This window comes from Pholcus phalangioides, unplaced genomic scaffold (genome assembly GCF_987345545.1).
Source record: "Pholcus phalangioides strain wild (caught in Gottingen) unplaced genomic scaffold, Ppha-v1.0 ptg000009l_1, whole genome shotgun sequence".
Lineage (NCBI taxonomy): Eukaryota > Metazoa > Arthropoda > Arachnida > Araneae > Pholcidae > Pholcus > Pholcus phalangioides.
Genome location: NW_028301602.1, coordinates 5,612,359 through 5,684,447, shown reverse-complemented (window position 1 = coordinate 5,684,447; position 72,089 = coordinate 5,612,359). Strand labels below are relative to the sequence as shown.

The window sequence follows — 72,089 nt, the reverse complement described above, 5'->3', positions numbered from 1 at the left end:
CGTGCTTTGTGATTGATGACTTCTACGCTGAGAACTCTCGGCAAATTTCTCATGAAATTTCCTAAATGAAAACACCGCTCATCTGAGTCGGTTATGAAGCACCTCTTAAGAAAAGATGCGAATAATGCAAAGTTTAGCGAGACGGAGAAAAGAGAGACAAGGCTTTTAAGAAGATCGTTGTGAAGGAATGAATTTACCTTGTGAAACGTCAGAAAAGACCTCCTAGAGTATGAACAACACGCGATCCGGAAACGGACTCCATATCCCGAGGGAATTTCAGACCCGAATTCCTTACGCTTCAAGCTAAATAGATTTGACTCATTCAAGAAGTAGCTCGGTTTTAACGGTTTAAAGCCATTTTAATGAACGAGGGGAAAAAAATCTAATATAATGAGCATCCGCGAGAACTGGGAATTCTGCAGTGAACTCAGATGTTGACACTTGAATTAAAATTATGAAATTTTATCTTCATTTACAGGATACTTTTTCCCTTCAACAGCATTAATGGTATTTTTCTTGAATGAGAATATTCAATGGTAATGATGTTCATAATACTAAGAATAATTCCGGGTGAACCAAGTCATGTTTCTTGATGATTAGTGATGTGTGTGTGTGCGTTCACAGATCATCAACACAGTCTCATAAAACTGTTCATCTACTTTGTTATTTGAGGGAAATTCAGGTTATAATTGATATAATTTGACTTATATACTTCACTTAATATAAATAGTAACGTAATCCATTTGAAAATATAATTTATTTTAGTAGTGAAACATAATTCATAACTAGAAATGATCGAAAGCCACTTCCGCAATCGATGTTAGCAGGTACGTGGGTTTCAATTATGTACCATTTGCACGTAAGCCGAGCTACAAATGATGCTCACATCGTAATGTGGTAGTTTTATACGTGGTTCCCAACTTTGAGACGCAAATGCGAGCCGATCTCCCCATTAAAAAGTCTCGCCAGAGAGAGCAACAAGCCTACAACGTTAAATTATTCAATCATCACACTTCACTCATAGTTAGAAAAACTGATGGAAGATGGCAGCACTACACATAACAAGCATTACAACAGAAACAAACTTCACGTCAGGTTTCACTACACGTACATCCGCATGTACCAATTCGTCAGAGGATCCGCAGAGGAATAAGGACGAGGTGCATGTGTGGTTTAGTAGTAGTAGTGGTAGTTTTATACATCAAAAATATCGTGGTTAACATTAATTATGCGCTGTTTGTGTCATGTTTTGTATATTATGTCGAATTTCTCATTATACAGTACCATCTATGGTTCAAATTTTAAACTATTTTTTGATTCGTAAAAAAAATAAAAATAAAAACTGCGTCAAGTAAAAATATTAGTGCAGATCACACTTTTTTATGTCAATTTGTCAATTTTTATGAGTTTTCAAAATGTGTTGGGGAGCTTTTTATCAACCCTGCATTGGAAAACCTGAAAGTAAATTCCCTTTAATTAATGTCAATGGAAAATATTTTTCGTAGAAAAAAATCGTGTGCGTGGGAACAAATCAGGAAGAAGCGAATATTGGTGAGACATTGTCAAAGTACCGGGACTTAATATTATGCGATCGGGGGGGGGGGGGGATTGAAATATGGCAGTGATTCCAGTAACGCCAAGAGGCAATAAGGCATTTTGGAGTAGAAGCCTGTTTAAGCATTAGGTGGTTGTCATGTTAAGGGATTTCAATTACCCTGGTATCGATTGGAAGAACCTTTCAGCTAGAGATCAATATGAAAGAGATTATTAATTTGATGCTCGATAATTTTTCGTCATAAAATATAATTTAACTGCAATTTTCTTGATGTAAATACCTAACTAAGGCATTTTTCTACGACAGTAGCCTATCGTATATTTCCATAAATATTTATTCAATAGGACATCAAACAATCTCAACATATTTCTCAATTTTGAGAACAAAACTATATATTATTAGCGTTTACAGTGACAATGACGAGATATCTCGTCTCACTTGATCCGCCTTAGGCTAAAAACACAGAGAGTCGGGGAGTAACGCAACCAGGGGAGAAGAGATCCGAGTAGCGTAGCGAAATGAAACACATGGATTCCAATGGGCCTGCGTATACAAATACAAATACAACGCCGCAACAGCCAAAATGCCCGACGAGGTGGCTGAGAATATAGCTGTGGTTGCGCGCACCGCAGCAGCGCGGGAACTCCGCGACATAAAATAATAGCGAAGAAATCAAGATATTTTGATTTCGTTTCTCTGCTCGCTTGTGTGTGTTGACCGTCGAAGGGCTTGTTTTACTATATAAAAAAAAAACCGAGTCATTAGTGAGGTCAAAAATATCACCGGAATCGTTGATGTTTAGTTCTCGACGTACCGTATATACTCGTGTATAAGCCGACTCCAACACTTCAGGACCAGCAAAACCGCAATGAATTGAAAACCCGTGTATATGCCGACCCCCAAAAATCCGTGCATTTTAGAGAAAAAAAATTCTTATATTTTCATGCAAAATTAATAAATTGCGAAATTTACAATAGAAAATGATTCAAACTTTTTAATCCGTTTCTTCTAAGTCTCCAAGCTCATCGTAATCTATCAGATCATTATAGGGAGTGCGGCATCTTCGTTTTTATCGTCATCTGGGCTGTCTCATCACCATTGTCACTTTCAAAGAGGATATCATATTCAGTTCCGTCCATCGCATTGCTGATGCAACACTTTTTGAAGGATAGGCGGAAACAGAATTCTACGCCTCATGTACCCATTGGCACACTAGTCAGGTTTCTTCAAGGTACCACTTTTTAGTGGTTTCTTTATCATCGGAACTCATCCATTTGATCCACAAATTCCTCAAATAGTCTTTGAGAGGATTGTTGATGTTCAAAGGCTGTACAATCGACGTTAGCCCACCTGGTATCAAAGACAATGATGTTTTCGATTTCTTTGCCTCGGCTTAGACATTACCGGTTCTGTGGGGTTTGAACATATCCCATACCAATAATGCCGGTTTCTCGAACACTGCTACAAAAATTACTACTGATTGCAGGGGTCGAAATTTTCTCATCAAAATTATATTTTCTACTAAAAGAAGCTATTTGCGTGCTTGAGTGCTCGCATTCAAGTGCCGCGCGAAAATATGTAGGAAGGAAAACGACCAAAATATATGAGCGGAGTATTTCCGTAGTTATCCTTAGAAATAGTGATATTCACTACACTATTTTTTACACTTTGATGTCCGAGCATTGGTTCTTATGGTTAAGAAATTTGTGCAAATTTTGAAGGTGTGGAGCATTCTTTATTTCAAAAAACCACTCCGATTGCGAGATTTTGCTCGATACTCTCTGCTATATCAAACGAATACAAATACGCCACAACAGGCAAAATGCCAAATAAGGTGGCTTAGATAAATGGGCCCCATAACAAACGCCCCACCATGTGCGCTACGTTCCTTGCTCGTGGCTATATTCTCATCTCGCCTCTCTACCTTTTCATTCGTTGCTTTGCTTGTCGCCTCAATATGTTCTTCTCCTTATTTCGGCAATCTTGACATCTCAGGTTCTTTAAATCCTCTCACTTCGGCAATGATGAGTTCTACTACGTTGAAGTGTTTTTTAGTCAACATTTTTTTCAATCCCTCCAAGCTGTTAATTAACTGCTAGTTGATGGAGTCAGCTTTTGTTCAAAGTTCGATAGCAGAAGGAGAGATAGACGGTGTTTTTTTCTTTCCTTCGGGGTTTTGCACGATTATGCATACAGTATAAATAACTCAAAATAGTAGTTTTCATGTTCCTTGTTTTCTTCCTTATTGTTATTTTCGGCGTTGTGGGGGGGGGGGGGGGAGCAAGCATTTATCAGCTCATGCAATCGGAAAAAAATAGGTTGTAAATAGGAGACACTTTTTCTAGAAGGTTTAGCGATTTCCATTACGGAAGTTATAACGCGGATCATTAAAAATCTAAAAACCGCTTCAAGCATACTTTGAATGTTATTTAACACATATGAAATCGAATATTCTTCACGATTAGCGTCAACAAGAATCGTTTTCCTAAATAGGCGTTGTTAAGTATTGCGTCAGGTAACGCCGAATTTCCGTGTCTCGGTCTAGTTTAAAAAATTGATTGCACATGGAAGCACTACATATAACAAGCATTACACAGAAACAAAACTTTACGGAAGGTTCACTGTACGTATACACACATTCCAACATGTACCAATTCGTTATAAGTTCCACAGAGGAATATGGACGAGGTGCATGTCTGGTTTAGTAGTAATAGTGTTTCGTTCTTAACAAGCATCAGATGGGAGGCAGTGTAACGTGCCTTCCATGAAATGGGTTTGAACTGCACGGATGATGATTGAAAACGATGAGGTGTATTGTGTGACAAGCCACGTGTTCAAATCAAGTGCATCATTCAGATGGCGATTCATATCCAAGGGTGTGTGTGTAATTTGGGAAAATCAGAACACACCATTATAGCATTGAACATAATATATTGATAGTATGAGATCATTTCAATAGCCATTGAATGGAAAATTTGTATGAGAATCAATAAGCACATATAGATTTCTCGCTAATCACATCCATTCGTGCAATGCATTCTGCCTCTTCAGCAGAGTGATGCACAGCCGCATTATTCTAGGTTTGATCAGCAGCTCAGAATACAATTCAGTCTCACTATCACAGCACTCTTCAGGCTGCATAAATGCATAGCATAACACCATGTGTGGCTTCATTAATTATGCCCTGTCATATTGCTTCAGTGCTGTCTGCGGTATGGGAGCTACCAAGCTTTAGACTTAGAAATCAATTTTTCAAATTGATTAGAAAGCACAAATACCGACAATTTTTTAAATCTGTGGCGTTTGGTCAGAACATGATATCTCCAAAAAATGTCTTTTTGAACTAGTAGTAGGTTTTGTTGATTATAACTAATTAGAAGTGAGATAAATGCACAAATACGTGCGTACGGCTAAACAACATTTTGGGCTTATCATTTTCTGACCAAACACCACAGAAATATGGATTAAAATGCAATTATGTTTAAAAAATTAATTTCATTCCAATTACTTTAAATTTACTCTGAAAATTAATTACTGGAGGTTAATTTTTTTAAAATAAAAAACTAAAAATGAATTCTTGTACGATTTACACGTATTAAAAATCCGTCTAGGATAATACATATGCGTTATGTTATAATTCATAAAATAATGTAAAACCTCGGTAAAACTCTCGAAGAATGCGAAGAACTTGTATGAACAACGGAAAAAAAAATCTCGTTATTTTCTATGATAAGAAAAAAATAGCGTTTTATCCGCTGTCAGAAAAATTTACGACGTATCAATTTTCGTCTTGTATTGATCTCCACGTGACAAGGGCAAATTCCACAGGCTTTAGATACGAATATTTTTTTATTGACACAAAAAATTGTGTTTTCACAAGCTTTTTTGAACCTTCGTATGAATTTTTTATTATGTTTTGTACGGAAAAAAATATCGCACATTCCTGAAACTTTTCAATGGACTTATTATTAGAATTCAACGAAATTCTTCAAAATGTAAATTTATTAAATTATCCATTCAGTAACAAAGGCCTTTCATCCATTTTTTTTTAAAAATCCGATAAATACATTGTCATAATATTAAAAACTTCGTCCCATCCCTAAATTTCAGAACTTGAATTATTTCTATAATTTCAAAAAAAATATTTAAACTTTAACTTAAACGTTAAAGTATCAAACTACGTTTAAAACGTATATAACTACATCATTACTATACTATTAATTACTATTATTACTATAAATATCGAGTGCATTATTACATGAATGCACTGCGAAAATAGCAAAACGTTTTCTTTCACATAATTTTTTGTAATCGTGTTTCAAATACTACACGAATTTCGCTTAAAATTTGACACAAAAATGGCTTTTCATAGACAATGATATAGGTTGTCCAAAATGTGCGTTTTACCCCGTATTGAGACACTTCCTATCGAAAAATGTTATTAAAAAAAGTTCGCATACCATTTTATATAAAGGTAGCCGTATACCAGAGTTGCACAGCCTCCTTCCCATCAAGGTTCCATACGGTCGAGAGAGAGAAAGTTGTTTCCGTAGAAAAGTATCACATTCATCATTACTCGGAGGACCACATTCATTACAGAAAACTGTGATCTGAAATACAGTAAAATACGAGACACTGCCAATTATCACCAAAACCGTTGATATAAGTTGTCAAAATCACCGATTGTTTCTGAAATCGTCGAAAATCATGAATCGTGGGAAAAATGGAGCAATACTGGGACACGCAATGAATTTAAATGTAATTCCCGGAAATAAGGTTGAATTTGGCAAAGTATATAAGACAGAAAAAGATGAGTATTTCTATGTTTAGTCATGATATTTACAGTATATTTTATATGTTATGAAAAATTATCTTCATTCACTATTCTAAGTAAAGATTACAAATTCGAAGAAGCTTTGTTGGAAAAAAGCGAGACAATTGTTGAAATCGGAACGGACAAGAACACAAGAATGTCCCTTAAAATACGGGGCGCATGGTCATGCCACTCACGCTGCAACTTAGAGGTCCGTGGAGTTCTCTAAGATATTTTATTGGTCCATGGATTCAGAAAAGTAGAGAAATCGCTACCATAACCCTTTCATTCCCGAGCATTAATTTTTTAAAGTTTTCAAAATGTTTTTGCATTTTTGATACTCAAAAAATGCATTAAAAACATTTCATTTTCCCAATTTTGCTTTTCGTTTTTTTTTCAATTTTTTTTTTTCAATATTGTGATAAAAAAGAATTCATTTCGTTTAAATTTTTTCATTCAAGATAATGCAGGATATATTCGCCTTCACATAATACTATTTATACAAAAATTGTCACGTTTTATATAAATTAAAACCAAGCAAAGTTTCTAATTTTTGTGATAATAATACTATTTATGTGAAGAGATAAAATTCTTAATTTTTTCCAGAGAACGCGTTCATGTGATTAAATTACGAACAACTTTATGTGATTAAATCACACTTTTCCTGAAGTCATTTTCTCCTGGAAACCATCTTAAAAAAACCCTGAAAGTTCAAGTGTTGCCCTCTAATGGAAAGCCTCCGAAGTTCATATTCACCATATTTTTAAGTCAACAAAAATTCAACAGTGAGAAAAAGCGAACCACACATTTGTGGCACCAGGGTCTGGAATTGTTAATGGGGTTGTATTCTGGAAGATAACATTTGATGATATACAAAATCGTAATTTACAGTTACATTTTTCATCGGTTAGTATGAAAATATATGATATATGAAAGGGTTTTCGCTGAGAAAAAGAACTTTATACTTCGCAAAGATTTGGAAAAAGTTCGATATTCCAGTTCGTAAATTCCGGAAGAAGATGTACGTATACTCTTGAGTTTTTTTCTCCCGAAAGTCATCAATCAAAAACAGCAGGGGCATAGGAGTGCTCATGCGCATGTAGGAATTCATATATAATCTCACGACCTCGGCGAAAGCAATTGCATGCTTGATGGCATTTTGATGATGTGAGGATAGGTACCACTCTCTCTTTCTCACACACACACACACACACACACACAAACACTCTTTTTCCTCAAACTCTTTCTGTTTTTACCATCATTCTCCTAAAAACAATAACACAAACGCATTACGCAAAAAAAAAAAAAAAATAGTTTTTCCCATATTTTTTTGACAAACGAATCCTTGAAATGCTGGAATTAGAATTGATTTAGTTTTTTTTTTAACCCACATGCATCATACTTTACTTTTTTTCAAGCTCTTCTCTTTTCATTTTTTTCACCCGCAACGCTTTCCAAATATACTATAAAAGCCGGAATACCATTTTGAATGTCTATTCATAAGATATTAAGATCAGTATTTTTTGCTACATTGACTATGAGAGAAATAGAAACACAGATTTTTGTCGCTTTTAACTTAAAAATGTGACTTGATGTGATCATTTCTTTAATCTGATTCCTTCTGTTCGTACTGAATTGAGAATTTCAGAAAAATGCACAAATTTATTTTAAAAAATGTCATGTCCAATGAAACTTGGCTACAGTCGGAGCTTTTTTATTTCGAGAGAATATGGAAATTCGACAATTATAAGGTCAATTTTCAAACGTTCCAGAGAGTTCCAAACTTCCCTAATCAAGATTGTAATAGTGCCTTATATACAGTTGACACCGCTTATTCGAATCATTGATAATGTTATTGTACTGTTATCACTTTTGCATAAAACGAAAAGGACTAATATCATAACATGGAGGAAAAAATTCGTTTTAATAATCGGGACATCGAATCATATCTTTTTTTCCACGTCGAAATGTGTTGCTTGCGCATTCTGAAGCTTAGGTTTAACTAAACTTTTCTATAAGTTATCGTTATCAGACTGTAAGACTATATAGGTGTGGTGTTCTCCATCCCGCCCCCTTTCCGTTTCGGACAAACATGTCCGTACTTAATGTCGTAATCGCTCCGTAGTATTTCTGTGATCTACGTACTCGTGGAGCTGCTTCTGCAATGGACTTCTTATTAGTGCCTTTAACTTCAGTTCTTGATCAGTTTCCAATTTCTCAGACACTTTTTCAAGGGATCAATAAAACGTATTGTAACGTTAACAAAAATACTGTGCTTCGTGTTATAAATTAGACAATTCCATTCTGATGCCTCACAATGACCGAATAATAAAAACGCCTGATTTTAGCTTGAAGGAAAAGAAAAAGGTCCATTTTTGAAAGGAAAAGAAATGGAATGATTGAACATTTTGCAACTAGTTATATGGGAAGCATAAATAGAGCCTGTTTTGCCAATACCCGTTCGACCTAACAGGATTTGTGTACACTGTACTTGCAAACGAAATTTTTTGGATATAGTTATCACTTGACTGTTATCAGAATCTTCGCGTCTCCATATGATCTCATTAAGCGGTTGGGACTGTATTTTGTATCAACATTTGTGTCCCCTAATAGTCTTTATATATATAGGGTCTACTAAATTTTTTTATTATTGTTTTTTGTTTAATTTTCATTTTCTGAATGAAAAAATATATCAAAATATCCATAAATGTGAAGAACGTGAATGCATTTTATTTTTTGTTATTATTAATTATTTTATTATTATTATTTATTATTATTATTTATTATTATTATTATTTTATTAAGTTTGTTTATTTCAATCTTACGGTTATTATTCATTTTTTGAAGAAACGATGATCGGCATTTTTCGATAAATTCAAAACTTTTAATACATTGAGGTGATTTCTTCTACGTTCTACTGTTACAAATTTTTTTGTCTACTGAGACAAAAAAATAATTCGAAAAAAAAATCAAGATTGAAATTTTAAAACCAAACGAGAAAAAGGAATCAAAAGAAATTGTTGACTTTAATTTTTAAAATATTCAAACAAGAGCGAAAAAAATTCAAGGAATATGGTATTATTTATATTTATATCTCAATGAAATATATTTATTTTCCAATAAAATCATCTCTTACAAGTTAAAGATCTCATTCTTGAGCATTCTACAAAAATTTCTCTATATCTGCAGGAGTCTAAACAAATCAAAGCAAGATTTTTAATTAAATAAGCTTCAATATCTATGATAAGTAAACGTGAAATACCGATTCAATTTTTTTTCTATAGAAATTTATTTTAAAATATGCAAGCAAAAACTTCTAATTTCAATAAATTTTGTAAAAGACGGAAACAAATTTGGTAAATATTAATATTTTACCTTTCTTGCCCGTTGCAAGAAGTTATCTCGTCTTTTTTCTTCGAAAATATTTTCAATTTAATATAAATGGATTGGATTTTTAAAAAAATATATATAATTTCTTAATTTCAAAGTCCTGAATTTTTATTAATGTGTGGAAAAATATTTGCGAAAAAAAAATTAATTGCACTTCTTTAACAAAAAATTTAAAAGAACTGAGTATTAAATTATTCATATCTCCAAAATGAATGGCATTACGACAGTGTGCAGCTGAAGTAGCACATCCCTGCTTTATGTCTCAAAAAAAAAAAGAAGCAATGAACCTGATTAATAATCATTACACAAAATCAATGATAATTATCTCTATCTCGCAAGCAAATAAATGACGTTCAATTTCTCATAAAGAGATAACAAAAAAATATTTTTACTAGAAATCAATGAAAAAACAGCGGGCGAACAAAAAAGAAATGCAAGGGAAGTGTTATTTGATGTTCATTGAATATCGCGTTTTCCCCAGGAGATCCTTCTACTATCTGACCATAATCGTGATTCTCATAGTTAAATTGAATTCTTATTTTAAAAGATAACTGCTTTGATCTCAAGTTTATCTTAGAAATTGCTTCAGAGTTATTTTATGTTTTATCTACCGTAACGCGGCTAATTACCTACTGTGTATATTCCATCAGGAAAAATGGTCCGAGAGAAGGAAAAAAATTGAAATAACAAAAGGAAAAATTGGAAAAAGGTATCCAAAAGGAAAATTTTCCTTTCCCGTTCCTCTCAAAAGTCTCGAGCCAATTAAATTAGCAATTTTCTTCTCCCTTATATCTGAAAAAAAAAGTAAAATTCTGAAGAAAGAAAAATAATAACAGAGATATCACATACATTGAATATTCTCATTCCAAAACATTAAGAAAAAATGAAAAATAAGAATAATATCAGGTAATATCTTCGGTTTTGATGATCCCGATTCCAGTTTTTTAATTATTTATTCTTTTTTTGTATTGCTCTTTTTTACTTTGTTTTCCCTCATTTATAGAATAATGAGATGGTAAATACAGTGATTTTGTTCGCTTATAATTACTTACAGATACGTGTTACTAAATTTCGTTAAAAAAAAAAATACAAAAAATTCTACCGGCTTAAATTCTAAGATAAAATTTCAGTTTCAGTTCTTATTGATTCTGAACTATTTTAAGCACGAAAAGAATTCAAAGTTTTTTTTTTTTCAAGTAATTTTTGTTATTAACTGAATGTATTTTCTATACTATTTAACAACTGAAATTTGAAGCAATATATTTGAAATATAATCTCGAAAATGAGTTTTTCTTTGTTTTCATAAATATCTCCATTAATTTTCTAATAAGTTCTGCGCATCTCTGTTATTGTTTTTTCTTTTTGGTTTTTTTTTTTTTTTTTGCCTTTATTGTTCTCATGCACCGTTTTCCCAAATTAAATTCACAACAATAATAGTTTTATATGTATGGGGGTATTTGTTTACTTTTAAGAAAGCTGAAAATGGTATTTCATTACCCAATTTTTTTCGAATGATGGTATCTAATTGTTATACGTGTTTATTAATCATCTAATATCAGTTTTTGTATGTTTTGCATTTCAAATTTCCTTTTTTCAAACTAATCGAAACTTTTTTTATAGAAATTGAAGAAGATTAATTTCAAAAATGCAATGGATGCCTGTATTTGCATCATTTTTCATAAACTGCACGAAATGAACGACAAATTAATTTTTTTAGATAATATTTGTGGTTCACTAGTAAATATTATTTAATATCTAAAAAAGGGCATTTGAGCAGAAAATTTTAAGTTAAAAAGTATCTTGTGACAAACATATTGTCTCTATTTACTCTGGAGCAATAAAAAACGAAATTACTGAAAAGATTATTTTTATATAAAATTCAATATAATTTTTAGAAGTAATTCCCGTCCATCTGAAAATTAACAAGAAAAATATATGTAGTTCTAACGATAAAATTTTTTTCACACTTATTGCAATAAAATGATCATTTATTCTGTACAATAGAATGGAATGAGTTTTATTTACCTGCCATGGATTATGTTATTTTATTTTTTATTACAAGTTAGTTAGTTTTACCTATTAGTTATTTTGTTATTTTATTTTATTAATTTTTATGGTTCACACAAGGCCTGGCTGGCAAATGGTTTGTTATTTTGACTTAACACGTTTGTTTTCCCCATATTTACCCGGTGATTCCATGATATTCACTTTGAAGAATTTCATGAAAATTAATGGATTTCATGATAATTCTTTTAATATTGCAAATACTCTCATTTAAAAAAATTATTAATTTTCTTTATTCAGTAATGATGTAATGATAATGCTATGTGAAGAATGCCAGATAATGGAATTCAATCCCGGTATACATTAATCCGCAAATGCGGGGCCGATCCTCCCGTTAAAAAGTCTTGCCACAAAGAGCAAGACAAGAGGCCTACAATGGTACAGTTATTTAATCGTTGCACTTCACTCCTATTTGAAAAAATTGATGGCAGATGGCAGCACTATAATAAGCATTACACAGAAACAAACTATAATTTAGTTTCACAACACACACTCACATTTTTCAGTAAGGCCCAGGTTTTCTTCGACCACCTGCTTATATCTCTTCATGGAAACAGCGCGGTGATCTGGTTAGGGGGAGTTATATAGTGATCACCGCATTCCCGAGATGTGGTGAATTCGACCCCAAAGTAAGTTTTGTTGTTATTGTTGTTGTTGTGTGTGTGTGTGTGTGTGTGTGTGTGTGTGTGTGTGTGTGTGTGTGTGTGTGTGTGTGTGTGTGTGTGTGTGTGTGTGTGTGTGTGTGTGTGTGTGTGTGTGTGTGTGTGTGTGTGTGTGTGTGTGTGTGTGTGTGGTTTTTTTTTTTTGTAATTTTAAAAAATCCTTTTTTGTTTCTTTTCCGGCAAACTTCAAATTTGGTATTCTTCTGTGAGTCACATGGAAATGATACTAATGCGTCATTTCAACCATCTTTATCGGCAATATTTCGATAAGTAGTTTTGACTCAAGCTGCTTTTAATCATTCAGAAATGAATGCAAAATCATGAACAGTCGGTTTATTTTGTTATTAATAGATTCAAGTCAGAAAATATATACAAATTTTCTATGGTGAGAATGGTTCCTAGTCTTAAAAGAATTTTTCCATCTTCGGAATGGAGGAATAAAATAGGATAATCTTTCACTGTTTTCCATGACATATTCTTTCGTTTCAATAGAAAATATCTTTAGGCGTTTCGTTGTAGAATACCAGTTTTCTTTTCATATGATATTCATCTTCCTCAAAATGGTTAGGTAAAGAATGAAGATAGAAACTTTCTCAAATCCAGAAAATCCTTGAACAAACTCTCTTATTTTAAGTCGGATTCTTTCCTGAATGAGATACTTCAAGTACGATGGCATGATTAAACACTGAAAAGAAATCACCAATCATTTCAGATAAAATAACCTACATTAATGCAGCGCCAAATAGGTATGCCACATATTTGTCACCGTCGTTCCTGGAAGATTGCCCGACAACACCTGGAACTGATCAGAAACGCCGCAGCTGTGACAGATGTGTGTAAAAGTTTTGGTGGCATAAAAGTCCTTGAAATTTTATTTCATCTTAAAATTGAGGAGGTTATTTTCAAAAGTAGACATTTTTCCACAATTAGTAAATTTACAGTAGAAGTAAAAAAAACTTTTTTCCTGAAATGAGTTGCTTTACAAAAGTGAAAAAATATCCTATCATGCAGCATACGGAAGTGTATAAGAATATTTAAATATTTTCTTCCATGATTAAAATTTTCGAAATATTCCGTTTCGACAGAAAATTAATAGAAATCAAATTGAAGCTGATTACGTCTGAAAAACAGGAAATATCGGCGCCACCTGCTGATTCCAGAAGGTTTCATCTAGCCAAAGAGAAGCCACCCTTATTACTCTCTCGTAACATGAGGAACGCGATCGTTCTACAGTGGATCCTCCCATAACGGACACTCCTGTCAGCTGATACCTCCACTTACGGTCACCTTTTTTTAGTTATATCGATGGATGTATTTTACTATGCATTAATGGACATTCTTTAGCGGACAAAAGTTTCATTCCCATGGGATCCGTTATCGAGAGGTTCTACTGTAAAATGTAACTCAGAAAGCGTTCCTGAAGAACGTACAGTTTTGAAAAAAATTCTTAACGTAAGTAGGAAAATTACTTTCTTACGTTCCCCTTTGAATGAAAAATACCGAACTTAATGAACAAGTTGGAAGTGTTCCCTCTTAGTAGAAACGACTTTACATTGTAATTTCAACCAAAAATATTTCCGTTTGAACAAGCCCTGATGCATCAGACATAGCTCACCACGAAAATTCAGAAGCCGTTAAAAAATGGATTTTTTAAGGAAAATATTCACCTGTTCCCATTTGAAAAGAAGGTCCTCAATTGCAGGTCCACAGTGAAGAAAATGCCTTATACTAGTATCAATTTTACATCTTTTATTGATAAAGTTTTATTGGGAAAAAATTCGGTGAAAATTGAAAAAATTGTGCACTAACGCCACGTTAGTAGAAACATGTGCCACAATAGAGCTTTAAAGCATTCAAATTAGGATGAAAGAGAAAGAAGCCCAGTGAAATGTTCCTATAGTGTGGTAGGTATAAATTTGTGTCAAAAATGAATATTTCCATAATAACGAAATTCCTTTCAAACACCGTTTACTATGTATTGATCCATACCACAGAAAGCCCTGGTCAAATAACTAACCAAATCAAACAAAAAAACTTTTACTGGAACGAAATTTAGAAGAAAAAAAAATTGAACTTGGTCATAAATCTATATAAATATCCCGAAACTGTCAAATCAAAATATTTCCGATCACTAAAATATTGGAAATAGGTGAATGTTCAATAAAATATGTTCCTTCAATGTTTTCAGATTTCTAAGAAGCGGAATATCGATAGAAAAATTTTGCTCACCAAGCTTAGAAGACTTGCATGAAGTGGAAAAGAAAAATCTCGAATGGGTAGTTTTTTCGTGTTTATAGTGTATAAAGTATTATAGAGATATGTTATTTAAGTCGTTTTTTCTAAGTAAAGAAATCACTAATGTTTTTGCCTTCATTCTTTCCTCGTGACACAGGAGAGTGTAGTTTCTATAAATAAAATCTACCCCTTTTGCTTCTTTTTTTTCTGTGTCTGGATCTTACGATGCTTAAATGATTCATGATCGTAGAAATGCCGATAACTTCGGCATGCTCTTTGAGAAGCTTTCTCTGTGGATAGCATTTTTCTCGAAATCTTTCAGTCACCGCGGGAAAAAAATAGCAAAAACAAATTGTATAATTCCTTCTAATTCCATGCATGCAGATAATTCCTTGAGTGTTACTAAATTAGGTGGGATCGGAAACACGCTTTTATTTGTTTAATGCATTCAGGCATGAATGAATAAACACGAAATGAGAAAAAAAAATTTGCTTAACCGTTGAAAAGTTTCAGAAAGCGAATCAAGCACCGTCGGTTTGTTTAAATAAAACGTGATTCCAGTGGAATTGGATTCTATTTCGGTTCGTTGTTTGTGGTTTTCGACGTCAGTTCAACTTATTGTGAGGAGAAGCCGCATTTAAAAGCAACTTTTTATCTGATTTTAAAGGAAACATAATTTGATAAAAATTTTGGCATTATTCAAGAAATTCACAATCTTAATGGAAATATTCAAACACAAACACAACAGAAAAATTACCTAACGAGGTGGCTGAGAAAATATACCCATGAGAAATATGTATGTCAAATAAATTACGACGTATCTCTCTCTCTCCCTTGAAGCCCTCTTATTTCGGCAAAGCTGAGCCCAAGCACGTTTAAAACGATGCTTCATCTAAGAACATGTTTCCCACTCTGCCAAACTTTCAAATCACCTGCCAGTATGCGGAGTCAGCTTTTATTCAATGTTTGATAACAGAAATAAAAAAAAGACTGTTTTTTCTCTCTTTCCCTTCGAGGTAGTAGGGGAGTATGCGTACTATGGAAATAGTAAAAAGAGATAGAGTATTTCTTTGTTGTTTTTTTTAATTCTTTAATTTGCAACGGAAACCATAAGTACCTGCATGAAAGCGGGAGAAAGTATTCTTGAAAAAAAAAAAAGATGCGGATTTTTGCAGAGGGTTTTAGGGATTTCCTCTGTATCGGAAAATTTAAAAAAACGGCTTAAAGGGTCATGCAATGTTCTAAAAATGAATGCTGTACAGGATGTCTGAAACATGTTTTGCAAACGCGTTTAATAAATAATAATTTTAGAAGGTTCCAGGTTAGAAAATAGTATTTCTGGAAACGAATTCTCACATGCTAAATCATTTCCTAAACAAATAGCCTTTGAATCACGCGATTCCTCGGGAATGTCATGAAATCCGTATTTTCTACTGTTACGACACACAGCTTTCATAAAAATTCCATAACCAAACCTAAACAAAAGGTATTAGGACATAACTTTATAAAAATGAAATACACTCCAAGTACCAATTCTCTTTCAACATTTTACTACGCATAAAATTGCTTTATTAGAAAGACTTTTTTTAATTACTGTAGAAAAAGTAACCACAAGTTCATTACTTTAGAGGGAAATCTTAATTAAGTAATTAACAATTGACTCTCAAATTCACAACGACATCGGAATAAATTTTCAAGTGGGAGGCGACCATTGTCACTTCTGTCATAATGAACACTCGATAATATCTAAAAAAGTAATATCCCCTGGCGTTTCAGATAATTAGTGGTATATTAGTCAGTTTTATGCCTCTTCAATGTCACTTAATTAAAATTGCTTCAAGGATGCCATCTTGCCTCTTTTATCCATTAAGAAAAGTTTTAAAAATTAATCTCAGTATACTGGAATGAATAATGGCGTAATAGAAGCAAAATTATCTTGTTGCTTATATTGTGGATGGTTTCTTATACGCCACAGTAAGTCATCCAATATCTTTCAATAAAATGTATTTGATGGTCTTTAAAAAATGAATGATCCAATTTCATTTTTCTATTTCAGTAACTTCATGAAGAGAGAAACTGTTTTCATAATTTATCTAAATTTTATGAAAATTAACTTTTTTAAAAATTGAAATTGGTATCGAAGGAATTGGTACAGAAAAAAAATTGAAATTTTTATAGGGATAGAGGGCACTGCACCAAAACTCATCCCTAGAAATATGCAAATCAGAGTCACATAAAATGCAGAGTACGATTTTTAGCTCATTTCTGAATTTTCTTATCGTTGGTGCTCACATACGGTTTTCGTTGTGATGTTAACTGTGGTGAAAAAAAGCACTGTTGGTGAAATTGTTTTACCTCTACCTTAAATCGCCGGCTGACGTTTCACGAGCGTTTCGGACACAGAAGTGATTGAACAAAGATTCAGATCCAATTACTCATGCCGGACTGGTTGCCCTGGCCCTCTAGCGAAAAAAAAAATTCACAATTTTTTTGGAATGTATAACAATTCGGTGCAGAAAATTCAGCATTGCGGAAATTCAGCGCAAGACAATTCAGCACTGACGATTCAGCGCAGTGATTATTTGCTGTAAATAATAATTTCCTCTCTTCCCACTTTTTCCAGACTTAGGACTACCATGCGTACATTCAAAATGCTTTGAAATGATTTAGAAAATAAAGTGTGGCTAGAATTTTCTGACACAAATACGTCTTCGTCATAAATAATGTATCGAAGATATCGGAGCGTTCCCGAAGATTACTACATGGTACTACAGAGACAATGAAGATTTACATGATATTGTAAATTATAATGGATTGAGATCCAAAATCAGTAATCCAAAATTTGCCATAGATCTATGGAATTAATGCGACGTCACTATTAACGGCTTTGTAAAAACCAATAATAATATTGAGGGCTGCACGATTCGTTAACCCTATTGAATTCCATCATCCCAATGTTTGGAAATTCATAACGGCTCTGCAAGAAGAGTGGAAGCTAACAGAAATTAAATTAGAGCAGTGCATCTTCGCTGTTAGTAGTAAGTCAGGAAAAAGTGGGAAGGAAATTGTTATTTACAAAACACAATCGCTGCACTGGATCGTCGCCGCTGAATTGTCTTACGCTGAATTGTCACCGCGCTGAACACCAATTTTCTGTGATTACAAAAAAATCTCCCTTCGTATGAATAACTTTCTCGCAAATCGCACATTTAAATAAATCAATTCTTTCCATTTTTATGAATCTTAACTAATTACGAATCTTAACTAAAACTAATTACGAATTTGCACCTTCATCCAGAGAATTCTTCTGGTACATTGGTTTTACTCTGTCTTCTAGCAGCTGTTCCATCAAATATCTTTGGTGGTTCCGCAATATCTGAAAATCGCACCTGATGCTGATCGTATCCAGAAATTGTGATTAAAAAAGATCTGATCAATTGCAAACCGGTTGCTATCATCTCTACAATAGTGACGATGAGATTAATTGTTGAGGTCCACACTAGATCTGTGACGGGGACTTATCAATTCAATGTTTTGCTACGTAAGGTCCACGATCAAGACAAAACATGGCTACAGTACAATTTATTCGTATGATATCAGGTTCGATAGGGTTTGCGCGCTTTTTCACAAATTTCTCATACCTCGCGCACACAGTAATATTGATAAACAAATAATCTTATAAGATCTTATAGCTGTTCATATACCTCCCAAGCATTCCTTGAAAGTGGAAAACTCCTAATTATATCCACACTTAGGTGATGCCGACAATATTTTCACATAGGCAGTTTATTCCTATTCCGAAAGTCTTTTTAATAAGTATTGTTAATATTTTTATTGAGGGGCGCTGCATTCAGGTGTCACGGACGTTTATAATAAGAATTGCTTTTTTCAATTTTTTTTTTCCTTTCAGGCACCTCGTTGGATAATTTTCCTGTTGCGACCTTTGTTTGTATTTTTGCAACTGCTTTATTTATTTTATTTTTCTTTTACTTTTTTGCTGCACATTTTGTTCCGGTTCATCAACGTAGAACAACACAAGCTAAAAATAATGAGACCCCCCTTTTAAATTCCATACCTTGTTTCGATTCTAAGAATAACAACGGAAAAAACAATACATCACAACACCACATGTTTGCAGATAATACCATGGAGTGGAATGGATCGATTCTTCCAACAATTTTGTCGATACATCTTCACGAATAGATGAGATGCTTCTAGGTTTATGCAACACAAACACAAGGGGGTTATTTTTCTACCTTGAAGGCTCGCTGTGTATTTTCTCAACCACAATTACAACAATCTTTTCTATGAGAGTCTCACAAGTTCTGCTTTCTTTTCCTCTCTCATTCCTCTTATTTTCAACATTCTGTTTCATTTCTCGATGGAACCTGGAATATGGTTAGAAACTGATAGGGAAATCCACAGCTGGGTTTTTATTTCATTTTTCCTTAAGAAACAAACTTCTCAAAAAGAAAACGAACGATTCGTAGAAAATTTTACTTTTCTTAAAAAAAAAAAAGGAGTAAAAAAGCGAACTCCTACTTTAACTGAAAAGCTATTATTTCGTAGTTTTTCTTCCAGTAACAAACAAGTTTACAAACACTTACATTTTGTTTGTTTGCTATTCAAAACCCGGAACACACAAAAAAGTGAGGGTTTTTTTTGTGAGAGGAAAAGCTTTTTCCTGGAGATGATAGCGGAGATTCTTCTAATAATATTCTAGCAATACGGAATGCGTTCTGCGAATTTTTATTTATTTGCTTTCTTTCGGAATATTCTAAGTGAAGCATTTGGGACAGAATCAAAACTCCTTGTATACTTCCAGTATCGGTTACATGCATTTCTTGGGAATGTAACATTCGCCCCCCGCGTTACTTATCAATACGAGTCACGTATTCAATGTTTATCCAAGAAAGCGTAGTATTCCTGTATTTTTATTCTTTCTCATTTGACCACACATTTTTGCAGTTAGAATGGGAAATATTGTTCCTTTTTTACCCATTCCCGGAATCCATACCTGCTGGAAATAGAAGGATGTAAAACATTACAGCATCGTTTTACTTTTTTGTGTGTGTGTCTTTTGCCATCACAAAGATTCACGTTCGTGAGGTTTTCGCGTCAATGAACACAACCAGGAACCTTAACTGACGTAACAACCTCAAACTCGTCTTGCGAAAAGAATTCTGAACACCTCATAGTGAGGCTGTTTTTTCTCATGGTGTGGAATATGAAACAGGTTTAAGTAAAGCGATAGGGTTTGGTGCATTCTTCTTCATTATCACCGTAGGAATAGCGGATCGTTAGTTCTAAAATATTTTGGGCAGATTTTCATAACCATTGTTTCTGCCTCTACAATTTGTGTGTGTGTGTGTGTACAAAATGTTAATATTTTACAAAATTTTGCAAACTTTGTACAATGCTTTTGTGCGTTTTCTTGAGAAAAGTATGTATATTCACGAAGATATGAATGCTTTTTTCTAAAAATTCCAATTTTCATCTCTCGTTTTTTCGCTTATAACATGTGGAGCGTTCCAGGGCTGCAACTGGGGGGAGCAGGCGGGTCTCGTGCCCCGGGCGCTAGACCCAAGGAGGCGGTAATTTCATTCTGAAACCTTTCCTTCAACATTACAAGGGGGCGTCAAAATGCGCGCGTGGCTCTGGTGACCAAGCACCTAGTTGTGGTCCTGGAGCGTTCAACCAATTTTTTGAAATTAACACAAAATCTAGTAGTGTTCATGAGAGATTCAATGCAAAGAAATTTAGAATTTCATAATTCCTTGATATGAGTATTTTTAGTAAATAATTTTTAATTGTGCACGAGCAGGAAATATTTTATTTTTCCATAATTTGTGTGTGGTTGCCAGTTATATATAATTCAACCTATTAAGTTCAAGTTGAATGTCGTGAAAACTCAGAAAGTTATGCGCGATGTCGTGAGCTCTAATTTAAGTTACTGGATGAGAGAAACTGGATGGGGGAGAGATTTGCCGCAAAATCGGTATTTCGATTATTTTCTGTCATTCAATTATTTATTCAGTTTCTTCAGTTTCACGTCATATACGTGTGTTATGTGTTTCAGTATTTTTCTTCTATATCATCAGACACGTGTCGTCGCTCATTCTGATAAAGCTGTGTGTGAATGATGGCTTATTTTTGAAATAATCATAACATAAAACAATCGAAATACCAATTCTTGGAAAATTCCTTATCATCCAAGTATTTTCAGCCAGCGCGTGTATCTTTCTGAATTTTCCTGACGCTCAACTGGAATTTTTATGTATGTGTGTGTATATATATATATATATATATACATATACTTTAAGTTGCATTGTATATCTGGCAACTACATGATCAAAAAATAAATTTAAAATTTCTTGCGCATGCGCAATGAAACATTATTTAATTTAAAAAAATACTCCTACATCAATGAATAAAGAATTATCAAACTCTTAATTTCTACACATGACATCGGATATATAATGCCAGATTTTCTGTGAATTTAATAAAAATCCGCATGTTATAAGCAAAACACATACGAAGAAAATGCGAATTCTTACATAAAACATTTTTATCTTGAATGTATACGTGCTGTTCTCACGAAAATATACACAAGTATTACACAAAGTACAATAGCTTGTGAAAGTTACAAACTGTTTGCAGTTTTTTATTATGCCAGGTTTGATCAAATATTTTTTTATTTAATTTTGCTTGTTGTCCGTCCCCTAAATGCACTCATGATTAAATTTGTGAGTACAAGCATAGGGTTGACATGACCGAAATTTCAGAACAGTTTGTCCGTTATTTTCCTAGAAATTTGAGAAAAAATGTCCAAACTCCAAGAAATACGACTGCATTTCAAAAATGTATCCACGTTATACAAATACAACGCCACAACAGGCAAATTGCCCAACGAGGTGGCTGACTTAAGAACATCATGGATCCCCGAGCCCCTACCTACTACTGCTACACCACACATGCACCCCCCCCCCCCGCGGAACCCCCCAACGAATAGGTACATGCGGGAATGTGCGTGTACGTGTAGTGCAACCTGACGTAAAGTTTGTTTCTGTGTAATGCTTGTTATGTGTAGTGCTGTCATCTGCCCCCAGTTTTTACTAACTATGAGTGAAGTGTTATGGTTGAATGATTTACCGTTGTAGGACTGTTGCTCTCTGTGGCGAGACTTTTTAACGGGGAGATCGGCTCGCATTTGCGCCTTGAAGTTGGGAACCACAGAAAACCAACTTCAGCCGACCGCCACTGTGGGGTTCGAACCCGGATCCTCGCATCACGAGTCCGGCACTATAACCACTCGACCACCACAGCGGCAATACAGTTAGATATTAATCCAAATAACTTAAGTATCAGATTAATATTCGCATTATACCGATGTTATCTGGAAGAATTAAAGAAATATGTATTAGTTTTTATTAATTAATTTACTTTATCGTGATTGCACTGGTATGTTTTTTTTTCGTCCCACTAACTAAATCTAATTGTTTCAGTAGCCAAAATATAACAAACTAGCGCTAGTAATACCTGGCGCTGCCCGAGTTTTTTCTTCGATAACAGAAAGATCTGAAAAAGTGACAAAAATTACAAAGGCATGAACTATCATGCATAGTACTGGCAGCATTTAAAGAAATGGCAAACCATTGTAAAGGCAGATACATGTCTGAAACGCTTTGCCAGGGAACCACGGTGACTAAAATAAACATTCCGAATATGATTGTTGAGGCATAGAAACCATGTTGCCCGACAATTTTTGCCCATTTCGGGCATTCGCCTCGCTCTGACGAACTTTTAAAGTAGTCTATCATACAAGTCGGGTCCCGTTTAGTATATATGCAAAATTTGGAGACGATGGATTTAAAATTGTATATTTGTGTAGAGAACATACACACAGACACACATACAGAAATTCAATTCTATATATATTTAGATACTAATACAAATACAAAGATCGCAATAGGCAAAATGGCCAACGAGGTGGCTGAAAAAAAAAATAGCCACAGAATTTATGGATGTCAAATATGATAAAAATTCAGCAACTCAAAATGAAAGCAACATTTATGTTGAACACACATAAACACACAACTACAGGAGAAGGTGTATCGTCAAAAACTCTATCCGCCGTGAACTGCATGCAGCAAACATGCAAGGTAGAGCGGCTATTCCAAAATCATTGGTGACACCATGTAATGCCTTGAAACGACGAATATTGTGTCACGAACATAAGAATTGGACACAACAACAATGTGAGAATGGAGGCTTCATCTAGTCAGACGAATTGTCGTTCACATTATTCCAGACTAACGGACGTGTTTACGTTTGGAGAACGCCAGCACAAGCCTATGACATTGATTGCCTCCTTCCTACTGTTAAGCATGGAGGGGGATCAGTGATGGTGTGGGGCGCGATGTCTCACGGTGGTCTGGGCCCACTTGTTGTCGTGGATGGGCGGGTTAATGCAGCGGTTTATGTCAATATTCTGGACGACCATCTTCACCCAATGGTGCAATATTTGTTCCCCGATTTTCGACCTGTGTTCCAAGAAGATAATTCGCCCATTCACACTGCTGGAATTGTCGGAGACTGACTTGATGAACGCCATAATGAACTGCAACACCTCGTGTGGCCCGCTCGGCCATCTTATCTTAATATAATTGGACCTTTGTGGGGTATTTTGCAGGCCAAAATGTGCAGTAGGTTTGCACCTCAAAAGACACGTTCTGAATTAGTGGCCTTTTTTGCAGGAGGAATGGCTACGTATCCCTGTGACTGTGGGTGCATGACTTGTATTTGTCCATCCCACGACGGGTACAAGCTGTAATTAATGAAAAAGGAGGGCCAACAGCCTATTAATAAAGATTTTGTCTCATTTCACAGGTGTCCATATTACTTTGTCCAACCCCTGTATATTGATACATAAGTATAACTTCAAGCCCAGAAGCGTGTAGAATATTAAAGTCTTACTTTAAAATGAACGTTTTACATATATTATTCAGGCCATTGACTTAAAATTACTGAAATAGTTGGAATTCTTAAAATGAATTAATTCTGACAGAGGAACATTTTGAAACAAATGTGAGATTTAGTCGGTAGCTAATTAATTTGCCGTCATGATCAATTCATCTGAGAATTTGTTTCAATTAATTTATATCAATAAAACCCAAATATAACAACTGGTGAGACAGCACAAACCTCTGACTTTTGCATTGATTTCAAGTTCATTTACATAGACAAAACAATGATTGTTTTCTGATGTATAAAAGGTACACTCTTACATGCATTGCGTAAAGTTGTGCAATTTTTTAATTAACGGATAATTGTTTTCAATATCTTATATAACAAGACTATTAATTCGACTTTGAAAGAGATGAACATTTTTAAGGTAAATATTCGCTTATTTAATTTATTTATTTACTATTTGTTTATATATTTTATCCATTCAGATGTAAATTTAAAGTAAGTATTAAATAATTTTTTATTCATAATCTCTTATTATACTTATCTTAAATTTAACACGATTGTACTTGAATTAGGAATAAAAATTCATATTTTAATTATTTTCTTATTACATAAAGAATAAAAAATTACGAAAATTTCAAAATATACAAGGTGATTCTAAATTCATGGAACAATCCTAAAGATGTAATATAAGACAACTAAACAAGCATTTTTGAGCAGAGAATGCACTGTCGAATCGCAGTAATAAAGGCGGTAGAGGGTGCTGCTAGAGACTGCTCAACACCACTTGACCAAAAGCAAATATCGTATCATATTTTCGTGACGGATTTGTTGCGATATGTGCAATCAGCCATTCAAGGGTGCATGTATTTTATTGGTGAGAGGACCATCAAGGTTATTCTTCGTCAAAAAATTAACCAAGCGCTACAATGACTTTTGGAAGAATTTGATTTGCGTTACCCATGTAACGCATCATGCGGAGGTATCCTGCTACCTCGAATGGTTGATTGCATTTATTGCAACAAATCCATCAGAAAAATATGATATAATAGGGCTCTAAAACACCCTCTACCGACTTTTGCGATTCGACAGTTCATTCTATGACCAAAAATGCTTGTTAGGAGTATTATAACACCTGTTATATAATTTATCCGAGGAATATACTCCTGAATTTATTCCTTTAGAATAACCATGTACACAGCTAATATCAAAAAACGCTCTGATATCTTATAATGGCGTATATTAATATATATTCATAATTTTTCTATTTTCATATCCATAACAAAAAAAATTATATTCAGCAGTGAATAGTCATCGATATATTATAATGGCGTATATTAATATATATTCATAATTTTTCTATTTTCATATCCATAACAAAAAAAATTATATTCAGCAGTGAATAGTCATCGATATATTATAATGAATACTACAATTTATTGGTTAATTACAAAAGCACTATAGTGATTAGAAACCAATTTGTATATCTTTTGCTTCCAATGAAATGAGTATTTCATGGGTATCAAAATCTAATGCACTTGTTATGAGAAACGTGAAGCAAGTAGCAAGCCGGTGGTGAGAATACTACAACTGCGTGCATATCCTCCGGTAAAATCTTGTCGTGAGAGCTATTCACTTTAATGAAAGCAACGACCTCCGATTCATTCCTCTCACTCTCGTGCAAATTGCAATGGAACAGGAACGACCTCTTGTCTGGAAGAAAATTAAGGAGGGAAAGTCCCACACGGAACACACACCACATGAGGTAAGGTGCTTACAACAAATCCATGTGTGTGTAACAGCGAACGAACGCCCCCTACCCCTTACCCCACGTAACTAATACAACTTATTTGATTAAGACGCTTCTGTGGAGTGAGCTGATTAGTTTTAATGGTCTTACTTTGTTTCGCGAGGGACGGAATTTGGCAATTTGCTGATATGCATACACACTACACATGCATCTAATGATGAGGAACTTTTATCCTAACTTCTTCCGAATCTTTTATGAACCTTTGTATTTGACAAGCGTTTTGAAATTTATAAAACATACTTACCCATCAATTATTTCAATATAATAATAATAAAAAGCAATTGAAAGAAACTTATTTATGAAAATAAAACTGTATGATGATTTTTTTTTTAAATAATAAATTTTTATGTTGGTTTCTTAAACATTTGTTCTTTTTTTTGGTTTAGTGAAACTTTTAAAATTTATTTGCACACACACACACATATTAAAAATAGCACATACAATGCACACAAAAACAAAAAAATAAATAAAATACAAGTAAATATTACCAATTACGTAATACACCGGAAGATTACATAATCCGTCCAGGACATATTGATATTATATATATTGACCAGTATACATAATAGTAAGTCGTCATCACATTCGTAAAGAGAAAAATCAAAGTGCATAATAACAAAACAAAAAAAGAGAATATGCATATTATACAGGGCGTCATACAGATCACGCGACGAGGGCTTTGAATAAGGGTAAAAATGTAGATCTTGTTTACCTTGATTTCCAGAAGGCATTCGATCGAGTCCAACATATTAAACTCTTGAATCGTTTACATGAGATTGGGATTGGGGGCAACTTGCTGAATTGGATAGAATCGTGGTTAAGAGGTAGGTCACAACGAATTATGGTGAACAGGGAATTCTCTGGTTGGACAGGCTTCACAAGTGGAGTTGCTCAAGGAAGTGTCCTTGGGCCCCCATACTTTTTCACTTTTTATCAATAAACTCGATCAGCGTATCGATGGGATTGCTAGCAAATTCGCAGATGACGTGAAAATAATGGAGGTAATCGAGAATCAAAGCGATAGGGAGTTGCTCCAGACAAACTTAAACAGGATTGCATCATGGGCAAATGAATGGAGCATGTCGTTGACAAGTGCATGGTCGCTCATTTTGGTTCGAACAACCCGCGTTTCTCTTGCGAGTTCAATGTTGTCACTATCCCGGATGTAACTAGGTTCACCAATTTAGGAATTCTCATTGTCGAGCGGCTTAGGTATTCTGAATATTGTTCAGCGGTGGTCGAAAAAGGGCATAGAATGCTTGGTCTCATTTGCAAAAAGGTCTTACGTTCTCCTAAAGTCCACTTTTTCGAGGCTTAGTTCGTCCTGGACTGGAGTATGCTATAAAGTTTTGGAGACCATACCTACAGAGGGACATAGACTTGGTTGAAGGGGTGCAGAGAAGAGCTACGCGTGTCCTTATTGGCACACGGGGCTTGAGTTATGAAGAGAGACTTCATTTTTTGAATATGTTTACATTGGATGAACGCCGGTGTCGGGGAGAAGTGTTCAAAATTTTCAGTGGGATGGATAGGATGGACCATGAATTATTAGTACATCGGCAATCGACTGCTTTTACAAGGGAACACCAGTATCGATTGATAAGGGGCAATGCGAGGTTACGGTGTCGCAGTGAATTTTTCTCGAATAGGGTTGTTATTAGATGGAATAGCTTACCCCCGGAGGTAGTAAATTGTAACACGATTGACACGTTTATAAAGAAATATGATAAACACGTTGGGCTAAATCGAGAAACTGTTCATATTTAGAATAAGACAACCATAACTATTCTTATGGGTATTGTATAATATTTCATCAGGCTATATATATATATATTGCTTGTAATTGCATTTTTAATTAGGTTGCTGTATTTTTGAAATATGTGACATCCATATTTATTATGAGCATCTTTTTCTCAGCCACCTCGTTGGGCATTTTGCCTGTTGTGTCGTTGTATTTGTATTTGTATAATGCGGCCTTTTTTCTCATCAACCGTCCGTCGTAGAGTTATAGTTTCAAATTAGGAAATGCCCAAATGGCGTTCACAAATTACCCAGTACCAGTTTCAAGACAGAAAATACAGTGTGTAACAAAATAAATATCTAAATTTTCCATACGATTCCCTGTCTTCTAACTGCCAATCATAAAGTTGTTACCCTGTCTCTTTTGAAACCAACAAAAAAAAAAATCACGTTTCTAAGTGCAATATTTCCTGAAATATTCGAATTCAAAAATCGGAGAAAAGATGGGAAATGACAGCATAAACGAGGGAAATGAGCGCTGGTTTTCGCTGTTCTTTCATTATATTTCTCCGAGAATTATAAATAAAACTCCATACTATATGTGTATATAAAATATATGAATGTTATATAACTTTGATAAATGCTATAAGCTACATTAAAAGCTAATGTTTCTAATGTTTTTGTGTTTTAATTTGTGTATTTTTATATCCTTCATTTTATAAGTTAAACTTTTTATTTATTTCGACGATAATTTTTAGCTTTTTTGTTTGTCACACAATTACTTTTTTGTTTTTGTTTTTATGTTTTTGTTGTTGACTTCTTGTAAGCTCAGTATATTGTTGAGAGAGTTGTTTGCTTTTTTCGCTGTGAAATTATGATCGCTGTGTCGAATCCACCTTGCCGTATGCCTGTAAAGGCGGAACGGCCGAACTTATTTATATAGCATTGATAAAATAGTTTTTAATCAAAAATTTCTCTCGAATGACATTTTCTAAACTAATTAAAATATGTTATCATACCCCTTATTTCATTACGAAGCGTATAATTTGCCATGCACTCTTACTGCTAAAAAATCGATTTGATAATGTAATATGCGTGCATTATACATAAAAAATAGATTCACAAACTTAATCAAATATAAATATTAAAAACCTGGTTGAATCTGTTCATACACTTCATACAACCAAACTTATCTCAGCGTTCATGTCAGAACTTTTTCATGATATCTTTAATTAAATATGGCCGTCTCAGATTCTAAATACGAATGAACATGACAGAAATATAATTTACGAATTTCTCAGCGTTTTCAAATATCGCACTCTGTTTATTTTATAAGTATAATTGTATTTCAAAAGCTAAGACGGAATTAACTGATGAATAGAAAATTATTAGTGAAACCGTCCCAGAAATGTATCACAGAAAAAAAAGTTATCAGCGAAAACATGAAATAAATTATATTTCATTTTGTTTCTTCAGTAAATGTTATATATCGATTCAGAAAACACAATTTCACCGAGTTGTCTTTTCCGGATAATTAATTATAAGCCTTTTGTTCGTGGAATTTTGCTTTGAAGCAAATGGGAAAAAAAGGTAACATGCCCCTTTTCTAGAAATAATTAAAATATCAGTATACACATATATTTGCGATGACCTGGAATGAATTCTCCAGTGAAATGCGAATGTTCGTCTTTCTCTTAATCCTTTGTTTTGATCGTATCGCAATTCTCTTATTTTTTTTATGGGTTATTTGGCTGGGATGAATTTCCCAAGCGATTACTACAGCGTTCACCAAAGTATCCCGTTTCGACGAGTGAAATAATTCATTTGAGTAACCGTGTGTGTGTGTGGAATTTTTACAATAATTCATAAACTTGTGAAAAATCATGCAAAAAATAGTTAACAGAATAGCCCACTAATTGCATATATATTATTCAGTTGTTCTGATATTCATTTCGGAATTGATCTGTGTCTGATTTTTGGAATGCATAATTTGAAATACGTTTGTAGGACAGACATTCTCATTTATTTATACAAAAAAATTGCTATGATGAAAAATTTCGAGTATAATTTAATATTAGTATCGAGTATAATTTTGACGAAAGTATTAAGAGACATAATGTTTTGTACAGAAGTAAATTGCTAAAAATGAATGAGGAATTATTATTTTCATTACTAATATAAAATTTTCTTCTTAGACTTGCTGTTATGATTTGTGTTAGTCACGTATTATTATTCTCATCAACGCATATTGGAAATGTGAGCAAAGTCATGTGTTAAATTAATTTTCAAAAGAAGAAAGCTCAGTTTATAGTATTTATTCATATGCAGGGTGATTCAGAATTCATGGGAAAACTTAAAGGGCGGATAGATCACACCTAAACCAGCATTTTTCGTCATGGAATGTGTGGTGTCGAATAAGAAATGTGATAGTACAGACTGTAATAAAACACATTTATGACACATAAATGACACTAATTTTGACGATGAGATAACCAAAGGTGTCAATAGGAATCACGTGCACGATTCCTATAAGAGATGGACTCATAAAAAGAATTCCAGAGACAGGAGATGTCTTGGGAGACGGGTGTCATGTACTGAGATTGGCCTATCTAATCCGTTGAAGCAAAAATATAGCGTTTGACTAACACAATCTTACGAAGGTTTTAACAACTGGCTGTTGCGAAGATATATATTGGAAAGAGAGAAAATTCAACTGCCCCTGCGGGGAATCGAACCCACGTCCTTTCACTTTCCGGGTGAACGCCTCTAGCCCACTAGACTACAGAGGCACCGAATCTCTTAATCTTTCCTTTGAGCTCGTGTACACTGAAAGGGACCGTACATGGACGGCCGGACCAGTCTCAGGCCAAGCTCACAACTGCTGCCACCAGATGGCGACTTATACAAGGATGGCATCACTCTCCGCTACCATATACGAAGGTTTTAACTGGCTGTTGCGAAGATATATTTTGGAAAGAGAGAAAATTCAACTGCCCCTGCGGGGAATCGAACCCACGTCCTTTCACTTTCCGGGCGAACGCCCTAGACCACTAGACTACAGAGGCACGAATCTCTCAATCTTTCCTTGGAGCTCGTGTACACTGAAAGGGACCGTACGGCCGGACCAGTCTCAGGCCAAGCTCACAACTGCTGCCACCAGATGGCGACTTGTACAAGGATGACATCACTCTCCGCTACCATATACGAAGGTTTTAACAACTGGCTGTTGCGAAGATATATTTTGGAAAGAGAGAAAATTCAACTTTCCCTGCGGGGAATCGAACCCACGTCCTTTCACTTTCCGGTTGAATTTTCTCTCTTTCCAAAATATATCTTCGCAACAGCCAGTTGTTAAAACCTTCGTATATGGTAGCGGAGAGTGACGTCATCCTTGTATAACACAATCTTCTTGTACATCTTTTTTTGTAAATTTAAATTTGTGGTTGTTAAATTAATAAAATTTGAACTGTCCGTTCGACACTTTGATGCTACTATTGGTTTTATTAATAAAACCCTATTTTTCTTGTTAGGGGTCATTCAAGTATTACATCATCATCTATGGGGGGGGGGTTCGATTTGCTGACTTTTGATGACAAAGAGGGAGGAGCGTTTTGAATGATGCTTACGTTATCAACCACCCTTTGTGAAAATATGAAATATTCTTAATGACATCTTACTCGGTGGGCCAAAAACGAGAAAAATCTTTCGCTACTTTGTGGGCACCTGAACTAACATTTTCCCTAATGATGAATCCCTATAGAGCCACTTCAGCGGTCTCTAAATGTTTCACGGTTTCTTCAAGTGCTCAGAAAATGAGTCCGGGCCGCTTAAGTCCTGTGGAACTGCGCTACGCATCACTCAAGTAATTCGTACGTATGCCGAATCACTTGAGTAATCTGGGAATGCTCCGCAGGTAACTTGAGTGTTATGTAGAACCGCACTGGGGGGCCGCTTAAGTGCTCTAAAACTGTGCCACATGTCACTCAAGGAATCTCTAAATGTGCCACGGTTCGTTTAAGTGTTCTGTAACTGTGTCGCGGGTTACTTAGGTGATCTTTTTATGTGAAAGTGATCTCTGAGGCCTACCTCAGTGATCTGAAAATGTGTCACGGGCCACTTAAATGGTCTGGAATTGTGCCACGGGTCATTTAAGCGATTTGTAATTGTGCGGCTTAGTTCATTTTTACAAAATTAGGTTTGAGAGGAACAAGTCACATCAGATAACCTCCAGGGGCACATTTGATCCGCGGGTCAAGGGTTTACCATGTATGGCTTAAAGGGTGGTTCGAAATGAATTTTTTAAAGATAAATTTTGAGTTCTTACCCCTCAAATAGCATTGGAATTAACAGAAATCGATTATAATAACATATAAAAGCATTTTCTTTCGAAATTTTAATTTTTTTTGGTCTGGGGGGGGGGGGAGAGACACACGAGCCCCTTATGCCTCCTCCCGCGTACGTTTCTGATCCCACCAATATGCGTTAGGAGGTAGGGAGCAGTGATGACGAAATTTTGCTGACAAGGTGGGGGGGGGGGTTTATAGTTTTCCAGATTTTTACTGACAAGGGGGAGGGGGATCAAAAATGGCTAAAACTTTGCTTACGTAATACTTGAACGACCCCTTACCACTTAGTATTTTTGTTATGTATGTAGGCTATGCATGTCTTTTTCTCTTTTCTTCATTCTCATTATTATCTGCACCGGCATACGTATAACGATTATTATTTTTCAGCGATAACAATTCAGTTTAGCCATAAACTATTTGTATTAAGTAAAATATTTTGTGTCTGCATTTTTATTAAACGAATAAACTATCGTATATTATCTTAAATAAGCCAAAAATATACTGTATACAGTAAATATTACGTGGTTTAAAAATTCAGATGCTTTAACATGTAAAGGTACCAATTGCGGAACTTCAAAAACATGATGTTAGACCATTATCCTAATATGCAGAGCTCTTCGATTCAACAAGTTTATAACGAAGAGAGTCAATCCTTTGATACGCGTGATTCGAAAAACGTGTTAAACGATGACATGGTAGATTATGCCAACAGCATAATTGTTAATTCGAGTAAAATCAAAATTTTTCTTTCTTCTCGATCTAACCGAGATTGACTGTATTTTTAGGGTGAATTCTGATGATATATTTATTATTGAATCAACGTGATATTCATTTTGATTTTATTTTGGATTCGTTACGTTGTGAATATCGAAACTATTATTTATAATTTATTCTATTTCTGGTGCAGTTTCAGAAAAAACAAACAAATAAAATTTTCATTTCTTTCAATCGCCAAAGGCTATCTTATGATACATACTATCAGAAATTTCAATTGGAAAACTTTTTGCAACTTGTTGATCAGAATAAAAATACTGATTCGAAGTGAACTATTCTCACTTCCATAAAAACCAAATGAATATATTCACCGGATATCAATTATTTTCATGTCTTTATTATTTTGAAAGCTATTCACTGTTACTGTCTTGTTACTATGAATTGAATATCAAATCCGTTCAAGAAGCAGAACAAAGAGAGGAAACAAATGTTATTGTTATTATGATTATTATCACACGATTCAATCTCCTACACTACACTGGAGAATAATAAGTTCTCATTTCTTTCAATTTTCCAAACACATTGAAAAATATTTATTTCATTGTCCGGCTCATAGAAATATATGAAACTCATATTTTTTGTTTAAAAATGTGTCCCTTATGAGAAATAACAGACAGTATTTTTTCATTGTCGCGATTAAAAATTGAATGTCGATTTGCATTTTTTCATACTGCTGGATATGGTATTGCGATACATAAATTGCGATCACAAATCTATTAGTTTTATACTCTTTTCATGCATCTTTTTTATTATTCACAAAAATCTTGTTGTAAAATGATATTGAATTTTATGGCGCGCGTTTGAAATTTTTGAATATGAATATATTTTTCAAATATATTCCTTGGGGCATTTCCCCTTTGATAATTTTTGTCTTTGTCACGAAATTCAAGCGCCAATTCATTCATTAACTTTTTCCTGTCGATACGCTGTTCCAGAATATTTGTCGGACGGGCCAATCTTTCCTCGGAAGATAAATACTTGAAGGCCTTGCATTGATGTTTCGGAATTCTGCAGTGTAATCAATCGATCTCTTTCCCTTTTCCTCTTGATCCGACAACTGTTTACTCGACAGTCTCTTTCGAAGTAGCTCAAAATCAATGCCAGATCAAGAAAAAGAGTACGATGAGATCGACTCAGTTTAGTGAAGGAAACTTTTATCCGTCACGTCCAACTGAATTGCGAACATCATCGTTTTTCCTTTCAATTTCGACGAAAAATTCAAGACTTTACTCGTTTCTTATCGCTTGTATTCACGAAAACTGTTTTATCAAACTTAGAATCGGAAAAACCGGAGAAGAGTCGAGTTCTTCTTTCTGCTTTTTTTAGGCTCGAAGGTTTTTTTTTTTACTATGGAATCAACCCATGCTCGTGATTCGAAGTTGGGAAATCACAGAACAAACTGCTTCGTGGTTTTCCAACTTGAAGGAGTGAATGTGAGCCGTTTTCAGCATCAATAGAGTCTCTTAACAGGATACAATCAGTCCAATTCATTCATATAATAACTGTCGATTTGCCACTTCAGAATTTATAGGAGGCAGCAAGAACATAGAAGAAACATGATTTTGTAACGTTTAGACCCTGTTTTTTTTCTACAGTATGAGCAATGGTGCACGAAAATCCTGCCTGCGAAAAGTTTTGCAAAAGAAAAGTTCCCCACAACACGATTTATACGAAAGGTAACAATATTTCTTCAAAAAAAACATATATAATACATTGAAAAAAAAGTAGCAACATAAGCAAAGTTACCTTTTATCACTGAAATCTTTAAAATACCGTAAGCTGAAGTGATTTGGTGACTTGGATATATTCTTTAATTTCTTATTTTAATATTCATCATAGCCACAGAAAATGAAATAGATAGGTGAAATAGATAAGTTCGGCCGCCAGGGTGACCCTGCATGATTAAAAGTGGTGCCCAAGTATCTCATAATTATCCCGCCTACTTTTATCGTAACCTGTGTTTTAAGGTTTCATGAAAACATTGCAAAACATTGTTTATGGTGCTAAACGTTTACATCTTATAGTATTGATAGAAGCTTGCTTTGGTAAGTGTACTTTTTGTTTTAGCTGTGAATGATAATTAATCTAATTAAACACACTTGTTAATTAAGGGTTGTATGATTGGTGAGAGAAATATTTGGGAATTGCGGGGTGACTTGAGGCCTGTACTTTACATCAGTTTCTTCAGGGAAAGTAATAACCATTGATGACCTGGATAGTTTATAGACCCCGAGGAGGCTTCTCAACCTAAAGTACAAATCATAGCAGAAACAACAAAAAATAAACCATATAAGAGACAGACCAGTTGAGAATCCAGTGATAGTGTGAAAGAACACGATCACTGTGTACCCCACACTGAAAGTGAAGACAGCTGGCTTTCTCATGTCAGAAGGTTCTGAAACCGATGCTTCTGCACCACAAGAGATAGATGGGCATATTGTTGTTACTCCTACTACAGAACAATTTGATGAAAGACAAAGGTGACCAGACTTCAGAGTTAAGCATTTTATTTTGGTGAAATATAGGGAAGAAAATATCCATGATTTTTTGAATCTGTATTCAAGTGACCCCTTTGGGATAAGGATGGGAACCTCAGAAAACCAACTTCAGCCGATCGCTACTGTGGCAACGATGGGGTTGTAACCCGGTCCGTAACTATTGCCACTCGACTACCACAGCGGTAATGGAATGCTATTGCGAATCCGAGTGGATTAAAATGCAATTCACGAAATGAATGTTTAGTTCGATAAATGTGTGTGTTATGAATATTTATATGACTATAATAAAATATTAATTATAGTCACAATTATGGTTACATATTTTCCAAGTTATGGAAATAATCTCAACCTTTTATTTCAATGCTTCTCAAGCGGGGGTGCGGGAGAGCATTTTTAGTGGTATGAGATGGAATAAACAATTACACCATGTTGACTGATCATTCAGGAAAATTACAATGATGATAAAAAAATTTCAATTCCTAAAAATATTACGAATCATACCAATATTTAGACCCCTCATCTTCTGACTTCTGCTCGGAAATGTGTCATTTGAATTATGCGTTGTAAAAGTTTCTTTTTCGATTAGCGATCGTATTTGTTTTCCATTCCGGTTCAGAAAAAAATATCATTATTTACCTAAATTATTCCGTGGTTTGTTTATATTGTAACCTCGTCATATTAGCGTGTTGTGCTTAGATTTTGTACTGTCGTGAACACACACGACTCAACAGAAATTTCAAAAAATTCAGTCAAGAATGAAAGAAACATTAATTTATAGTTGTTGCGGCTGGAATCAACAAGTGAAGAACTATTCAATGAATATTTTCTGTTTCCAAATGTTAAAAAATAACTTAAATTAAATATTAGCCATAGCCGAATAGACAGTGAACAATAAGTAAAGGAATTCATAGAAATCAAGTATTTGATAATCAATGTAATCAATCACAGAAAAAAAACCCTAAATTTTCTGACTGATAAAAAACATATTATCCAATTATCTAAGGGGGTGCGGGAAGGAAAAAATGTTGGGAACCCCTGCTTTATTTCGATGAAGAATTCCAGTACACGTCCCCATTGTTAAATATACGGAATATTTTTGTTTAAAAAAAAGGTCAGGGCACAACCAAAATTACGATAAAATACAGCATTGTCCAGTGAATTACTAGTCTTATTTTCACCTCTCCCATATACCAATTTCTGGCTCGAGCGATACCAATAACGCATATACAGGTATTGCTTGCTGACTGAATAGATTGGGCACCAGTGCATATGAGTATGTATCACAACGTAAACATGGAGTTACTTTGAACGCTGTATAATTTACAAAAAATGCATTTTTATAATCTAAAATTCTATATGGTTATTCATGCCCAAGAGCAAATAAATAATACTAACATTTCTCCATGAATATAAGTTCATAAAATTAAAATAAAAGTGCAATATAAGTTGAAACGTTCCACAAATATTTCATCTTCATCAATTCCTGTAAATGTATAACCATTTTATTTCATAAGGAAAAAAAACTAACTGAGATGACACGGGAAAATAAATAAAATTATTTATGATATACTGTATTTACTTTGATGAAATTCAAAACAAACAAAAAATCAGCATATTCTGCTTTTCTGAAACTTGCTGAATTATTATTTTCCGTTAAATAATGTTGTTTTCCCTACAAACGAAAAAAAAAAAAAAGCTAAATGCAAAAAGTATCATTTCAATTTCAGGAGTTTCCATTTCTGAATAAATATTTTTCATTCATAAATTGAAAACTACGTTGTAAATCAATTCAAAACAATATTTTAAAAAAAAAATTCTTCATTTCCAAATTTCAAATGCTGAAATGGCCTATAAGGTGATAAATATATTCATACATCTTTATTCATTATCATGGAGATTCTGATCATCTACACCGGCGAATTTATTCATAAAAATTTCCAATATTCATTCTGGAAATTACATATTTGCACATGTTTTTAGTCCGAGTATTACACTCCATAACGTTTGCATTAAAAATATCTATACATATATTCATGAATGTTTTTATTCTTTTTTTTTAACCGGACAAATTTAATTAATTAAAATAAACTAGATATTGTTTGGGTATTCGAATGTTATCTCTGACATATTTATAGCCGGATAGCCATTATAAAGATAATGAAATTATGAATACTTTATGTGAGCCTGAAATATTTCATACACCCTTTTTTCATTATAATGCATTTTTACGTTTACGAATGAATAAAAAATTATTTCATTCATTTCTATATCCATTTTTAGTGATGATATGTACTGCCATGTGTAAATTCATATACAAACACTTCTCTTGTAATATGCAATGAAAGAAAACATGGTTGTTTTCTTTACTCCTTGCGGTTTTTCTATTGATATCGAGTGAAAATCAGATAAACAATGTAGAATATGAAAATACATTATTTGCCTCTAAGTAATTTTTATCGTATGTGTTGAAAGCCATTTTTTTTTCTTTTTCTTAAATGACCAACTCGCTTATTTTAAATACAAATACAAAGGCCACAACGGACAAAATGCCCAACGAGGTGACTGAAAAAAAGATGGCCATGAAAAATATAAATATTGAATACATATCTAACTATATCAAAAATATAGCAACCCAATAAGAGCAATAGAAAACCAATAATTATGATAAAATTTAAAAATACTGCCGATAAAAAAAATTGTGGTTGTCCCATCTAAGTATGGGCAGCTTCTCGATTCTTCCCAATATGTTTATAGTATTTCTTTTTAAACGTGTCGATCGTAATAGAATTCACTAACCAAAGAGATTCACAACCCAATTAGAGAAAACTACGTACGACACCACAACCTAGAATTATCCCTATCTAATCGATAGTGGTGTTCCCTTTTCGAAGCAGTTTATTGACGATGTACACTGCTGGCCACCCAAATTGCAACACCAAGAAAGACAAGAGATATCGCAACAATATTTATTTTGTAGATAACATGTTGACCAAGCATCAAATGATTAAATTTATAGACTTCTGTGAAGTGTGGTTCCTGCCAAAATCAGTAGCCAGAGTAGCCGCCATTGTTGGAGATCACCGCTGCCACACGCCTCGGCATTGATTCAAAGAGACTTTGGATGTGTTCTTGGGGTGCAGCAGACCAAGCAGCTTCCACGCGTTGCCAAAGTTGATCTGGTGTGGCAGCTGGGGATGTAATCTGGGTCAATCGTTGAGCAACCATGGACCACATGTTTTCTATCGGCGAAAGATCCGGAGAGCGAGCTGGCCAGGGAAGCAATTCAATCTGGCGATTGACGAAGAACCTTTGGACAATGCGTGCCACGTGTGGTCGCGCATTATCCTGTTGAAATATGGCTGTGGACAAGCCCTGAAGGTAAGGAAGGACAACTGGCTCCAACACCTCGGAGATGTAGCGCTGGCTTTTTAAAGTACCGGCAATGCGTACTAGAGGAGTGCGAGAGGGATATCCAATACCGCCCCATACCATAATACCCGGTGCAGGACCAGTGTGGCGGTGCATAGCGCAGCTGTTCAGCATCCTCTCTCCACGGTGTCTCCAGACTCGAATCCGACCATCGTGGTGTTGCAGACAGAAGCGTGACTCGTCAGTAAAAACAATTTCATTCCATTGTGCCGTCCACATCCTTCTTTCATCGCACCATTGGCGGCGGAGACGTCTGTGGTTCTGCGTCAAGGGTAGACGAAGCAATGGACGTCTTGCGGACAGACCACTCTGCTGTAAACGGCGTCGAATGGTACGCGCAGACACTGGATGACGCGGTACAGACTGAATGTGCTGTGCTATGGTTCGTGATGTGGCTGAGCGATCCGTCACTGTCATACGCACAATACGCCTGTTATCACGTGAAGTGGTGCACTGAGGTGGATGCGATCGAAGACGTCGGTCCGTCGCACCCCTCCTGCATCCAACGATCACATATCCGCATTACAGTTGTTTGGTTTCGTCCAACACGACTATCGATTTCCCTGAAAGATAATCCACAATCTCGGTAGGCCACTATCCTTCCTCTGTCGAACTCGGATACTTGATCAAAAGATGGTCGCTGATTTCTACGAGGCATAATTGATGGTTTTTTTGAAAAAACCACAAGAAAAACACAATTGCCGTACTTCAAATCGTCGAAATCTCCAAGCCTTAAATAGTGCTTTGAAGTGGCGCCACAGGCGCGTGTGATGTGCGTCTGCGCTGAAATTCTAATCATTTGCATATCTCACCTCCGCTAATGCATGTTGTAAATTTCATATTATTTGCATGCTTCCTTCAGGGTGTTGCATTTACGGTGGCCAGCAGTGTATTATTAACTCATGGTCGATTTTTTACCCATCCCGTTGAAAATTTTAAGCACTTCGATCATACCCCCTCTCCCCACCCCCGACATCTACGCTCTTCCGAAGTAAACAATTTCAAAATATCAAGTCCCTCTTCATAGCTTATTCCCCGTGTGACATCAAGAGCACGTGTTTCTCTTCTCTGCACCCCCACGACCATGTCAATGTCCCCTTTGTAAGTGGGGTCTGCAAAACCTGACGGCATACTCCAATCCAGGACAAACTAACCCCCGGAAAAAAAGGAAGGCTGAATTCGGAAGAACACGAAGAGACCTTTTGAGAATGAAACCGAAAATTCTATGCGTTTCTTCAACCACTGCTGAATGAATACAAATACAGTAAAACCTCGTTAAGTCGTCACCCTGATAAATCGTCATTTTTCTTCAGGTCCTTCCACCTGTCATAGACAACAATGTTATTAAACCCTCGTTTATTCGTCGCTAATTTCGGTTAACTCGTCACTATGAAAAAATTTGAGAAAGTGGAACAGACTATTTTTATGGCTCCAATTAAAAAAAGAGCCTATTAACAACATTGCCATATGCTTAAAAGCATATAATCCTATATACCCACACGGAACAATTTAAGTAACGAAAGTTACACTGGGGGAAGTTCATTTGCCGAATAAGGTTTTTGAAACTTTGGGGACTGTTCAGGCTAGATCTCATTTCTGCCTGGTCTCTATTGGAGAAATTGGACAAACCACGAGACATCCAAGCTCTGTCGCAAAAAGCAACGTAAGCACTTCGCCCCTCCCCCCCGGGGGGATTTATTGATATGTCAAAGATTACATATAATGCAAGGAAATCAAAATTTATGTAAATCAAAGAATCAAATTAATCAAGTTTAACTCAAAGTGCAACGCACGGGCACGGATAATAAATAATCATAGAAAGCATGGACTCTACTAATTTAGGGCTTGAAATTTAAACAAAATATCTTTGTTGAAAAAAATCAGTCATTCTTTCCCAAGTTGAGGTCTTCTGTTTACTTTTCCCAGCCCAGGGCCCCTCCACCAAATCAAAAGTGTTCGAGATTACTTTGTAGTTGTATCATGAACTACTGATGAAGAATTCAAACACTAAAATTAAATTTGATGTGTATGTAAAATTAATGTGCAATAGAGTTCTGTTATAAAGAAAAGCTACTTATTCAAACAGTTGCTCTGTTAGTCTATAAATGAAAAAATTACTAGTATAAATCAAAGTGTACATTACATTTCACCACAATAATTTAAGTAATAAGAGATAAAAAAAAGATAAAAAATTGCTATTATTTTTTCTTTCGCAATCTATACATTTTATTAATATATTGTTATTTTGATTCATACTTTAATAAATTTCATATTACTTTAAATTTATACGATTTTCATAACATTGCACATTAAAACTGACGGAACAACGCTCAAGTCGTCACTCCGCTTAAACCGTCATAATTTTTCGATAACTTGAGGTGACGACTTATCGAGGTTTTACTGTAATAAAGATACGAAAACATAACACAAAAGAAGTGAATACAAGAGTTTGATTTCTCAATGAACTCATGTTCATCAAGGCAAAAAATTATGTTGAAGAAATTTCTGGAACAATCATTCTGAATAAAAACAATACACGAGAAGTGTGTTATAAGCAATTTCTTGAAGTTAGCTTATACAGTATAGCAATTAAATGTATGTAAAGCGCACTGTGTGTGTGTGCGTGCGTGCGTGCGTGAGTGTGCTTATGCAGCACGTAATTAAATGTAAAATAGTACGAATATATGGGTTTTGGTTGATATCTCCTGAGGAATTTTGAAAATTTACTGGAGTACCTACAGGAATTATATAGAGCAATGCATACATTTTTTCTTAATTCAACTGATTTTAACAGGTATCATTTGAGTTTAGGTTAATGGGTTTCATTCAAAGTGTTGCAGCATTTACACAATAGAACTTAAAAAACAACAACTAATGCTCATGCATATTGTACTTGTCATCAATCAACACACTTTTGAATAGTCTTTCGATGGGTAGAGTTTTGATGCTTTTAAAACAGTGCGGATTTCTGCTTTTACCGATCACAACAATTGTCTACCACTGCCATCTACCAAATAATACAAAAGTAACAGAAAATCAATCAGTAATTTTAAGCAGATATTCCACGCAGTTTTCATAGAACGAATATATATATATATATATATATTCTCGCCTACACATAATTCTGAATATGCCTACCAAAGTCTACAGGCTCGTCTATTCATAAATTCTGAACTATAACTTGAGAATCCAAAAAAATTGCGAAATCATTCTTAATTTTGAATATGTGATCGAAAGAATATACCGTTCTGACCTAAGACCATAATTTTGAAGATTGATTTATCTATAGTCATGCAAATAAAGTGAAATTCATTAAATTTGACTTCATTAAATTTGTTCACTGTGTAATCAATGACAAAATTATGCAAATATACGTTTTAAAGTGTTAATTATGTCTCACCATTATTGCGCTTTCTACTCATTTTATGCAGACAGATAATCAGGGAAGACAGGGCAACAACTTTCTAATTGAGTTTTTCAGGACAGAGTGTCAGTATAAAAAGTTAACATTTTTATTTTGATAATCATACAAACCCTTACAACATGAATAACGTATCCGAAGTTTACACGTTATTTGTATACATTTTCTAATTGGAAGCATGCCTCTAGGATCAATGGTTTGCCATTAAAAATCGTCAAAGGGAATTATGGAATCACCTTGTATACATGCTTAGACTAATCTTTGTTGTGAAACTGATTTTTCATCCATAAATAAGACGACTAAATTGAAATTCTAGCATGATTTAAAACGTTCGAATATCTTGAAATATTCGTATCTTAATAAAATTACACTAAAAATATGTATGTTTCTTAATATAGAATTTATTTCTATAATATATATATATATATATATGTAATATTTCTTTAATAGAATTAAAATGAAATATAAAAATATTCTAAATTAATTATAACTGTTAATTTTAAAATGAAATTTAATTTTCATTCAAAAACCAATGATACAATGTTATGTTCCTATAATTCACGAATAATTTTAGAAAATTTGCACGTTTTATGTATCAAATAATTCTCTTGTTTAACGTTTACCATAAATGTAACCTATACATTACTTCCGTACTTTTAATGAACGTTTAAACATAGCATTTTTATAAGACAATAATTAAAGAGATAGACTTTTAATAATACTAAAAGGCAGATGTTAATCAGAAACGCATTTCCAATAGAAAGGGTGGAGCGATTCCGTTCTGCTGACACGGCCATGAATCTAGCACTCAGCCGAACAGCCAAAGAGGATTGGAAATAGGCATTTTCAATTTAATGCCATCAGGACCAACATAATCCTACTTCTTATTCGCGTTGTTAGTAGGAGTAGGAAAAGAAAGCCATTTAGAAAGCCATCGTGAAAAGTTCACCATAATGGAGATGTTTAAAAGGATCGGGGCAGAAAAAATATTTGATGGCCATCCGGATAAAACAATTATAAAAAAGAACAGAAAAGTTTTGTTTCTGAGTCGTAATCAGGGCACGTATAAGTTTGTTTTTTTCTGTTTTCCTCTTATTTTTTCACCGAGTCTAAAATAAGAACTTTTCTACTTTCTGTGAAAACAAAACGAAAAAAGGTCCTTGAAAGCTTATATTCCTGTGGCTTTTACTCTTTCCGAATTAAACCACTTTTTTTTTTTTTCGTATGTGTGTGTTTTTGTAATCTTTAAATGCGACAGTCGTTAAATAAATTACTCGGGAAACGATGCATATTAATTGCAGTGGTTGCTCTTTTAGGTAGCTAATGAGGGTAACGGGAGAGTTGTTTTACGACCTGCTTGTCGTGCATCTTTTAAATGGAGATTTTTTGGTCTCTCTTTCCTCTCTCTTGAGGTTTTTACCTTTCGTCTTCCCAGTTTGTTATTATATGTACATTTAAATCTGAATATTCATGAAATCATTAAAATGGTACCGGCGAGTTAAAACTTGCAGAGTTGCTGTTCAAACTTTTATCAACTATACAATCAGTGGGTAACTATTAGCTATCAACTAATAAATACGATAAAGTCATCTTGCTGTGTGAGCTTTCTGTATTTAATTAGTATTGTGGGTGAAGAGCTAGAGCTTTCACGCATACAAACTAAGTTTGAAATTCGTTTGAAAGGAAAGAACGAAATTCAACATTCGTAGTGGTTGCAGCTACGGTTGCCGCGCTTGAAATTTGTAAAAATATTGGATATCTACAAACACAAAGAATATATTTTTTTCTCAATATAAATTACTACCATTTGAGAACAAGAACAGTCAGCCCTGTTATTACCGAGAATAAAAACTTCTCTCTAATTGAAATTGTTAGATTATGCTCGAAATTAACTGTTACTGTATTTTATACCATCAGTTAAGACTATACATCCATTGCAGTGAGTCTACAGACTTTTATACAGGGTGTCCTAATTCGTTCTTTATCTTCGGTCTTTATCTCATTAACTGAGCTGCGGTTTAATTTTGAAAAAGGATAAAAATGTGTTGAGGAAGCTCTTTATCAATTTGAGTGTGAAAATATAGTGTATCGTAGACTAAAAAATCCAAATCAAACTTTTATACAGTTCCTCTTTCCTCTACCAACTAGAAAGTTATCCTGCTGTCTCTCCTGAGTTCAACAGAAAAAAATTTATACAATATTCGCTGAGATAATTGAAATTAAAAATCGAAGAAAGGTTGAGGAAAGAACGACATAAACTAACGAACAACGCTTCTTTCCTCTCATTTATACTGTTTTCAAGAAAGACTGGCGACATCTTTTTTCATTGAAATTTGGAGGACGGGGGGGGGGGGAAGACGTGTAAAAATTTAATTTTTTTTATTTTATGGCACATTGTATTTTACCTTTCGAACTGGTGCAGAGTGTTCTTTGGAAATATTTTAAGCATTTTATAAATTATAACCATACTTCTACGATGAATGGTTGGCGAGATTAAGTACCCTGTAATGCAACTTAGACAACTCCTGAGTTGTCTAAATAGTCAACTAGCGTTGGAGATGTCACTAGCGTTAGAGGAAACTGAAAACTGAAGTTGGTTTTCTCCGCGGCTTCCCAACTTAAAGGCGGGAATCCGAGCAGATCTCCCATTTGTAAGAAAAAGCACAGGAAAAGTTTTGTTAGAAGTCTCTACAGAAAGCACAATCAGGCCTATAACATTTAAAATTCACGTAAAATACAACAGGCAAAATTACTTGTCAAGTTTTGTTTTGGATACAAATTGCGTAATAGTTCTGTAGGTAACATAACGAGCGGCATTCCTCAAAAACAAACTTCACTTACGGAAAATTCCAAAGCATGCTCACATTCTTCAGAGGAATGTTTACGAGTTGCATGTACGGTTCAGTAATGCTGGAGAAACGTTGAAATAAAAACAAATTCATGCTGATGATGGCCTTTTATCCAAAAAAAAGATTGTCGTCCAATCAAAAAAAATCTCGTTCGAAATTTTGCCACTAGGGCGATAATCGGTGTTTCATTATTGTGGAAAAAATTAAGTCTTTCTTGATACACTTGTTCTTTTGTAGTGTGCGTTCTCTAATAATATTTGACAGCAGATATAACATCAGATAATATATAACAGCAGATTTGAGTGTTTCCTTAGATATGTTGCAGGCCACACACACACAGGTGTGCACACTGCACAACCTTTTCAGTCCTAGGATCATATATGCGGCAATTCTGCCCCTCACGGACCAAAAAATTGTGTAAATATATACACATACATACATATAGAGTGGTCATGTGACCCTTATTTTAGGAGACATGTCCATAATTTCCCGCGTCAACCTTTTTTATAAAAAATATCACGTTTTTTTCCTTTATTTTCAGCGAGGCTCACTCTAATTTTCGAAATAAAGAATTGAGATTTTCATGACATAAAATTAATGCCTTTGACATGCAATTGGCAACTTTACTTGCCTTTGAGCATTTTTGGCTGTAATCTGCAAATTTACTTCCTTTTCAATTTCTTTTACATGTAATTGCCAACTTGCCTTTGTAATTTTTTGATCAAACGCAGCAAAAATCTATCAAAGACAATTTTTATTTGAACATTTTGTTTAGCTGTATTTGGCACCTTTACTTGTGTATCTTTAACAATGGTTCGCTGTTTTTGGCAACTTCATTCGACTTGGACAAAACATTTTGGCTGAAATTGTCACCTTTACTTGCCGCTTACAATTTTTTATTTATGTTATGCTTAAATTGGCAACCTCGCTTGCCATTGATAAGTCTTTGGGACTAATGTTGATATACCGTATGGATCACGATTTCTGGATGAAGGAAAATGTGGTCAGCGTAAGCATTAACCATGTTGTATGTATTGATACTTTTCTACTGTAACAGCTTTCGCGGCCGGATGAAACCTCTTAGCGGGCCGCATTTGGCCGCGGACTGTGCGGATTGTGCACCTCTGTTGTAGGTGGGGCAATTCAAATGTGATCGCTGCCACCCAGCACTGTGAACGGGGGCGGTGTTTGATTGTTCCCGCCGCACTTTTATACTAGTATGATAGTAATTTTGTAACTTTGAATATTTGTATGAGCTCATGGTGATATGGTGATATTTGTACCCAATACTACCTTCATGATAATGTTTATGTGCATTCCCAATAGTATAAAAAAGGGAAATTTTTGTGAAGTAAATAATGTATGCGTGTAATTCAAATGTGAATGTCCAGCACTGTCAACGGAGGCTCTGTTTGATTGTTCCCGTCGCAGTGCGGGCTCTGTGTGTGTATATATTGCATGTTCTGTAAGGGGAAGGGCGAGCAGAACTGCTCAGCGCTGTGGACGGAGGCTTTGTTTCTTCGTTTCCCGTCCCAGTCGAGGCGCTGTATATATGTAATTTGTATGCATTGTGTATTTAGACCATTCTCAAATCTCTCCCACTTCAACATGCCAGCTTCTTTTTCTTCTTTCTTGCCCACAAGTCTTTTCCACACTTCTTTCGAAATCGCAGGCTGCAGTCTCCGGCCCTTATGTGCCACTGGGCGAACGTGCAATTTTTCTCCCTAGACATTGGATTCAACCACCCAAATGGCTTGTACGTTGCATTGAGTTGATGACTGTCTTCATGGGGAGAACGACGCGAATAATTCAAAACTTGCGAGCACGGGGCAAGGGGAGCCACCCCTATATATCTTTGCTAACTTTTCCGACACGACTCTGCCTCTTTTGAGGTAACGGAAGTAAGGTGCTTTGCATCAGTCCGGGGCTGTGAGCGGTTTTATCTATCTACCTATCTGTTGTAGGTGGATGCGTGATGCTGGATTTCAGATCCTCAGAATTCCGTATACAGGATGTCCTGTAAGTGCTAATGCGGTCTTTATATCATCATCTGCCCGTCGTAGAGGTATAATTCTCATTTACAAAATGCTCAGAAGTCGTATAAAAATCATCCTGTACCAGTTTCGAGAGAGCAAATACAGTGCGTCATAAAATAAAAATAATATCTAAATTTTTATACGGTCTTCTTGTTCTCTAACTTCTGATTAGAAAAACAGTTGATCTGTATCTCCTCGCAAGGCCAACCGATCCCATGTTTCCAAGCTTTTATTCGTAAAGATATTTGAATTAAAAAATTTGTGAAAAGTTATGAAAGAAGAGCTAAAATTAACGGACAATGCTCTTTTCCCGCGTTCATGTGCCGTCCTTTCCAACCTTTTCTCCGATTTTTTAATTCAAATATCTCAGCGATTATTGCAGTTAAAAACTTCTAAAATGTCTCAGGAGAGACAGGGCAACAACTTTCTAATTTGACTTCATTATTTAACTCATTTAACTGTATAAAAATGTATATGTTTTTATTCTGTTACACACTGTATTTCCACTCTTAAAACTGGTATAGGGTAATTTTTAACGCCTTTTGAGCAGTTTTGAAATTGAATCTATACCTCTACGATGGACGGTTGATAAGATAAAGGCTGCATTATCACTTACAGGACACCCTGGGTAGTTTCCCCACCAGCACAACACTGTTTAATTATCCTCAAACCCAGAAATCGCACAGATATGTGTTCATTTCACAATTACAAAATTTAATTACACACAATCTCAGTCTATATTAATATTTACAACAATAGTTCCCAAACAGGAAAAAGGAACACGAGTTTCAATTGATCTATTACATTCATTACTAATAATTTCAGTTGCAAATTTCTGAAAAATAAAATTGATCAATTTCGTTAATAATTTCAGCTAAGAAAACCTTTTGCATTCAATTATGCACACAATAGAACAACATATTAGTATCGAGTTTGCTGAAACAACTCGAAATTATCACGGGCGAATAATTCATCCACTATTCATAAGGACTTAAAGAGTTGAAATTGTCTGTTCATGTCATTTCATTTTGAACTTTGAAATTGCACTTTAATTACGAGCATTTTCCTCGTTGCTTAAAATTTCATTGCATGTACAGTCTTTAGTCCCTTTTCGAAATAGATGGCAAACTAATACCGGTTCGGAATCTTCTCGCGGAGGGAATGAGAGTTATAATCATTGCCGAGAACACTTTTGATAGAGCTTTCCAGACTCATTATTAAAATATCTGGACAAATAAATCTTCGTCCATAAAACTAAAGTTTCTCGAAGAAAATTTAAGATAATTTCCGTGTCAAATCCGAAAAGCGCCCAATTTTAAGATATAATGAGGTTCGAGCGGAGAAAATTCGCGGGTTCGTTCTTCTCAAATAATTTCGTTCCCGGGAATTGTTTGTGGGTAATCAGCAGTTTAGAAACCTGTAATTTCATGGAATGTCTGCTGTGGTTTTGGTTGTTGACTGAAAAGGGTGTAACTTTTATGTTTTATCAATTAATTAAGTTTACGGTTTAGGAATGTTGAAAATTATGACATAAAATGAAAAAAAAATTAGTATTTTTTGATTTTTCGGAAATATGTATAAAATCTAAAATGATTCATCTCTCTTGGATGTAGCTCTCTTGTATTTTATCAATTAATTAAGTTTACAGAGTTACGAATGTTGAAAATTTTGACATGAAATACAAAAAAATTTCCAAAATATGTATAAAATCTAAAATGGTTTATCGATATACATGTAATCATAAATTATTCATAATCATTCTCCATGTCTATAAAAATTGAAAAAATTCAATTTATATCTATTTGACAACCTTTTTAGTCAGCGTGCCAGACATGCGGTAATTCTGCTTCTCGCGGGCCAGGAACGTGCATGTATAGGGTGACCATATATGTCCCGTGTTTTACGGGACATTCATGTAATTTTGGTTAATTCAACTTTTTCGTAAAATAACTTTTTTTTCCTTATTTTAAACTGAGCTCACTTGAGTAATTCGTTAAATGAAGAAATTTCTTTTAATGAAAATTTTGTTGAACGGACATTATTTTCATGTCATAAATTAACAACTTTGACAATTTTTTTGTCTGTAATTCACAACTTTGCTTGCCTTTGACAATTATTTTTGGATGTAATTGACAACTTTAGTGAATTTTGACAATTTTTTAGCTGCAATTTGCAATTTTAATAAATTCTGACTTTTGACTGTAATTGGCAAATTTACCATATTTTAGCGTGTATGAGAAATCCCTTTTTGCCGAATATTGGGTCCCAAAAACAAGAGGAGGGATTCTCATATACATGGGTAATATTTTCTTTTCAAATTTTTTTTTTCCAAATTTTAATTCCGAAAAATCAGGAGGGTTCTTTACACATGAGGGTTTCTTATACACGTTAAAATACGGTACTTGCCCAAGACAATTTTTGGCTGCAATTGGCAATCTTTCTCGTCTTACACACGTTTTGTCTGAAATTGGCAAGTTTGCGTGCATTCGACATTTTATTGGCTGTAATTGGCAAGTTCACACGCTTTAGGGCGGTATTCACCGACATGGATAAACTATAGTCACAATTTTTTGATAAGAGCTCCACACGGATTGGTTAAATTCAGGTTTTTAACCAATCCATGTTGATCTGTTATCTAAAAATTGTGGCTATAGTTTAAACCATGTCGGTAAATACGGTTCTTTTTACCCAACTGAATTTCCAGCTCTACTTGCATTTGATAATTTTTCCTTTTTCTTACGATAATTGTCGATATCCAGTATGGAGCATGGAGATCCCGATTTCCCGTACCTTAAGGTGGGGAATATAGTCAGCGTAGGCCTAAAAAGTCTTGCCACAGAGAACAACAGCCCTACAACGATACAATTATTCAATCATTACACTTCACTCATCATAGTTACAAAAACGGCGGCACAACATATAACAAGCATTACACAGAAACAAACGTGACGTCAGGTTCGCAGTACTTACACTCATATTCCAAAATGCACTAATTCGTTAGAGGTTCCGCAGAGGAATGTGGATGAGGTTCATGTGTGGTTTAGTAGTAGTAGTAGTAATAATATTCATCATAGGCTTTTATCGTGTTGTGTATATTAATAATTTTCTACTGGGGCACCTTTCGCGTGCCGAGTACTTCTTGACGGACCGGAGGTTGTGCAGGTGCACCCCTGATCTATTGCATGGCATAAATTTTTATGATACATATGAATTGAATTTATTACTGATATTTAGGGAAGAAATCGCTTTCAAATATATAGATAGAAAGAACCGCTCACAACCCCGGACTGATGCGAAGCAACTTACTTCCGTTACCTCAAAACTGGCAGGGTTGTGTCGGAAAAAGTTAGCAAAAATTTATAGCAGTGGTCAGCCCTTGCCCCGTCGAGTGGCATGGTGGTAAGATGCTCGTCTACCATCGTGAAGGTTGTCGTCAGGGTCCCGGGTTCGAACCCAAAGGAGGATATAGATAAGATATTTTCCCTAACGAACTCGAGGCGACCACCGATAGACAGTGCCTTCACTTCCAACCCATCTCACTAATGGCAATCAATTGCAATATAGCGATATGGCCAGAGTTGGTGTTTGGTGAAATAGCCCTTGCCCCGTGCTCGCGAGTATCGAATCACTCGTCTCGTTCTTCCCATGAATACAGCTATCAAGTCAATGTAACGAGCGTACTAGCCCTCTGACTAAAATGCATAACTGAACCCAATGACTAGGGATAAAAATTGTACGTGCACCCAGAGTGGCACGTAAGGGCCGGGAACCGCAGCCTAGGATTTCAAAAGAAGTGTGGAAAAGACTTATGTGGCAAGTAAGAAGAAGCAAGTAAACTTTCAAATAGATAAGAATTAAGTGAAAAAATTGCATTCAACATGGAATACAATCATTCACACACACACACACACAAATTATAAATTGAAATATATTTCAAACAAAAATATAGATATTCTAGAAATCATTAAATACTTTTTTAGTTAGTTTAAATTATTACCTATAAGCAATTTTTTCATAAAGTTATTTCAAAGTATTTCCTTATTAGAGTAATTGGAAAAACCATCACAGTTTAGAAACGTAATTGCATGCACTGTCTGCTGTATTTTTGGATGTTGACTGTAAAGGATGTAGCTATTGTATTTTATCAATTAATGAAGTTTACAGATTTATAAATGTTGAAAATTTTAACATGAAATAAAAAAACAGTTTTGAAAATATGTTTTTTAAAAATATGTAAAAATGTCTAATATGGTTTTATCGATGTGCGTGTAATCATAAATTATTCATAACCGTTCCCGAGCTCTATAAAAATTAAGATTTTCTATAGTCTAATTAATTTTTTGGAGAGAAACTTATTTTTGAGTTAAAAATCTATTGTGTATAGTATGAATATTTATGAGATATTTTATTATTATAAAAAAATCACTTTCACATAAATAAAAGTTAAGTTGAGAAAATCACATTCAACATGAGATTCAATCAATACACACACACGTGCGTTATAAATGCAAATATCTTTCAAACAGGAACATATAAATATTATTCAAATCATTGAATACTTTTTGAAATTGTTATCTACAATGCAATTTTGATACTGTCATTTCAAACAATTTCATTATTCTACCTATATAATTGGAAATACCCTTGATTTATGCATTGCATTTTCAGTTAGAATGATAATTATATAAAAGCAAATTGGGTTAACAAACATATTCATAATATGTTTCGATATTAGGAAACATGCATATGTAGGCTATTTCTTATTTATCTTAGATTTATATTGGATCTGAAAATATTAATTTTCATATTTTCTAAATATTCAAGTAAAAAGATTTTAAATTCTCGTAATAAACGCATTTGATAGTTTTTACGTTTTGAATTTTTATGTTCCAACACATTCACTATATTTATTTTTATATATATTTGTATTTTAAATATTTACTAGATTTTTTACATAATTGTGTATTATTATTCATAATGATGTATTATTATTACGTATAAATATTTATTATACAGGCTATCCCAGATTCTTGACACAGCAGATATTTTTCCAACCGTTGTTTTTTTAGAGAAACATACTTTTAATTACAAAAAGTTCCCAAATGATGTGCAGTTACTCAAAATCTCAAAATTTGTTTCATTTATTCATGCAAAATTAATTAACTTTTCGTACCACCCCATGTGCTAAATTTTCCAAGTATTCAAATTTAGATACCACCCTGAGAAAAGTGATTTAGTAAAACTAACTTACTTTCAAATTCAATATTTTTCGAGAGGTTAAACAGATAAAATCGCTATGTTTTTGCAATTTATCACTGCGTTGGCATGTTTTTATTGGCTCAAAATTTTCCAGATTTATGGACTGAACACAAATAGAATGAATTCAACCATTTTATTTTTTTTATTCACAGTAATAGCAATTGCATTTTCAACAATTATTTTGATGATAGCAGAATTTTTTCAACTTTGAATTTAATTTACGTTTCGTGATTTTTGAACTGAACACCCTCAACTATTAGCGACAAATTCTGAAAACTCCAAAGACAAATGTCTATGTTAACATTATATTTAAAATATATAAAATATGCAATTTTTTGTAAATGATTTCAAATACACTTTTACGCCTCACCAATTTTAAGTTTTGGCAAACAGGATCTACATAAGAAATTAATTTTTCTATATTTTTATACAAACTAATCCTTAGAAAGTTTAAGACATTTTGAGTAACCGCACGTGATTTGAAAAGTGTTTTTGTAATTAAAAGTATGAATTTAAAGTCATCAGTTGCAGAGATATCTGTTGTGCAAACATTTATTTGGAACATTCTGTATTTATATTGAATCCGTCAAAAAAAATATTTTAACTATGTATACTTATAAAGAAAATAGAGTAGGGATTTCCGCGAAATTTCGTATTATAATGCTTATGAAAGGGATAGATAATGCTTAGAGAAGTCTTTATGAAAATAAGTATTATAATATATAAAAATCGATAAGTAAATATTTAAATTATAAATGTAAAAGTATAAATACAGGTTATACTTTTTTTTCGGAATATATTTTTTTGTATTGTACTTATTTTCCTAAACCGCTACTTTAAGCATATTATCTATCCCTATAATACGAAATTTCAAAAATCCCTACTCTATTTTCCTTACAAACGTACATAGTTTGGATATTTTTTTCGTAATCTAATCTAACTTTATAAAATATCGTACAAAAGAAATATTTCAGAAAATGTATAAGAAAAATAATAAAGAGGATACAAAATCCCTTAGCTATTATAGGTGAAAATATTTTGTCGGAAATATATAACTTTTGATCGTTCCGTTTTAAAGCTTGAGGTTCGAATTTATTCTCTTCTTCGTCCCAGAGTCGCGTAATGGAAGATGCAGCATCAAAAATTCGGTAAAATTTTCATATTCCAGCATCGAGGAGAAAATAGTAGAAGATATATTCGAAATCTTATCAAATCGAATGGCCTGCTTCCTATATTTGCTGGTATAACCGCTGGAATATAAAGATCTTTGCATTCCTGGACTTGGTGCGCTCGAAACACCATAAATAACTGGAGAACTGCTGCAAGAAAATTAAATGCCAGTGACGTTCGTGTTTGGAGCTGAGGTTACGCTCAAAATTTACAGCTTTGCATCGTCCCCGGCAAAAAGAACCAGAACGAAATGAATCTGTACACGAGGGACAGACAAACAAAAAAACGCTTACACCAACTGAAATCAAGTTACTCCCGGGTGTCGTGAAAGCTACGAAACATATGAAAGTGAGAAACCGAATTTAAAAATGTAAAGTTTTGAGAGTAAACTGCAGACTATTGTAAGATCAAACATATTCTTTTATAATGCAAAAAAACTTCTAGTAAATTTAGAAATATTTATATCGTAACACTTCATTGAAAATACATGCATGTATCTATAATTATATACGTTAAATATTTGACATCTTTTATTTGTGAAGTCAGCAATTTTGTTCAATCAGTAATCAATATGCTTCTGTGAGTTCTTGTTGCTGAGAAAAACAGATTATAAATCATTAAATACATATTTATTTGATTATTGATTCCTCACTTTCTATTTTGGGAAAAGATGCCAGCACCTTCTTAACACATTACAGACAAGACACATTTTAGTACGAATTGATATTTCCAAAAATTTAATGCCAAGTCAGTTCAGCACTTCTAGGGGAATGAATTCCTTGTGGAAAGTAGCGTAACAGTCAATTCACGATAATTCGAACTCCGATAGCTGAAATATCTGTTTAAGTCGAAGTTTTCACTCAGCCCCATAACTTTTTCATCGTTTTAGTATTAGAATTTTCCTTCAACTCGAAGTTTTCTCCTTTTAAGTTGAAGTTTTCGGGAATGAAAGAAATTTAAAAGTGTGGCATTTAGCAATGTTATTTAGCATTTACAAGAGAATTTTGCATTTAGCAATGTAATTTTGCATTTAGCAATGTAATTTAGCGTTTAGCAATGTAATTTAGCGTTTAGCAATGTAATTTAGCGTTTAGCAATGTAATTTAGCGTTTAGCAATGTAATTTAGCGTTTAGCAATGTAATTTAGCATTTAGCAACGAAATTTAGTATTTAACAATAAAATTCCCCATCCATTTAGCAGAGCAGATTCATTTATCTGCTTGCGAAAAGTGTATGACATTCTCACGAAAAAAGGACAAAATGAGAGAGACAGTCAAAATCCATCGCATTTTTTCACAGGAAACCATCTTTTTATTTATAATTCGTTTCATTTATCAGAGTATCATATATATGCGTCCGATTCCACGATACAGTAAATTTTATTGCTAAATATTCTCATTCAATAATTAAATATGATTAAATTATACTTACTGATAAGTTTTACTGATACGATATTCGCAATTAGCGCGATTATTTTAATAAATCTTTCTTTTTCCCAGTCTGAAATCAAAATTTCCGATAAGTCGAACTAACAATAACGAAGTGTTTCGTCGGCCGCTGCTTCGACTTATTGGTATTTGACTGTATTTCTTACGATATCATATGAATGAAATTTTCACATGCGGATTTATACACCGCTGCGGGTCGTACGATGTTATTTTCCCTTAAAGTAGCGGAATTTGCATCTTCGGATTTACACGCATGAAAATACGGCAAGCAATATGACAAAAGTATGTTGGTTTTTTTTATTTTCGTCATTGATGTTTCATGCTTTATTACATGCTTTTTATTTACCAGAAAAATCATGCAGTGATCGAAACTCTGTGCCGCTTAATGTAGGGAGTGTTCCATAAATACGTGAAAAATTTTAAAATCCATAAAAATTGAAGGATTTGGTATATTGAAATGGATTTGCGAAAAAAAAGTTATTTTCCACGATTTTTTTTTCTTTTTTGACAGGAAATTATTCCGAATTGTTGTCGATAGACAGCACTGCACGACAGCAAAAATCACAGAATTCTAACAGAATTCTTTTCAATCGCTTTTCCATCCAAAACGTTCGTAAAGCTCCAGCCGGCGATTCGTGGCTGAGCTAAAACAACTTCATCATTACATCAACCGGGACAACTTTTTAGATAACAACATATAACATAAACATAATAACGAGATAACCTGCTACGCAGGGAAACTTTGCCAGTTTTTTAAAAAATATGATACTGTCAACACTAGCTTTACGAACTTAATTCGTTAATGAAGTCCGTTCGTAAACCAAAACCATTTCTCTCCTGAGAATCAATGAAAAATTTTTACTGAAAAAATAACCATAGGTAGGGTGAAATAGATGAAATGAAAATTATGACACTGCCATGTTCGTTGTCTTCTGCAACCTTAGTGACGAAGCTCTCAAAATCTCGGCCAGCCAAATTCCTGGGTCTGTAAGACATTTGCTGCCAAGCTTATAAGAACTATGAAATGTAGGATTCTCAGAGTGTTAAATAAATTCTATACACATATTCAATTCCACATATTATTGTGCAATACATCTTTTAAAAAATTCTCTGGTGTGGAGCATCTTAAATATAATCTGGTTAGGAGGAGACAATGTTGAGCAAAGAAGCTTGGTAAAAATGGGGTAACGTTGCCAACTCAGAATTTCGTCATTTCCCCAAATTCGTGCATACTTTTTTTCACATCGAGAATTTTTTCTGGTTTTTTGTTTCAGATGCCGTTTAGATGCCGAGATGCATTAGTACCAAGTAGGGAGGCCGCATGTATCAAAATTATGATGATACTACGCTTCAGCCGAAGTCTATAGAAGAGATGACTGAGAATGGATGTGGCCCAAGAAGCCGTTGGTGAATCGCACTTGATGGAGAAGGCCCAATCCTTTCAGGGTACCTTCTACGACAAATCAGATTGGGGGGGGGGGGGTTGCGAAAGAAAGAACAGTCTGAGGAATGACCAGCCCATCAGCGATGAATCTGACTGTCCGTTTTCTTTATATCACACATCTGAATCAGAACCCGAGTAAGATTCAGACCCTACTGAAGAGCTCGGACAGGAATTAGTCACTCCTGCTGTTCTCGTTTCTCCCCTGCGAAGATGGAAGTTATTCAACCACAGAGAGAAACATGATGAAATGATGAATGTCAGCGTGATCCAGGAGAATGATGGTACGGTTCTTAAACAACTACAGCTAAGATAGCTTGTTTTGATGAAGCTCTTTGCAAAAAAAAGCGCGTCAAGCATTTTGTTGATAAACTCATTCAATTCTGTGAAAACGAGGAGTTCGAGTTGCCATATACGACTAACAGAGGGAATATTTTTTGCTTCCTAAAAGTATCTGATTGAAGCTTATCTCAAAGATTAGGCTGATTTTCCTTATAATGAAAATCGTGGCAAATTTACCTTTTCTGACGAAAATGTTAAAAATTTTCTTTGAAGTTGTAAATTTTACACCTTCTGATTCTAATGTTTTGAATGTTTCTGTGCATTTTTCTTTACAATAAACAGTTAATACTAATGTGCCAGGTGTTTTCATAGTTTAAAAAAAATCGTTTTCTGGTTTTTTTTTGTTTTGTTTTTTGGTGATTTCCACTGGTTTTAATACAGTTGGCAAACCGTTTGCCCCATTTCCAGAGTAACTTTGCCAACGACATTTTTTTAACGTATCTAAATGTTTACGTACGTTTTCATGTTTCCACAAATTGTAAAACTAGAGATCGAAACTAATGGTCTATGTTGGTTTTGAATAATTTCCGTGTACTGTCGGTTAACAAAGCAGTTGAAAGAAGAAAAAAATGTGGCAAATTCTAAAAGTGTGTTCAGCTCAAAGGAACACAGTGTTCTTAAGAAAGGAAATGTCTGTCCTCTGTAGCGTAATGGTAGAGCACACACACCCGGAAATTTCGAGCATGTTGGTTCGATTCCCTACACATGAAAAGGACTTTTCTTTCCAATTATCTTCGCTTCGCATCCAGTCATCTGTGCTTTGACTAATTCTTTATTCACTAATGTCAACATCACGATGGGAACCTTATGTAAACACCAGTGACAGGAAAATTCAGAAATGACCTGTTTTAATTGTACACCCTGCATTTAATAGGATATATTTCCAGTGATTTGCTTTCATGAAGCGTCCTCTATTCACAGAAATTTTAACTTTTTTTTTCTATACCGGGAAAAATACCCTTTGTAAAGGTAACTCTTTTTCGCAAACGGCATTCCAATAAATAATTCCTCCAATTTTTATGGACTTTTAAACTATTTACGAATTCATAGAACATCTTGTACACCGAAGAATAATACAACAGAGCGGATAAACTGTTAAGGATAGCATTTTAATGTCATTACAGACGCGAATGTTAATTTTATTTTCCACTAAAATATATGCAAATCAGTCCTAAACCCGTTTATAAGTATTCAATTTTTTTTGTCCATGAAAACGATTTCAATGCAAAATTTACATACTGTATCAATATACGGCGAAGTTAGTTTTACGCCATTTGACTCAGACATGTGATGTTTTATAGGTACAAGTATAATACGGTTACGATTTTCTTCGTAGACGTAGACTGGAATGTCACTGGCTCACAATAGCATACATTCCGGCACAGACATTATTTGTTCCCACTGCAGTTTGGCATTCGGAGGTTTCGCCTGCACGAGTACAATCTCGTAACATCTGGAAAAGAAGTATTTCCAGTCAAAATGATATGGTGTGCCTAAGAATAACATGAAAAGACTCTCGGATGAGATGAACATCACCAGCTGATATACTCGTTTTCTTGCGAACTGACGATGCCATATGATGCGTTTCATTTGCAACAGCAGACCAGAAATATTTTGTGTTTCTTCTTACTCATCCCCAATCTCTATATATACAAAAAACTATATTATAATAGAAAGTATAAATACCACTGCGATTCTAGATGTCTGTGTAGTGAACTTATTCGAATTGTGCCTACAAATAAGAAGTAATAAGAAGAATGGGAACTCCCGAGCGCACCTTATATTCGAATGTAATATTGTACAGAACGAATTTTGTGCAAATATTGTTGTGTAGAAGTGGGTTTATACGGGCGTATTGAATAAATAACAATCATCTATTCAAATTAGATTTTTTTTTCATCAGACCAATAATATAGGATAAACATCATACAGTATAGCATGTTTTCCATACGTTTAGATTTTAGACTTGCATACACGATACTATCGTTGGAAAGATATTCATGGAAAAATTGATAAAATCGACAAAATATAATTTATACTCATGTTATACAGGATGCATAGCAAACAGGGGTTATAGCATTTAACCGTAAATCTTAGAGGTTGATTCTAGTTAGAAAAAATGTCAAAATAACTCACGGTACTCAAGTAGTATGTCAATCATGTTTCAAGGGGCTGTACAGTTATAAATATAAAATAAAATAAAAAAATTAACTTTTTATGCAGTTCTCGTGTGCCACAAAACCAAATCAGAAAGTTTTTGACCTGTCTTTCCTGATGCCAACAAAATAAAAATAAAAATCAATGTTTCTAAGTGCAATATTCATTGAGATATTCGAATTCGAAAGACAGAGAAAGGTTGGGGGGGGGGGGGAGATGCGGAAAAATCGTTTTATATCCGTTTTATATCGTTATAATATCGTAATTAACGCTGTTTTTGTTTTTTTTTAATTTCTCCCGTTTTCCGAATTCAAAAATACCTCATCAAATATTGCACTTAGAAACGTGGAATTTATTTTGTTCGCATCAGGAGAGACAGAGCAACAACTTCCCTTTTGGATTATAGCGCACATGGAGGAGTGTATAAGAAGTTAATTTTTTTATTTTAATAATTACCCAACCCCTTGAATTATGAATGTTATATCTGAGTACTAAACGTTATTTGTAAACTTTTTCTAATTGGAAGTATAATTCTAGGATGAATGGTTCGCCAATAAAATGTTTCAACCCCTGTTTGCTATGCAAACTGTATAGGTAACGATGACAAAAACTAATTATTTAGTATGAATCTGGTATTTCTCATTGATCAATTTTCATCATTAATAAATAACTACCTCCAAAGTAACTTATTTATCAAGGAAACAGTTATGTTCCGGATATTATGCTGAGGTGAGCTCGGAAAGAAAAGTCATCACGTCTCCGCCGGGACTCGAACCCAGGCCCTCTTGCATACCGGGCAAGCATGCTACCATCTACACCACTGGAGACACATGAATCTGCCTTCCTAATTTCACGCACTGTGTCGTGAGGCGCTGAAGTAGAGGCATTAGTAGCCTCTCTTAACTTCAGGAAATGGCCCCCGGGTGGGACGGTTTAGAGAGATATAGATGGCTTTTTTCTCAGCCAGAGATATCAAGGAAACAGTTATTTTCCGGATATTATGCTGAGGTGAGCTCGGAAAGAAAAGTCATCACGTCTCCGCCGGGACTCGAACCCAGGCCCTCTTGCATACCGGGCAAGCATGCTACCATCTACACCACTGGAGACGCATGAATCTGCCTTCCTAATTTCACGCACTAATGCCTCTACTTCAGCGCCTCACGACACAGTGCGTGAAATTAGGAAGGCAGATTCATGTGTCTCCAGTGGTGTAGATGGTAGCATGCTTGCCCGGTATGCAAGAGGGCCTGGGTTCGAGTCCCGGCGGAGACGTGATGACTTTTCTTTCCGAGCTCACCTCAGCATAATATCCGGAAAATAACTGTTTCCTTGATATCTCTGGCTGAGAAAAAAGCCATCTATATCTCTCTAACTTATTTATGTTTGGTTATTATTATTATTATTATTATTACAGAGATGTTGAACTAGTTGTTTTTTATAGTAGGTATATAGTCGAATGTAAGTAAAATATTAATCATCTTATGTACAGGGTGAAAACTTAAGTTCGCTTCAGCTAAAAAAACTCGTGAACAGCTGTTTATAGAAACATACCTTTAATTAGAAAAAGTATTTGAATCACATACCAATTTTAGATAGGTTATTTATTTCACCTAGTGCTTTAAAATTTAATTCTTTTATACGGTCCCCCAGACTTTTAACTTAGAATAAAAAATTTATTTTCCTATCAGATCCGATGAACAAAAAAAATCCCCTGTTTCTAAATGCAATATTAGCCGGGGATATTTTGTAGTGAAAGTTAAGACAGGCATCTCAGAATTTAGAAAAGTTTAAAAAAAAATAGCGCTGCAAAAGAATGTTTCAATTTTTTTCTAAATATTGCTCTCTTAATACATGTCTCCTTTTTAACAATTTTGAACTAAAAAATATATCGTCTAATATTGCTCTTAGAAAAAAACATGGACATTTTATTTGTTTTGTTTCTTTAGATATAGGGAAACAACATTCCAATCGGAAAAAGAGTAGCAGTGCGACTATATCAAAAATTAAATTTTGTATCTCGGTACATGTATGTTCTCAAGTAAAATGATATACTATATCTAAAATTAGCATGTTGTTTGAATACTTTCTGTATTTAAAGGTGTGTTTCTATAACCAATGGTTCACGAGTTATTTGAGTTGAAACGAACTTAAGCTTTCACCCTATAAACCGTATGTTCTAGTTAAAAAAAATTGAATTAAATATATAAGAATTAAAACCAAAAATAATTATCATCTTGAGTTTCAGTAGACGTCTGTGAAATTTTCTCCTGAATAATATTTTGTTCTGCGGAACGAAAATTATTTGCTTGTAGTCTTATAAAAAAATTTCACACGTGATTGAAATAAAACACTAGTTTTAACGGAAAATGTGCCTTTTTTTAAGAGATGAAAATCTCTTGGGTGAATAACTCAAGATTCCTTGAAATATAACATTTTCCCTCTTTTACTTTACATAAAGAAAAATATGTAATACGAATTCACCAGTTAACAAACATCAAAAATATCATTACCGTAGTTTCTTGCTTATAACTCTCGCAGGCAGATTTCTAGTAGCTAATCTATGGCTTCACTAATGATATCTTAAGGGATTGAAAGAATGATTGGTAAAATTTTCGCAAACAGTTTTTCAATTTCTTAGAAACATTTTTACTCAAAAAAAAAAAATTCAAAAACAAATTTTTGTCGTGAAATCATTAAGCTTTCTTTTTTTTTTTTTAATTTTAATATTTCTGACACTTACCGGGAATGACAAAGGTTTATCGTTGCAGACTTTATCGACCATCGTTTTTATTGTTTGCGACGGCTACCGTTTGGTACATATGCAAAACTTAGCGAAGTTCGATAAATACATTTGTTTCACGAATCCCCACACAAGCAGATTGAAAATCGATTTCATGTTACTGTATATATATTTTCATAAGCGAGTATTAAGTTACAGGAATAATGCCGCATTGTGATATCTATCATGTAGGCTGTTCTAGAAAATATTATTTTTTGTGATTTCATCAATGCATCTTTAGGAGCACATTTTTTTTTCATGTTTCTCACTTAATTTTAATCGACATTTTTTACATCAGCATAAGAATACTGAAAAAAAAATGAGTGCATCGCGTGACAAGAATAAAATAGTAATGAAAACTTGTGAAATTTAATATTTCACAAACAAAATGCTGAATCAGAATGGTAGCTATAAGCTGATAAGTTGAGACAAACTGAAAAATGTTGAAACATTTATTCAGAAGTAACCGTCACAATCAATGATTAGCAAAATCATATCTTCTTCAGTTAAAAATATTCGTGAAAGAGAAAGCTCAAACGGAATTAGAGAATGTTTTGCAACTCGAAAATGTTGTGTCAACAGATAAATTGGAGCTCTTCGCAAGAGAAAAGAAGAAGAGAAAGTTAATATCATAGAGTAACTCTTATAGACCTGCTGGAAGGACATTTGCGCCCTTGAGGTAAATAGTGGGTGCATTATATGTTTGTATATGTTAAATGTATATTGTATTGATGTTTGTATATATATACATACCTTAGTATTTGTGTAATTAAAAAAGAACGAGAAGAAAAAAAAGAGAAAAAGAAAAGAGTATTGAACACAGAGATTGCATTTAACAGAGAGAGAGAATGTACAATTTAGAATATAAGGGAACTGAAAAAAAGAGAAGAGGTTGAGAAGTGAAGTAAAGAAGAAGAAAGAACAGTAGGAGAAGAGGAGGTAAGAAAAGAATTTGAAAAAAGAAGGAGGTAAGAGAAAAACCTCCTAAATGACGAAAAAGAAGTAAGAGGGAAAAAACACGAGGGAAGAAGAAGGGAAGAAAAGAGTATTGAAAAACAGTAAGGAAGAAAAATTGAAGTGAAGAGAAGAAAAATAGAAAGGAAATGAAGAATAATGGAAGAGAAACAAAGAAATGGGTGAAGGGAAAAGAAGATAAGAGGAAGCAGAGGATGAAGAGAAGAGGAAAAGAAACAGGAAGAAAATAAGAAAAGGAAGAGAACACAGTATGAGCAAAGTAGGGGAAAAACAGCAGAGAGAACAGAAGGAAAAGATAAAGGGAAGAGAAGAGATGAATACGAGAAGAGATGAATAAGAGAAGAGGTGAATAATAGAATACATAAAGAATAGAAGAGATGAATATAGAATACATGAAGAATAGGAGAGATGAATATAGAATGCATGAAGAATAGGAGAGATGAATAATAGAGGAGATGAAGAATAGAATATATGAAGAATAGAAGCAATAAAGAAGATAAGAGATGAGAGGAAGAAGCGAAGAGATGAGATGAAGAAGAGAAGAAGGCTTTAAGAAAGAAATGGGTGAAGAGAAGAAGCGTGAAAAAAAAGAATAATGGAAGAGAAGAAGAGTGTGGAAGAAAAAAGAAAAACAGAATAGGAAGAAAGGGAAGAAAAGAGTATTGAACAATAGAGGGAGATCAACACAGAAAAAATGAACGAAAAACAAAGTAAGAGATGAGTAGAAAGCGGGATGAGAAGAGGAGAATTGCAAATTTTAGTCATAAATGAGTGTTACTATCAAAATGATTAGAAAAAAAAATGAAATTCTCTTCAGTAAATATATTACTTTTCATATAATGAGCATTAAAACATTGCTTTGAATACAATATTTTCAAATAAAGCAATCAGCTGCATTTCCATAGTCCTCTCATCAGAAAGACCTCCACAGTATTTTGAACCAAATAACTGTAAAAAAAAGAATTTTCAATGGTTTATATCAACATACTAAAAAAATTGTCCCAAAATATGTTTATACACCTATCCTAACAAATTTTTATTCCTTTTTTTTCCCCTCAAAAACATATATCCCAGACTTCATTCGCTTTTACGGTGTAATGTTTGATAAAATGCGCATCCGAAATAGTTCTGCTACTATTTTACAACACTAGCGAGGAGTTATATAGCCTTTGGGATTTATTCGAACATTTTCAGAACTCGCGAAAATTTACAAACTCATATTTCCTTTACGACTTCAGTGATTTCGACCCCGAAAGCCGTTAACACAGAGAAAAGGAAAGCATATGAAGATAGATTTCGAGCTATAAGAATATATCATAACACTATGTGCGCCCTAGACAGACAAAATTCAACGTTCAGACCATGTGCACGCATACATTCTCTGCCCAAATTTGTGATTTACAGAGTACGTTTTCATTAGATATTTCCAAGGGAAAGAATGAAAATCCACGAAAAATTGTTATTCCCTATTTGTTCCCACCGTATACAGGAAAAAAAAAAGAACATTAACGTCACGTATTACCGGAAAAAAGCATTCGTGTTTTATATGCAAATTTTGTGCAAATGTCTCTCCATGTGTAATATATCAAGTTAACGTTGTAAATAAAAGTGATGGTACTCGAGACCATAGACGAGAAAAATATTGGTTCCGTTTATGTAGAATATTATTGAGATCTCCAACTTCCTTCAGTTTTCTCGACTTTTACCACCTAACTAATTCTTAGAAATGTAATAATTTTCCTTGTAAGGACTAGGAATCCTTATTTTTTTTACGAGAACTAATCCCATTCACGGGTCTTATCTCTTCTATACTTTGTGCCCTCTATCGGAGATTTACCGGGTCTTTGACTTAGCCAGATTATATAAGGAAAAAGCTATATATCGAGCACTTGACGAATGAAGAACTCTCGAGGGCTTTGATAAAACTCTCATCAATCATATTTGCCTTGACGCTCGTACAAAATTACGATGCGTGGAAAACAACTGGCTGTTATTTTCATACAACTACCATATATTTGTATGGAGAAATGAAGATATATACGGATCCACTAGTGATTTGTTTAGGAACACAATCTGCATTCTCTTATTGGATGGGTTTTTTTTTTTTGTTTTTTCTTTAAATTGCACTCATGCTTTAGCCGATGTTGAATCTCTTCGGAACCGAAAGTACAATAGCTATTTGAGTAGTTGGACTGGATGAGTTGGTGGACTGCATGACTGGATAAGTGGATAAGCAGTAGTTTATCCCCTTATCCAGTCATGCGCTATACATTAGAAAATGCTCATTAAATTAGCTTAATCTGTACCCAATTTAAAAATATGCAAATACAGCTATTTCCGTGTAAATTTCTCCACACACGCACTCACACTTTCTTTACTTGTTATTTAAACAAATTCATAAAAATAGGAAAACAAAAAAATTGTGTCCACTTCAAGAGTATTATTTACATTGCATTTGAAGATTTAGAACTCACATAAACTCCATTGATTGTTTCGCACGTAATATTACGTCGGAAGTTCTATCGACGAAATATCAAACACACAATTCTTCCGCTTGCCTGTGTTTTAAAATACACTGCTGGCCACCGTAAATGCAACACCCTGAAGGAAGCATGCAAATAATATGAAATTTACAACATGCATTAGCGGAGGTGAGATATGCGAATGATTAGAATTTCAGCGCAGACGCACATCACGCGCGCCTGTGGCGCCACTTCAAAGCGCTATTTAAGGCTTGGAGATTTCGACGGTTTGAAGTACGGCAATTGTGTTTTTCTTGTGGTTTTTTCAAAAAAACGATCAATTATGCCTCGTAGAAAACAGCGATCATCTTTTGATCAAGTATCCGAGTTCGACAGAGGAAGGATAGTGGCCTACCGAGATTGTGGATTATCTTTCAGGGAAATCGATAGTCGTGTTGGACGAAACCAAACAACTGTAATGCGGATATGTGATCGTTGGATGCAGAAGGGGTACGACGGACCGACGTCTTCGATCGCATCCACCTCAGTGCACCACTTCACGTGATGACAGGCGTATTGTGCGTATGACAGTGACGGATCGCTCAGCCACATCACGAACCATAGCACAGCACATTCAGTCTGTACCGCATCATCCAGTGTCTGCGCGTACCATTCGACGCCGTTTACAGCAGAGTGGTCTGTCCGCAAGACGTCCATTGCTTCGTCTACCCTTGACGCAGAACCACAGACGTCTCCGCCGCCAATGGTGCGATGAAAGAAGGATGTGGACGGCACAATGGAATGAAATTGTCTTTACTGACGAGTCACGCTTCTGTCTGCAACACCACGATGGTCGGATTCGAGTCTGGAGACACCGTGGAGAGAGGATGCTGAACAGCTGCGTTATGCACCGCCACACTGGTCCTGCACCGGGTATTATGGTATGGGGCGGTATTGGATATCACTCTCGCACTCCTCTAGTACGCATTGCCGGTACTTTAAAAAGCCAGCGCTACATCTCCGAGGTGTTGGAGCCAGTTGTCCTTCCTTACCTTCAGGGCTTGTCCACAGCCATATTTCAACAGGATAATGCGCGACCACACGTGGCACGCATTGTCCAAAGGTTCTTCGTCAATCGCCAGATTGAATTGCTTCCCTGGCCAGCTCGCTCTCCGTATCTTTCGCCGATAGAAAACATGTGGTCCATGGTTGCTCAACGATTGACCCAGATTACATCCCCAGCTGCCACACCAGATCAACTTTGGCAACGCGTGGAAGCTGCTTGGTCTGCTGTACCCCAAGAACACATCCAAAGTCTCTTTGAATCAATGCCGAGGCGTGTGGCAGCGGTGATCTCCAACAATGGCGGCTACTCTGGCTACTGATTTTCGCAGGAACCACACTTCACAGAAGTCTATAAATTTAATCATTTGATGCTTGGTCAACATGTTATCTACAAAATAAATATTGTTGCGATATCTCTTGTCTTTCTTGGTGTTGCAATTTGGATGGCCAGCAGTGTATGTGTTTCAATCGAAAATTTTTTTTCCTGTTTTCTCCTGCTCGCCTTTGTCTGAGGGATTGTGTGTTAGAGTAATTTCGTAGAGACAGAGAAAGAGAGAGAGGATTAACACTGAATTGAAAATATTGGAAGGGATCAAAAGTATTGGAAGTTAGGCATCAAACCCAACATTTCCATAGTTATTATTGAGATGATGGCAAATATCGAGTGGGCTCGGGCTCATCGATCGGACACAAGCTTACGCCTATGAAAATTCGGCATTATACAGTAGCAGTTATTTGGCATTATGAACGAACTTTTCAAAAAATTAGAACACTCCCAAAGATGTTTCAAAAAATTAAAACATCTGAGTTAAAACGGATTATTAAATGAATATTTTCATGCAAATTTACATCAACTTGACCGAATAAGTGTTATATGTCTTTCCTGTGAATTCAGAATAGTTCATTCTTCATTTGATTATTTTTGTTCAACTACGGTCATTTTCTGCACCCGGGGGCTAATTAGACTGAGCCAATCAATCATAATTTATTGCCGATTCCGAATGGCAGCTTGTTTTATACTCACCGAGAGGTTGGTGCGTCAACTTCTCAATGGGGGACATCCTGCGGTAGCAATCTTTTCCTGTGGTCATTTCGCCTTTTCTGTTGTACTCCTCTGTGAGGAAAGTTTCTGACAAGAACGAACCAGGTATCGAACTCACGGTACCTCTTATCTACCTGGGCTACCGCACCCAGTTCAATCTTCGCAATACGGATAGATAAACGGGACATTTCTACAACCTCAAGATAACGTGTGTGTTTGCTTGGATAGTATGGGAAAACGCGTGCTCATTGTACTATGGCCATCTTTGGCTTTGACCATGAATTTTATGCACCAAGACACTGAATTTGTGAGTCTCCGGCACAGATCTGGATCGGACCTCAGCCACAAATCACGTCTTCGCTATTGTGGAGCCGATAGCAGCTGGTTTGAAATTAATCAGAATTTTTTTTTTTTTTTGATCGACTCCACAATCTCTTGGTAGGATCAGCATCAGGTTCAACCATTATGAAACCACCGAAGCATCGATGATGTTTTGTGGACATTTCCTAATTCTTGATCCAATCTTCGTTTTCCATCTTTAAACGCAGTCTTCAGCTGTTGGAGATAAGAAATAGAAACCAATGAATCAGGTGACTTCTCTGGATGGAGATGTACATTAGGATCTCCACCTTTTGATTCCAGAAGTTGAAAACTTGTATGAAGATGGAAATTTCAAATTTGCCACCAAGATTTTGACCATGTCCAAGAAGCCGTATCAAATCGATGCTGCAACAATTCACACAGAAAAATTTTGATGCAAAATGAAATTTCCATCTTTATATAAGTCTTCAACTTCTGCATTCAAAAGGTAGAGACCTTAATGTCCACCTCTATAGAAAAGAATTCTGATTCTTTGGTTTCTATTTAATGGTTTCTGCAACTGAAGACTTCGTTTGAAGATAAAAACTAAGAACTGGATCAAGGATTCAGCAATGTCCATGAATGTAATCGATACTTCGGTGGTTTCGTGATATCTGATGACTGCACCGGATGCTGATCCTATCAAGAGATTGTGGAGTCAATTGCAAACCAGCTACTATCGGCTCTACAATAGCGGATATATCATGAATAGTCATGAACGGAGGGGGAAGATATGCGATTGGCTATGATCGGAGGGGAAGGCAATTCAAAAGAAAACATTAAAACAATAATTAACATTAGAAGATTCAGAGCATAAGACGTTTTTACTGTTGCATATTAATATCCAAGATACAATCAGATATACAGATAAAATGATTCTTACATTCGGAATAGAAAGGGGGGCCCCCGAATTACTTTAAATTAATGAGGATGGGAACTTTGCCCAGCAGAGTGGAAATTACAATTAATGCCGGACAAGAACATGGTTATTACAAGTCTGTACTCACGGTGTTACGGTCCATCTGTTATCTCATCTGGACGACACAGACGATTATTAAGTCCTTAATAGTCCTTCACAACCTTATTACGGGGACGTCCGGCAGGATGCAGATATGTAGATTAGATGATGGTCAGTTGATCCAGTTGCAGGGAAGTATGTAGACGGCATGGAGGACCGCGGTAAGTGTGGTGGATGGCGTGGTCGGACCATGTTGGTGGGGATGATAGATGTCTCCTCGTCTAATCCGACAACATCCAGTCATCGGTCTTGCGATTCCTTTTTGTTATCTGTATTACATACAAATACAACAGGCAAATTGCCCAACGAGGTGGCTGACTTAAGAACATCATGGATCCCCGAGCCATTTTTTGGAGGCCCTACCTACTACTACTACACCACACATGCACCCCGCGGAACCCCCAAACGAATCGGTACATGCGGGAATGTGCGTGTACGTGTAGTGAAACCTGACGTGAAGTTTTTGTTGTTTCTCTGTAATGCTTGTTATGTGTAGTGCTGCCATCTGCCACTAGTTTTTCTAACTATGAGTGAAGTGTGAATGAATGATTTATCGTTGTAGGACTGTTGCTCTCTGTGGCGAGACTTTTTAACGGGGAGATCGGCTCGCATTTGCGCCTTGAAGTTGGGAACCACATAAAACCAACTTCAGCCGACCACCCCCATGAGGTTCGAACCCGGATCCTCTCCCGCGAGTCCGTCACTATAACCACTCGACCACCACAGCGGCAGGAGTAAGGTATATTACGGAGGAGTTATACTCCCATAATTTTTGATATTAGTGCATCGCGTTCTCTGCCATACATTCAGAGCGAGTCTCATATGACGACCACTCTACACCAAGGCAAGCAGCAGAACACCGAAAACTCGTCTTTTTTCTCTTTCCTGCTCATCCTTCGGGAACAGGTTTTCTTTTTCGCCAAAGCAGCTTCTTGGCGACGGCATGCAGGTTTGTTGGCGGGGAAATTGTGTGACTTCACAACAGAGATGAGATTTATGGCTGAGGTCCGATCCAGATCTGTGCTGAAGACATTATTAGTCTCCGACAAACCAGTCACGGCCCAGGCTCTGTCGCTCCAGGGTTATAAGCCTTTTACCCTTGCGGGTTGGGTCGCGCTGGGGATTTTATTAGTCTCCGGCACAGATCTGGATCAGACCTTTAATAAATTCAATGTCTTGTTACATAAAATTCATGTCCCAAGCCAAAGATGGCCACAGTACAATATACAGGCATTTATTCGATATCAGCAAAGCGTTACTGCCCAAACAAATACATAGGCTACATAAATTTCGCGTTTCCAGATATGTCCCATTTTTCCACCCGTAATGCGAAGATTCAGCTATTCTAGATTCACATACACATAACCAGGAAAAACATATAACACTTATTCAATCATGTTCATATAAATTTGCATTGAAATATACATGTAGTAATCCGTTTTTAGCCAGGTGTTCTAACTTTTTTAAGCTACTTTTGGGAGTGTTGTAATTTTTGAAACAAAGCGAAAAAAAAATTTTTGAGTTTCAAGACTCATTCGATCCATACTATGAAAATTTTTTGCCACCAATATACTCACGAAGAACCTCTTAGAACACGAAAATGCTAATTACAGCAGTACTCTCGATTTGATCTTTCCAGCTTGAGCATTTCACGAACTGCTGTCGTAAATTTCTTGGGTGCGTCCAATTTTTGAAAAGAACGTTGTATAGTTATTTGGCCATTATATTAAGCCCAATAATTATTTTTCGACAAGACATTACATGTGAGAATTATTTTAAAATTTTTCTTTTCTTGTTTGATACATGTTTCATTCCACACCGCTGATTTAAGCAGGGTACTAAAATCTCAAAGCTCAGTTTGAGCGAAGGGAATTAAATTCAGGGGTGCGTCGGAAGTGCTTTAGACCAGTGGTATTTCATGAGCTTCATGTAAAAAAAATCCGATTTTTTTAATAAGTTCTGGTGTGCGTGGACAGACGCATGCCAAAAAGTGCTGGGGTTGCTCGAGAACCCATGGCTTCGAATCAATATTACTCTCTTACGAAGTTAATTAAACAATCCCTAAAAGTTTTAAAATTGTTCGTTTTTAAAAAAAAGTCTGTGTTTTAGAACGAGAAACAAATGATGAGAAAAACTTATTCAATGTTAATTTCAATTAATCAACTTTCTAATTAATGTAAATCTTAGTTTAATCAAAGTAATCAATAACTGTAATTTTGGAAAACCTCGACCTCGTATACGATGTGTCAAAAAAAAATTTGGGGAAAAATTATTTTTTTTCTATTTTTATAAAATTTATTTCTGTTCATGGTCAGGAAAAAAAAATTCAGATAAATCGGAATAAAATTTCTGAAAATTTCATTTTTGGAAAAACAAAAAATCAAACTGTAAACAAATTTTAAAAATATTACTCATTAGACCTTTTCATTCACAAAATTCCGTTAGACCATTTCATACAAAAATTTGAATGAAAAGTACGAAAATTTTTTTTTTTAACGAAGTGTTGCGCAAACGCAATGTCAGTCAAAAATGGGTTAATACAATGCGAATGAGAACAACTAGTTGATATTTTTCACTTAATTATATATCTTACCAAAAAAAATAGACAGTGCCTAAATCATATTGCAAAACACTTCCGTATATGCCGTATTTTCTCGCTTATAATTTCACGGTGCAAAATTTAAAAACAAAAAATCTTCGGAATTTCGTGTTGCAGTTTATATTCCGCTGTGTATTATCTGCAGCTTTTTGAATAGAAATAATATGAAAGCATAAATTATTTGATTTAAATAATTTAAGACACTTTGAACAGCAATAGTTCTAGGGATAAACTTGACAAAATTAATTTTTATAAAAAAGTTTCATAGATGTCGTACAGATTTCAGTGGAGAAATCGTCGTTTGGAGATTATCAATTATTACTTAGGATTATCAATTATTACTTAGGATTATCAATTATTACTTAGGATTATCAATTTTTACACAGGATTATCAATTTTTACACAGGATTATCAATTTTTACTCAGGATTATCAATTATATCTTAGGATTATCAATTAAAGTATATCTTAGGATTATCAATGTCTCAGGATTATCAATATCTCAGGATTATCAATATCTCAGGATTATCAATTATATCTTAGGATTATCAATTATATCTTAGGGATTATCAATTATATCTTAGGATTATCAATATCTTAGGATTATCAATTATATCTTAGGATTATCAATTATATCTTAGGATTATCAATTATATCTTAGGATTATCAATATCCATTATCAATCTCGAATTTTTTACATTTTACGCCAATGCTACCAATGCTGTGATATTTCTTCTTATAGTAGTGAGAATGACATTAGTGTGGATTATACGCCTCCGCGGATAGCATGCAGGAAAATTAAGGTGAATCTTTTCTAATCAAATGCAAAGCAATTGCACACATAGTTGAATGCTGTAACAAACGAGGTCATCTATTTCTCAATTTACTACAGTAAAAAATCATAATCATAACAGAAAAATAATGTTCATGGAAGGATAGACTCAATAGACTCGATAGACCCTGTTTTAAAGAGAAAAGTGTTTTCGTGAATTGAAATTGAAAGCCCCTAAAAAGATCTCGAAATTTGCTCGAGAGAAAACTCCATTTCACAACATTGATAGCAGTCAAAATATTCGAACTCTCGGTTAGAAATCAGATGCGAAAAGCGGAAATGCTTCAGGATAGCTCTCTCTCTCTCTTGAGACTTCGAGATATTTTCCCACGATTTTTTCTACTTCCAAAAATACGACTACATTTTTTGTGTAAGACCAAAAACTAAATTGAAATGGAAACATCGTGTTCTTGATGCCGCACTATTTTTTGGAGAGTAAGGAAATGACTTATATTTATATATTTTTTTTTTTCAGAATAGAAAGTATTATTATTATTTATATAATTAAAGTATATCAATCAATCTCTTAATTCTTACAACAACAAAAAT

At 34.7% G+C, this 72,089-nt stretch overlaps 1 non-coding gene across 1 annotated transcript; it reads right to left on the bottom strand.

Moving 5' to 3' along the window:
• Positions 1-30,230: 30,230 nt before the first annotated feature.
• On the bottom strand, positions 30,231-30,304 carry TRNAS-GGA (transfer RNA serine (anticodon GGA)). Its single transcript has one exon. It is a non-coding gene; the product is annotated as a tRNA-Ser (tRNA).
• Positions 30,305-72,089: the final 41,785 nt, after the last annotated feature.